The 72,089-nt window shown below is 48.7% G+C and overlaps 1 pseudogene; it reads right to left on the bottom strand.

Annotated features, from left to right (window-relative positions):
• Nucleotides 1-17,794: 17,794 nt before the first annotated feature.
• LOC140458727 (sialic acid-binding Ig-like lectin 13) lies at nt 17,795-69,676 on the bottom strand (annotated as a pseudogene).
• Between the last annotated feature and the right edge of the window lie 2,413 nt (nt 69,677-72,089).

Below are 72,089 nucleotides of genomic sequence, written 5' to 3'. Positions count from 1 at the left end.
TGTGTGATGGAGAGGTGCTGTGTGTGATGGGGAGGTGCTGTGTGTGATGGGAAGGTGCTGTGTGTGATGGGAAGGTGATGGGAAGGTGCTGTGTGTGATGGGAAGGTGCTGTGTGTGATGGAGAGGTGCTGTGTGTGATGGGGAGGTGCTGTGTGTGATGGGAAGGTGCTGTGTGTGATGGGAAGGTGATGGGAAGGTGCTGTGTGTGATGGGAAGGTGCTGTGTGTGATGGGAAGGTGATGGGAAGATGCTGTGTGTGATGGGAAGGTGCTGTGTGTGATGGGAAGGTGCTGTGTGTGATGGGAAGGTGATGGGAAGGTGCTGTGTGTGATGGGAAGGTGCTGTGTGTGATGGGAAGGTGCCGTGTGTGATGGGAAGGTGCTGTGTGTGATGGGAAGGTGCCGTGTGTGATGGGAAGGTGCCGTGTGTGATGGGAAGGTGCCGTGTGTGATGGGAAGGTGCTGTGTGTGATGGGAAGGTGATGGGAAGGTATTGTGTGTGATGGGAAGGTGCCGTGTGTGATGGGAAGGTGCTGTGTGTGATGGGAAGTTGCTGTATGTGTTGGGAAGGTGCCGTGTGTGATGGGAAGGTGCTGTGTGTGATGGGAAGGTGATGGGGAGGGGCTGTGTGTGATGGGAAGGTGCTGTGTGTGATGGGAAGGTGCTGTGTGTGATGGAAAGGTGCTGTGTGTGATGGGAAGGTGCTGTGTGTGATGGAGAGGTGCTGTGTGTGATGGGGAGGTGCTGTGTGTGATGGGAAGGTGCTGTGTGTGATGGGAAGGTGATGGGAAGGTGCTGTGTGTGATGGGAAGGTGCTGTGTGTGATGGGAAGGTGCTGTGTGTGATGGAGAGGTGCTGTGTGTGATGGGGAGGTGCTGTGTGTGATGGGAAGGTGCTGTGTGTGATGGGAAGGTGATGGGAAGGTGCTGTGTGTGATGGGAAGGTGATGGGAAGGTGCTGTGTGTGATGGGAAGGTGCTGTGTGTGATGGGAAGGTGCTGTGTGTGATGGGAAGGTGCTGTGTGTGATGGGAAGGTGCCGTGTGTGATGGGAAGGTGCTGTGTGTGATGGAAAGGTGCTGTGTGTGATGGGAAGGTGCCGTGTGTGATGGGAAGGTGCTGTGTGTGATGGAAAGGTGCTGTGTGTGATGGGAAGGTGCTGTGTGTGATGGGGAGGTGATGGGAAGTTGCTGTGTGTGATGGGAAGGTGCTGTGTGTGATGGGAAGGTGCCGTGTGTGATGGGAAGGTGCTGTGTGTGATGGGAAGGTGCCGTGTGTGATGGGAAGGTGCTGTGTGTGATGGAAAGGTGCTGTGTGTGATGGAAAGGTGCTGTGTGTGATGGGAAGGTGCTGTGTGTGATGGGAAGGTGATGGGAAGTTGCTGTGTGTGATGGGAATGTGCCGTGTGTGATGGGAAGGTGCTGTGTGTGATGGGAAGGTGATGGGGAGTTGCTGTGTGTGATGGGAAGGTGCTGTGTGTGATGGGAAGGTGCTGTGTGTGATGGAAAGGTGCTGTGTGTGATGGGAAGGTGCTGTGTGTGATGGGAAGGTGCTGTGTGTGATGGAGAGGTGCTGTGTGTGATGGGGAGGTGCTGTGTGTGATGGGAAGGTGCTGTGTGTGATGGGAAGGTGATGGGAAGGTGCTGTGTGTGATGGGAAGGTGCTGTGTGTGATGGGAAGGTGCTGTGTGTGATGGGGAGGTGCTGTGTGTGATGGGAAGGTGCTGTGTGTGATGGGAAGGTGATGGGAAGGTGCTGTGTGTGATGGGAAGGTGCTGTGTGTGATGGGGAGGTGATGGGAAGGTGCTGTGTGTGATGGGAAGGTGCTGTGTGTGATGGGAAGGTGCTGTGTGTGATGGGAAGGTGCCGTGTGTGATGGAAAGGTGCTGAGTGTGATGGAAAGGTGCTGTGTGTGATGGGAAGGTGCTGTGTGTGATGGGGAGGTGATGGGAAGTTGCTGTGTGTGATGGGAAGGTGCCGTGTGTGATGGGAAGGTGATGGGAAGGTGCTGTGTGTGATGGGAAGGTGCCGTGTGTGATGGGAAGGTGCCGTGTGTGATGGGAAGGTGCCGTGTGTGATGGGAAGGTGCTGTCTGTGATGGGGAGGTGCTGTGCGTGATGGGAAGGTGCTGTGTGTGATGGGAAGGTGCTGTGTGTGATGGGAAGGTGCTGTGTGTGATGGGAAGGTGCTGTGTGTGATGGGGAGGTGCTGTGTGTGATGGGAAGGTGCTGTGTGTGATGGGGAGGTGCTGTGTGTGATGGGAAGGTGCTGTGTGTGATGGAGAGGTGCTGTGTGTGATGGGGAGGTGCTGTGTGTGATGGAGAGGTGCTGTGTGTGATGGGAAGGTGCTGTGTGTGATGGGGAGGTGCTGTGTGTGATGGGAAGGTGCTGTGTGTGATGGGAAGGTGCTGTGTGTGATGGGAGAGGTGCTGTGTGTGATGGGAATGTGCTGTGTGTGATGGGAAGGTGCTGTGTGTGATGGGAGAGGTGCTGTGTGTGATGGGAATGTGCTGTGTGTGATGGGAAGGTGCTGTGTGTGATGGGCAGGTGCTGTGTGTGATGGGAAGGTGCTGTGTGTGATGGGAAGGTGCCGTGTGTGATGGGAAGGTGCTGTGTGTGATGGGGAGGTGCTGTGTGTGATGGAGAGGTGCTGTGTGTGATGGGAAGGTGCTGTGTGTGATGGGAGAGGTGCTGTGTGTGATGGGAAGGTGCTGTGTGTGATGGGAAGGTGCTGTGTGTGATGGGAGAGGTGCTGTGTGTGATGGGAGAGGTGCTGTGTGTGATGGGAAGGTGCTGTGTGTGATGGGAAGGTGATGGGAAGGTGCTGTGTGTGATGGGAAGGTGCTGTGTGTGATGGGAAGGTGCTGTGTGTGATGGAGAGGTGCTGTGTGTGATGGGAAGGTGCTGTGTGTGATCGGAGAGGTGCTGTGTGTGATGGGAGAGGTGCTGTGTGTGATTGGAAGGTGCTGTGTGTGATGGGAAGGTGCTGTGTGTGATGGGAGAGGTGCTGTGTGTGAATGGGAGGTGCTGTGTGTGATGGGAGAGGTGCTGTGTGTGATGGGAGAGGTGCTGTGTGTGATGGGAAGGTGCTGTGTGTGATGGGAAGGTGCTGTGTGTGATGGGGAGGTGCCGTGTTTGATGGGAAGGTGCTGTGTGTGATGGGAAGGTGCTGTGTGTGATGGGGAGGTGCTGTGTGTGATGGGAAGGTGCTGTGTGTGATGGAGAGGTGCTGTGTGTGATGCAGAGGTGCTGTGTGTGATGGGGAGGTGCTGTGTGTGATGGGAAGGTGCCGGGTGTGATGGGAAGGTGCTGTGTGTGATGGGAAGGTGCTGTGTGTGATGGGAAGTTGCTGTGTGTGATGGGGAGGTGCTGTGTGTGATGGGAAGGTGCTGTGTGTGATGGGAAGGTGATGGGAAGGTGCTGTGTGTGATGGGAAGGTGATGGGAAAGTGCTGTGTGTGATGTGGAGGTGCTGTGTGTGATGGGAAGGTGCTGTGTGTGATGGGAAGGTGCTGTGTGTGATGTGGAGGTGCTGTGTGTGATGGGGAGGTGCTGTGTGTGATGGGGAGGTGCTGTGTGTGATGGAGAGGTGCTGTGTGTGATGGGGAGGTGCTGTGTGTGATGGAGAGGTGCTGTGTGTGATGGGAAGGTGCTGTGTGTGATGGAGAGGTGCTGTGTGTGATGGGAAGGTGCTGTGTGTGATGGGAAGGTGCTGTGTGTGATGGGGAGGTGCTGTGTGTGATGGGAAGGTGCTGTGTGTGATGGGAGAGGTGCTGTGTGTGATGGGAAGGTGCTGTGTGTGATGGGAAGGTGCTGTGTGTGATGGGAAGGTGCTGTGTGTGATGGGGAGCTGCTGTGTGTGATGGGAAGGTGCCGTGTGTGATGGGAAGGTGCTGTATGTGATGGGAAGGTGCTGTGTGTGATGGGAAGGTGCTGTGTGTGATGGGAAGGTGCTGTGTGTGATGGGAAGATGCTGTGCGTGATGGGGAGGTGCTGTATGTGATGGGAAGGTGCTGTATGTGATGGGAAGGTGCTGTGTGTGATGGGAAGGTGCTGTGCGTGATGGGGAGGTGCTGTGTGTGATGGGAGAGGTGCCGTGTGTGATGGGAAGGTGCTGTGTGTGATGGGAATGTGATGGGAGAGGTGCCGTGTGTGATGGGAAGGTGCTGTGTGTGATGGGAATGTGATGGGAAGGTGCTGTGTGTGATGGGAAGGTGCTGTGTGTGATGGGAAGGTGATGGGAAGGTGCTGTGTGTGATGGGAAGGTGCTGTGTGTGATGGGAAGGTGCCATGTGTGATGGGAAGGTGCTGTGTGTGATGGGAAGGTGCTGTGTGTGATGGGAAGGTGCTGTGTGTGATGGGAAGGTGATGGGGAGGTGCTGTGTGTGATGGGAAGTTGCTGTGTGTGATGGGAAGGTGCTGTGTGTGATGGGAAGGTGATGGGGAGGTGCTGTGTGTGATGAGAAGGTGCTGTATGTGATGGGAATGTGCTGTGTGTGATGGGAAGGTGCTGTGTGTGATGGGAATGTGCTGTGTGTGATGGGAAGGTGCTGTGTGTGATGGGAAGGTGCCGTGTGTGATGGAAGGTGCTGTGTGTGTTGGAGAGGTGCTGTGTGTGATGGAGAGGTGCTGCGTGTGATGGGAAGGTGCTGTGTGTGATGGGAAGGTGCTGTGTGTGATGGGAAGTTGATGGGAAGGTGCTGTGTGTGATGGGAAGGTGCCGTGTGTGATGGGAAGGTGATGGGAAGGTGCTGTGTGTGATGGAGAGGTGCTGTGTGTGATGGGAAGGTGCTGTGTGTGATGGGAAGATGCTGTGTGTGATGGGAAGGTGCTGCGTGTGATGGGAAGGTGCTGCGTGTGATGGGAAAGTGCTGTGTGTGATGGGGAGGTGCTGTGTGTGATGGGAAGTTGCTGTGTGTGATGGGAAGGTGCTGAGTGTGATGGGGAGGTGATGGGAATGTGCTGTGTGTGATGGGAAGGTGCTGTGTGTGATGGGAAGGTGCTGTGTGTGATGGGGAGGTGCTGTGTGTGATGGGGAGGTGCTGTGTGTGATGGGGAGGTGCTGTGTGTGATGGGGAGGTGCTGTGTGTGATGGGAAGGTGCTGTGTGTGATGGGAAGGTGCTGTGTGTGATGGGGAGGTGCTGTGTGTGATGGGAAGGTGCTGTATGTGATGGGAAGGTGCTGTGTGTGATGGGAAGGTGATGGGAAGGTGCAGTGTGTGATGGGAAGGTGCTGTGTGTGATGGGAAGGTGATGGGAAGGTGCTGTGTGTGATGGGAAGGTGCTGTGTGTGATGGGAAGGTGATGGGAAGGTGCTGTGTGTGATGGGAATGTGCTGTATGTGATGGGAATGTGCTGTGTGTGATGGGAAGGTGCTGTATGTGATGGGAAGGTGCTGTATGTGATGGGAAGGTGCTGTGTGTGATGGGAAGGTGCTGTGTGTAATGGGAAGGTGCTGTATGTGATGGGAATGTACTGTGTGTGATGGGGAGGTGCTGTGTGTGATGGGGAGGTGCTGTGTGTGATGGGGAGGAGATGGGAAGGTGCTGTGTGTGATGGGAAGGTGCTGTGTGTGATGGGGAGGTGCTGTGTGTGATGGGAAGGTGCTGTGTGTGATGGAGAGATGCTGTGTGTGATGGGAAGGTGCTGTGTGTGATGGGAAGGTGATGGGAAGGTGCTGTGTGTGATGGGGAGGTGCTGTGTGTGATGGGGAGGTGCTGTGTGTGATGGGGAGGTGCTGTGTGTGATGGGAAGGTGCTGTGTGTGATGGGAAGGTGATGGGAAGGTGCTGTGTGTGATGGGGAGGTGCTGTGTGTGATGGGGAGGTGCTGTGTGTGATGGGAAGGTGCTGTGTGTGATGGGGAGGAGATGGGAAGGTGCTGTGTGTGATGGGAAGGTGCTGTGTGTGATGGGGAGGTGCTGTGTGTGATGGGAAGGTGCTATGTGTGATGGAGAGGTGCTGTGTGTGATGGGAAGGTGCTGTGTGTGATGGGAAGGTGATGGGAAGGTGCTGTGTGTGATGGGGAGGTGCCGTGTGTGATGGGGAGGTGCTGTGTGTGATGGGGAGGTGCTGTGTGTGATGGGGAGGTGCTGTGTGTGATGGAGAGGTGCTGTGTGTGATGGGAAGGTGCTGTGTGTGATGGGAAGGTGCTGGGAAGGTGCTGTGTGTGATGGAGAGGTGCTGTGTGTGATGGGAAGGTGCTGTGTGTGATGGGAAGGTGCTGTGTGTGATGGGGAGGTGCTGTGTGTGATGGGAAGGTGCTGTGTGTGATGGGAAGGTGCTGTGTGTGATGGAGAGGTGCTGTGTGTGATGGGAAGGTGTTGTGTGTGATGGGAAGGTGCTGTGTGTGATGGGAAGGTGCCGTGTGTGATGGGAAGGTGCCGTGTGTGATGGGAAGGTGCCGTGTGTGATGGGGAGGTGCTGTGTGTGATGGAGAGGTGCTGTGTGTGATGGGGAGGTGCTGTGTGTGATGGAGAGGTGCTGTGTGTGATGGGAAGGTGCTGTGTGTGATGGGAGAGGTGCTGTGTGTGATGGAGAGGTGCTGTGTGTGATGGGAAGGTGCTGTGTGTGATGGGAAGGTGCTGTGTGTGATGGGAAGGTGATGGGAAGGTGCTGTGTGTGATGGGAAGGTGCTGTGTGTGATGGGGAGGTGCTGTGTGTGATGGGGAGGTGCTGTGTGTGATGGGAAGGTGCTGTGTGTGATGGAGAGGTGCCGTGTGTGATGGAGAGGTGCTGTATGTGATGGGAAGGTGCTGTGTGTGATGGGAAGGTGCTGTGTGTGATGGGAAGGTGCTGTGTGTGATGGAGAGGTGCCGTGTGTGATGGGAGAGGTGCTGTGTGTGATGGGAAGGTGCTGTGTGTGATGGAGAGGTGCTGTGTGTGATAGGAAGGTGCTGTGTGTGATGGGAAGGTGCTGTGTGTGATGGAGAGGTGCTGTGTGTGATGGAGAGGTGCTGTGTGTGATGGGAAGGTGCTGTGTTTGATGGGAAGGTGCTGTGTGTGATGGGAAGGTGCTGTGTGTGATGGGAAGGTGCTGTGTGTGATGGAGAGGTGCTGTGTGTGATGGAGAGGTGCTGTGTGTGATGGAGAGGTGCTGTGTGTGATGGGAAGGTACTGTGTGTGATGGGGAGGTGCTGTGTGTGATGGGGAGGTGCTGTGTGTGATGGGAAGGTGATGGGAAGGTGCTGTGTGTGATGGGAAGGTGATGGGAAGGTGCTGTGTGTGATGGGGAGGTGCTGTGTGTGATGGGAAGGTGCTGTGTGTGATGGGGAGGTGCTGTGTGTGATGGGAAGGTGCTGAGTGTGATGGGGAGGTGCTGTGTGTGATGGGAAGGTGCCGTGTGTGATGGGAAGGTGCTGTGTGTGATGGGAAGGTGCCGTGTGTAATGGGAAGGTGCCGTGTGTGATGGGAAGGTGCCGTGTGTAATGGGAAGGTGCCGTGTGTAATGGGAAGGTGCCGTGTGTGATGGGAAGGTGCCGTGTGTGATGGGAATTTGCTGTGTGTGATGGGAAGGTGCTGTGTGTGATGGGGAGGTGCTGTGTGTGATGGGAAGGTGCTGTGTGTGATGGGGAGGTGCTGTGTGTGATGGGAAGGTGCCCTGTGTGATGGGAAGGTGCCGTGTGTGATGGGAAGGTGCTGTGTGTGATGGGAATGTGCTGTGTGTGATGGGAAGGTGCTGTGTGTGATGGGGAGGTGCTGTGTGTGATGGGAAGGTTCCGTGTGTGATGGGAAGGTGCTGTGTGTGATGGGAAGGTGCTGTGTGTGATGGGAAGGTGATGGGAAGGTGCTGTGTGTGATGGGGAGGTGCTGTGTGTGATGGAGAGGTGCTGTGTGTGATGGGAAGGTGCTGTGTGTGATGGGAAGGTGCTGTGTGTGATGGAGAGGTGCTGTGTGTGATGGGAAGGTGCTGTGTGTGATGGGAAGGTGCTGTGTGTGATGGGAAGGTGCCGTGTGTGATGGAGAGGTGCTGTGTGTGATGGGAAGGTGATGGGAAGGTGCTGTGTGTGATGGGAAGGTGCTGTGTGTGATGGGGAGGTGCTGTGTGTGATGGGAAGGTGCTGTGTGTGATGGGAAGGTGATGGGAAGGTGCTGTGTGTGATGGGGAGGTGCTGTGTGTGATGGAGAGGTACTGTGTGTGATGGAGAGGTGCTGTGTGTGATGGGAAGGTGCTTTGTGTGATGGGAAGGTGCTGTGTGTGATGGGGAGATGCTGTGTGTGATGGGAAGGTGCTGTGTGTGATGGGAAGGTGATGGGAAGGTGCCGTGTGTGATGGGAAGGTGCCGTGTGTGATGGAGAGGTGCTGTGTGTGATGGGAAGGTGCTGTGTGTGATGGGAAGGTGCCGTGTGTGATGGGAAGGTGCTGTGTGTTTTGGGAAGCTGCTGTGTGTGATGGGAAGCTGCTGTGTGTGATGGGAAGGTGCCGTGTGTGATGGGAAGGTGCCGTGTGTGATGGGAAGGTGCTGTGTGTGATGGGAAGGTGCTGTGTGTGATGGGAAGGTGCTGTGTGTGATGGGAAGGTTCCGTGTGTGATGGGAAGGTGCTGTGTGTGATGGGAAGCTGCTGTGTGTGATGGGAAGGTGATGGGAAGGTGCTGTGTGTGATGGGAAGGTGCTGTGTGTGATGGGGAGGTGCTGTGTGTGATGGGAAGGTGCTGTGTGTGATGGGAAGGTGATGGGAAGGTGCTGTGTGTGATGGGAAGGTGATGGGACGGTGCCGTGTGTGATGGGGAGGTGCTGTGTGTGATGGGAAGGTGCTGTGTGTGATGGGAAGGTGATGGGAAGGTGCTGTGTGTGATGGGAAGGTGCTGTGTGTGATGGGAAGGTGCTGTGTGTGATGGAGAGATGCTGTGTGTGATGGGAAGGTGCTGTGTGTGATGGGAAGGTGCTGTGTGTGATGGGAAGGTGCTGTGTGTAATGGGAAGGTGCTGTGTGTGATGGAGAGGTGCTGTGTGTGATGGGGAGGTGCTGTGTGTGATGGGGAGGTGCTGTGTGTGATGGAGAGGTGCTGTGTGTGATGGGAAGGTGCTGTGTGTGATGGGAAGGTGCTGTGTGTGATGGGTAGGTGATGGGAAGGTGCTGTGTGTGATGGGAAGGTGCTGTGTGTGATGGGAAGGTGCTGTGTGTGATGGGGAGGTGCTGTGTGTGATGGGAAGGTGCTGTGTGTGATGGGAAGGTGATGGGAAGGTGCTGTGTGTGATGGGAAGGTGCTGTGTGTGATGGGAAGGTGATGGGAAGGTGCTGTGTGTGATGGGAAGGTGCTGTGTGTGATGGGGAGGTGCTGTGTGTGATGGGAAGGTGATGGGAAGGTGCTGTGTGTGATGGGAAGGTGCTGTGTGTGATGGGAAGGTGCTGTGTGTGATGGGAATGTGATGGGAAGGTGCTGTGTGTGATGGGAAGGTGCTGTGTGTGATGGGAAGGTGCTGTGTGTGATGGAGAGGTGCTGTGTGTGATGGGAAGGTGCTGTGTGTGATGGGAATGTGATGGGAAGGTGCTGTGTGTGATGGGAAGGTGCTGTGTGTGATGGGAAGGTGCCGTGTGTGATGGGGAGGTGCCGTGTGTGATGGGGAGGTGCTGTGTGTGATGGGAAGGTGCTGTGTGTGATGGGGAGGTGCTGTGTGTGATGGGGAGGTGCTGTGTGTGATGGGAAGGTGCTGTGTGTGATGGGAAGGTGATGGGAAGGTGATGGGGAGGTGCTGTGTGTGATGGGAAGGTGCTGTGTGTGATGGGAAGGTGCTGTGTGTGATGGGAAGGTGCTGTGTGTGATGTGGAGGTGCTGTGTGTGATGGGAAGGTGCTGTGTGTGATGGGGAGGTGCTGTGTGTGATGGGAAGGTGCTGTGTGTGATGGGAAGGTGCTGTGTGTGATGGAGAGGTGCTGTGTGTGATGGGAAGGTGCTGTGTGTGATGGAGAGGTGCCGGGTGTGATGGGAAGGTGATGGGAAGGTGCTGTGTGTGATGGGAAGGTTCCCCGTGTGTGATGGGAGAGGTGCCGGGTGTGATGGGAAGGTGATGGGAAGGTGCTGTGTGTGATGGGAAAGTTCCCCGTGTGTGATGGGAGAGGTGTTAGGTGTGATGGAGGAGTGGGCTAGGTTGTCCTGGAGGGAACAATCTCTACGGAATGCAGACAGGGGGAGCGAAGGGAAGATGTGTTTCGTGGTGGCGTCATGTTGGAGTTGGCGAAAATGGCGGAGGATTATTCTTTGCATGTGAAGGCTGGTGGGGTGAAAGGTGAGAACAAGAGGGACCCTATCCTTGTTCTCGGAGGGGAGGGAGGTGGGTGAGGGTCATGGCGCGGGAGATGGACCACACGCTGTCGAGAGCCCGGTCAACAACTGTAGGTGGGAAGCCACGGTTGGAGAAGAAGGAGCAGATATTAAGAGCAGCACTTTGTAAAGTGGCCTCATCGGAACAAATACGGTGGAGGCGAAGGAGCTGAGAGAAAGGGATAGAGTCCTCACAGGACGTAGGGTGAGAAGTGCTGTCGTCCTGATAGCTGTGGGAGTCAGTGGGGCTTGTAATGGACATTAGTGGATAGACTATTGTCGGAAATGGAGACAGAAAGGTCAAGGAAAGGAAGGCAAGTGTCGGAGATGGACCAGGTGAAGGTGATGGAGGGATGGAAACTGGAGGTGAAGTTTATGAATTTTTCCAGGTCAGGATGAGAGCATGAAGCCGCAGGGAAATGGGGTTAGCGTGCATGGACATTTTGGTCAGCGTGGACCCGTTTGAGCCAAAGGGCCTGTCTCTGTGCTGTGGGACTCTCTGAGTCTATGACATTGGGTTTGTTTTCCGTTCAGATGAACCTATGATTAGCTGTTCTTTTCTAGTTGGCTCAAAGAATTTTAAAAAAAATTCAACATACACCAGTATTGAGTTCAGAGGTCCATATAGTTTTTGTCTTTGAAGGATTCAGGGCAGTCAGTGAATAAGTTACCTCCGCGGTAGATTGTGAAAATTAAATGTGGAGAAGTTTGGTTAGAAATCTGCAGATTATTGGAATTGAGAATGCTTTAGCTCTCAAATATATGTAAACGTTCATGTTGGCAGATTTGGGAAAAAGAAACAATTATTGAATTGCCTCTCCAGTCCATGGCAATTTAAAAAAAAACTCTAGAGTCAGTTACATAGAAAAATGTGGTGCTGGAAAAGCGCAGCAAGTCAGGCAGCATCCAAGGAACAGGAGAGTCGACGTTTCGGGCATCAGCCCTTCTTCAGGAATGAGGAGGCTAAGATAAAAGGTAGGGAGGAGGGACTTGGGGGAGGGGCGTTGGGAATGCGATAGGTGGAGGGAGGTCAAGGTGAGGGTGATAGGCCAGAGTGGGGGTGGGGGCTGAGAGGTCAGGAAGACGATTGCAGGTCAAGAAGGCTGTGCTGAGTCTGAGGGTTGGGACTGAGATAAGGTGGGGGGAGGGGAAATGAGGAAGCTGGAGAAATCTGCATTCATCCCTTGTGGTTGGAGGGTTCCTAGGCGGAAGATGAGGCGCTCTTCCTCCAACCGTCGTGTTGCCATGGTCTGGCGATGGAGGAGTCCAAGGACCTGCATGTCCTTGGTGAAGTGGGAGGGGGAGTTGAAGTGTTGAGCTACGGGGTGTTTGGGTTGGTTGGTCCAGGTGTCCCAGAGGTGTTCTCTGAAACGTTCCGCAAGTAGGCGGCCTGTCTCCCCAATATAGAGGAGGCCACATCGGGTGCAGCGGATGCAGTAAATGATGTGTGTGGAGGTGCAGGTGAATTTGTGGCGGATATGGAAGGATCCCTTGGGGCCTTGGAGGGAAGTAAAGGGGGAGAGGTGTGGGCGCAAGTTTTGCATTTCTTGCGGTTGCAGGGGAAGGTGCCGGGAGTGGAGGTTGGGTTGGTGGGGGGTGTGGACCTGACGAGGGAGTCACGGAGGGAGTGGTCTTTCCGGAACACTGATAGGGAAGGGGAGGAAAATATATCCTTGGTGGTGGGGTCTGTTTGGAGGTGGCAGAAATGACGACGGATGATACGATGTATATGGAGGTTGGTGGGGTGGTAGGTGAGGACCAGTGAGGTTCTGTCCTGGTGGCGATTGGAGGGGTGGGGCTCAAGGGCGGAGGAGCGGGAAGTGGAGGAGATGTGGTGGAGGGCATCGTCAACCACGTTTGGGGGGAAATTGCGGTCTTTGAAGAAGGAGGCCATCTGGGTTGGAACTGGTCCTCCTGGGAGCAGATGCAGCGGAGACGAAGGAATTGGGAATATGGGATGGTGTTTTTACAGGGGGCAGGGTGGGAGGAGGTGTAGTCTAGGTCGCTGTGGGAGTCGGTCGGTTTATAGTAAATGTCCGTGTTGATTCGGTCACCCAAGATAGAAATGGAGAGGTCTAGGAAGGGGAGGGAGGAGTCTGAGACGGTCCAGGTAAATTTGAGGTCGGGGTGGAAGGTGTTGGTAAAGTGGATGAACTGTTCAACCTCCTCATGGGAGCACGAGGCAGCGCCGATACAGTCATCGATGTAGCGGAGGAAAAGGTGGGGAGTGGTGCCAGTGTAGCTGCGGAAGATGGACGGTTCCACATATCCTACGAAGAGGCAGGCATAGCTGGGGCCCATGTGGGTGTCCATGGCTACTCCTTTGGTTTGGAGGAAGTGGGAGGATTGGAGAGAGAAGTTGTTCAGAGTGAGGACCAGTTCAGTCAGTCGAAGGAGGGTGTCAGTGGAAGGGTACTGGTTGGTACGGCGGGAAAGGAAGAAGAGGAGAGCTTTGAGTCCTTCGTGATGGGGGATGGAGGTGTACAGGGACTGGATGTCCATGGTGAAGATAAGGCGTTGGGGACCGGGGAAGTGAAAATCATGGAGGAGGTGGAGGGCGTGGGTGGTGTCCTGAACATAGGTGGGGAATTCTTGGACTAAGGGGGACAGGACCGTGTCGAGGTATGCAGAGATGAGTTCGGTGGGGCAGGAGCAGACTGAGACAATGGGTTGGCCGGGGCAGTCAGGTTTGTGGATTTTGGGCAGGGGGTAGAAACGGGTGGTGTGGGGTTGTGGGACGATGAGGTTGGAGGTGGTGGATGGGAGATCCCCTGAGGTGATGAGGTTATGGATGGTCTGGGAGATGATGGTTTGGTGGTGGGAGGTGGGGTCATGGTCAAGGGGGCAGTAGGAGGAGGTGTCTGCGAGCTGGCGTTTAGCCTCAGCGGTGTAAAGGTCGGTGCGCCAAACTACTACCACGCCTCCCTTGTTTGCTGGTTTGATTGTGAGGTTGGGGTTGGAACGGAGGGAGTGGAGGGCTGCACGTTGCGAGGGTGAGAGGGTGGAGTGGGTGAGAGGGGTGGAGAAGTTGAGGCGGTTAATGTCGCGGCGACAGTCGGCTATGAAGAGATCGAGGGCAGGTAAGAGGCCAGCACGGGGTGTCCAGGTGGATGGGGTGTGTTGGAGGTGGGAGAAGGGGTCATCAGAAGGTGGGTGAGAATCCTGGTTGGACAAGTAGGCGCGGAGGCAAAGGCGGCGGAAGAATCCGCTGCACCCGATGTGGCCTCCTCTACATTGGGGAGACAGGCCGCCTACTTGTGGAACGTTTCAGGGAACACCTCTGGGACACCCGGACCAACCAACCCAACCACCCCGTGGCTGAACACTTCAACTCCCCCTCCCACTCCACCAAGGACATGCAGGTCCTTGGACTCCTCCATCGCCAGACCATGACCACACGACGCCTGGAGAAACAGCACCTCATCTTCCGCCTGGGAACCCTCCAACCACAAGGGATGAATGCAGATTTCTCTAGCTTCCTCATTTCCCCTCCCCCCACCTTGTCCCAGTCCCAACCCTCGAACTCAGCACCGCCTTCTTGACCTGCAATCTTCTTCCTGACCTCTCAGCCCCCACCCCCTCTCCGGCCTATCACCCTCACCTTAACCTCCTTCCACCTATCGCATTCCCAATGCCCCTCCCCCAAATTCCCTCCCCCCTATCCTTTATCTTAGTCTGCTGGACACACACTCCTCATTCCTGGAGAAGAGCTTATGCCCGAAACATCGATTCTCCTGCTCCTTGGATGCTGCCTGACCTGCTGTGTTTTTCCAGCACCACATTTTTCATCTCTGGTACTCCAGCATCTGCAGTACTCACTTTCTCTCAGTTACATAGAAGCCTTGTGACGTATAGTGAGTGATTTATTGAAGTTGGATTTTTTCATTTTGAACTTGTGCCATATGGGTTTTCTGTGTGATGGAAGGTGTTTAATGATTAATATTGTGAGTATTTCTATAGCCAATTTGGGAGAGAGAATCTCAAAGACCTAATGGCTTTTTATTCACATTGGAGAAGTTTGAGTGGGCAAAATACACAATGCAATTGATTCGGTTTTCCGGTGGAGTGCTGGACATGTTTGGAAGGAATCGATTTTGGGTTCTGAGGTGTTTTTGGGAATCAACGCTTTAACCATGTTTATGGTGTTTCAAACTCTTCAACTGTGCTACGTGCAAATAACTTGATTCATTCTATTTTTATCTTCAGTTCTTGTGAACACTTGCTAAACTGTTAGACCCCAATCTGCAACAAAATATTACTTCCCCGTATAAAAGCTTGAACATTTTGCGACAACTCCAGGGATAATGAGGCTTGATTTCCAGTGTCCTGACCCAGTGAGACATAACATCTGGTTTCTATTTATTTCTTCTGTTGTATAATCAACTTCTGTTCTGTTGTTAAGGACAATCTATCACCTCAGTGTAATTCAGCACCACATTAGCATACGATCTATCAATCCAGGTTTCATTCTGGGACCTGAGTTGTGCATCAGCTGGGATCATAAGTGAGAGATTTTTACCAAGATCTAAAATTGTTAAATTTATTAGGGATCTGTGTATTGAGTTGCTAGATGAGTTCAAAATTGATCCCCCTGAACACAGTGATTAGATTAGTTTCCCTGGAGTTGTCGCAAAATGTTCAAGCTTTTATACGGGGAAGTAATATTTTCCAATGTACCTGTCTATTGAAATGCCACAACAGGAAAGCACAAACTAGGCGTCTTGACATAAGGATGACTATTTATTATAAATAAGTAGATTCTAGCTTTGGATAAACAATTATGAACTGTCTACATATATCTCAATTCTTAAAGCTCAAAGCCCCTTACAAATCTCCCACTACCCACTGGAAAGACTGGAAAGGCAGCTCAATGGTCACTTGACGACAGCATTCACTGAAATATCTCAAGTCTTTTGGTTGTTGCGATCCCAGCTAATGGGACTGTTGGACAAGTCACCTCCCACGTAGAAACCTTGACCAATCGCATTTCACTTCATTTTGTTTTTAATGAGGTGGTCTCTGACTGAGACACAAGCACACAAATTGTTGCAGATTCCCTACGGTGTGGGAACAGGCCCTTCAGCCCAACAAGTCCATACTGACCCTCCGAAGAGTAACCCACCCAGACCCGTTTCCCTCTCACTAATGCACCTAACACTATGGGTAATTTAACATGGCCAATTCATCTGACCTGTACATCTTTGGAATGTGGGAGGAAACCGGAGCACCCGGAGGAAACCCACACAGACACGGGGAGAATGTGCAAACTCCACACAGTCAGTCACCCAAGGCTGGAATCGAACCCAGGTCCTTGGTGCTGTGAGGCAGCAGTGCTAACCACTGAGCCACTGTGCCACCGTGCCACCCCTATAGGCACACAACTTGATACAGGGTACTCTCAATGTGAAGACAGGTCTTTGTTTCCATTGAGTGTGCGCTGGTCACAGACAAATGCATCAGTTGAATTGGCTGTGCTAAACTGCCTGTACTGTTAGGTGCATTAGTCAGGGTGAATGTAGGGAAATGGGTCTGGGTGGGTTGCTCTTCGGAGGGTCGGTGTGGACTCGTTGGGCCGAAGGGCCTGTTTCCACACTGTAGGGAGTCTAATGTAATCTAATCTGCAGCATGCAGGTTGGTAAGGATGACGTCAAATTTGATTTTCCCTCTTGTTGGTTCCCTCACCAATTGCTGCAGAGCCAGACTCACCCAGTTCAGTCACGGCCACCCTCAGTGCTTCCTGCAAATGCTACTCAGCTTGGAAGAGCACTGGTTCACCAGCTAAGGGAGAGTATTATGTGGTAAGGAACAGGTCTGTCTACCACCTCAGACCTCAGATGGTGTCAGTGATAGTGTGTGTAAGCTACAATGCCCTGGGGTAGCCTGTTGTCTGACAGGTCTGTGAGAGACTCCTGCTGAAAATGTGTTGCTGGAAAAGCGCAGCAGGTCAGGCAGCATCCGAGGAGCAGGAGAATCGACGTTTCGGGCATGAGCCCTTCTTCAGGAAGAGACTCCTTCTTCTGAGAGACCCCTCCCAATTTTGGCAGACCTTGATGTAGGTCAGGAAGAGTTTGCCATTCTTGTTTTCAGAGCCGCGATTGATGTCTATTGGTCAGCCTGGTTTCTGAGATGTTTCGATATTTCTGAGTGCTTTACTCTCTGAAATAGCCCAGTGGTTAAGGGTCAATCAGATTGCTGTGGGTTTGCCCTTGTATAAATTCTAGCACATTTTCTTCCCGAAAGGACATTATCGAACAAGACGAGCTTATAATGCGATGACAAAGACGGGACAGTAAGACCATTAGGTGTAGAAACAGCAGGAGACCATTTCCCGTTGTTACCTGGTCATCAGTAGACATTTAATTCCAAATTTGATTTGGAATTGAAACTTCACCAGCTTTAACAAAGTCAGGTCATTTTAGCCCAGTGTGACTGCTTTGGAGACCACTATCAAAAGTACTTCTGTCATTGACCCCTTCTGTATATATAAACTTGCAAACTGCCTGACTGACGACTGGTTCTGAATTTCCACGTTCCTGGGGGTAACAGTAGTTTTTGTCTTCTGATCTACCCCTTTCCCCTAATCTCTTCAATAGCTCACCTCAAAGTTTTCCAATGTATATTAAAAAAAGCCACTTACAGAGTATGTCCAGTATGAAACTACAATCATGTGATATCCCTTATTAACACACAAATTGGGTGGCACGGGGGCACAGTGGTTAGCACTGCTGCCTCACAGCGCCAGAGACCCGGGTTCAATTCCCACCTCAGGCGACTGACTGTGTGGAGTTTGCACATTCTCCCTGTGTCTGCGTGAGTTTCCTCTGGGTGCTCCGGTTTCCTCCCACAGTCCAAAGATATGTAGGTCAGGTGAATTGGCCATGCTAAATTGCCCATAGTGTTAGGTGTAGGGGAATGGGTCTGGGTGGGTTGCTCTTCGGAGAGTTGGTGTGGACTTGTTGGGCCGAAGGGCCTGTTTCCATACTGTAAGTAATCTAATCTAACTTAGATAGACAAATCAAGCATCATGCCTGAATCCACATTCCCAAACAATAATCAGATATTGTAAAGCTTCATCACAATTGCTTTTTTTTTAAAGATTAGATTCCCTAGAGTGTGGAAACAGGCCCTTTGGTCCAACCAGTCCACAACGACCCTCTGAAGAGTAACCCACCCAGATCCAATTCCCTCCAACTAATGCATCTAACACTACGGGGAATTTAGCCTGGCCAATTCACCCTAACCTGCACATCTTTGGACTGTGGGAGGAAACCCACGCAGACACGGGGAGAATGTACAAACTCCACACAGAGAGTCGCCTGAGGCGGGAATTGAACCTGGGACCCTGGTGCTGTGAGCCACTGTGCCACTTTGCTTATATCTGTAAAATTACACACAATTCATAAACTTCATACAATCTCTGATAGCGTGAAAAAGATGCAGCACTTGGAAAGCATGTTCAGAACTCACAACCAAGCTGGGCGGTGTCACTTTCTCTTCATTATCCAACCACATTGACTACACACAGCCCTCACAGCCCTCTCCCTGCTTTTCTCTCTCAATTTGGCTGGAATCTGATCTCTGCATATTCCGTGTCCTCACCCCTCTGCACAGTCCCGTCACTGCTGGGTAGCTTTGAGTAGTTGATGCTGGCATAGAGAAGGACTTTAGTGCTCCCAGGGTGTGCAGTGTCTCTTCCCACTGGATCCTCGAAGACATTCCTGGGAGCTGGAGTCTCCCCCGCTCTAGCTGGGTCCCTGGCTGTATTTTGCAAGTCAGTTACCACCATGTTGTGTGAAACCTGCAGAGGAATGGGGACATTATTCATCAGCAGGGACAGGTTTAAACTTTTGCGAAAGTCAGTCGTGGTTCAGTGGGTTTAACCTTCCCTTTCTTACCTTGGAGGCTACAGTTCACTGTTCACAGAGACCTGAATGTCCCAAATGCTCCTCAGCTACTGAAGAACTTTACTTACAGAGCTAGATATACAGCAGTCTAGATCAGAGTGGTGCTGGAAAAGCACAGCAGTTCAGGCAGCATCCAAGGAGCAGGAAAATCAACGTTCCGGGCAAAAGCCCTTCATCAGGAATAGAGGCAGGGTGGAGAGACAAATGAGTGGAGGGGGGGTGGGGGGGGGGGAGAAGGCAGAAAAGAGTACAATAGGTGGGTGGGGGTGGGGATGGAGGTGATAGGTCAGAGAGGGAAGGTGGGGGGAGGTAGTAAAGAGTACAATAGGTGGGTGGGGGTGGGGATGGAGGTGATAGGTCAGAGAGGGAAGGTGGGGGGAGGTAGTAAAGAGTACAATAGGTGAGTGGGGGTGGGGATGGAGGTGATAGGTCAGAGAGGGAAGGTGGGGAGAGGTAGTAAAGAGTACAATAGGTGAGTGGGGGTGGGGATGGAGGTGATAGGTCAGAGAGGAGGTTGGGGGAAGGTAGTAAAGAGTACAGTGAGTGAATGGGGGTGGGGATGGCAGTGATAGGTCAGAGAGGGAGGGTGGGAAGGGAGATTAGCAGGTAGGACAGGTCATGAGGACAGTGATGAGCTGGAAGGCTGGAGCTGAGGTAAGGTGGGGAAGGGGAAATGAGGAAACTGTTGAAGTCCACATTGATGCCCTGGGGTTGAAGTGTTCCGAGGTGGAAGATGAGGCGTTCTTCCTCCAGATTGGTACAGCTACCATTACCACAGCCGTTGATATACAGCGGCCAACGTACACATAGCAAATGGCTCAACAGCAGTACTAACTCACCTCATTACATTTATTTAATGCTCTTTTATTTGAGGGAGATAATGATAGGCCCCAGGACCCTGAGGAGAACTGCTCCCTGGTTCACTTCCAAATACATGTGATGGGATCTTTAACACCTCCAGAGGGCATGTGGTGTGGTTAAATGTCTCATCTGAAAAACGGCACCTCAAACAATGCCCAGTTCCATCAGAGAAACAGAATATGCTCACAATTTACCGGCACATTTGGGTTAAATTATTGCACAGCCTCGTAAGTGTTATTCACAGACCAGAGGATGTAACCTTCTTCATTTCTCTCTCTCCCTATCTCTCTGTCATACCCTGTGTCACCTCTCTCTCTCTCTCTCTCTCTCCCCACCTCCTAGCCTCTGTCCTTTCTCATCTCTGAGTTAGAGTGGTGTAGTTTGAGTCTCAAATTTACATTTGAGTTCTCCTATTCCCTCCCATGACTGTTCCAAAACACCTTCACAGCCAGCACCTTTTCGAACAGTATTCCCTGTTGCAATGTAGGGTGGTGCAGCCGCGGTTTATGCACAGTAAGATTCCACAGGCAGCTATGGAATAAACTGTTCACATCAACCAACATTTGAACAACAAAACAGAGAACTGCAGCTGCTAGTAGTCTGAAACAACAACTAAAGATGTTGCTAGAGAAACTTAGTATGTCTGGCAGCATCTGTACCGAGAAAGCAGTTTACGGTTTTAGATTTAGATTAGAGTAGAGTGTGGAAACAGGCCCTTCAGCCCAACAAGTCCACACCGCCCCGCCGAAGCGCAACCCACCCAGACCTCTACATTTACCCCTTACCTAATACTACGGGGAATTGAGCATGGCCAATTCACCTGACCTGCACATCTTTGGATTGTGGGAGGAAACCGGAGCACCCGGAGGAAACCCACGCAGACACGGGGAGAATGTGCAAACTCCACACAGCGAGTCGCCTGAGGTGGGAATAGAACCTGGGTCTCTGGTGCTGTGAGGCAGCAGTGCTAACCACTGTGCCACCATGCCGCCCACACGGAGTCCAGCGACCCTCCAGAACAGGGTCAGCACCCCCCACACTGACCCGCTGACAGTGCAGCACTTCCTCAGTACTGACCCTCTGACAGTGTCGTCGGGTTATGTTTTATTTGTGGAATTGTTACTAACCCCATGAATCTTTGACTCTGAGAAAGAGAAGGTGCGAGTGCTGGTCACTGAGCCATTGCCTACTTTGATCACAATCCAAGAGTAATCTGCCTGGGAACCGGGGATACGTTACCTGTTTCACCCCCAGTTTGACTGAGATTCGATCTTTACTGATCTCTCTCTCTCCTGCACAGAATCCCATTATTGTTGGGCAGCTTCAAAAAGGTAATGCGGGTGGATGGAAAGTCCTTGGGTTTGTCGGTTGCAACATGTATTGTCTATACGCTGAGCTTGAAGGTTTGGAGGGAGCGTAAACAGTTTCTGTACCTGGTGGTGTGTCACAGCATCTGAAGTGTAGGTCACTGTGGTCTCACTGGCCTTTGAAGCTGTCTCCTCAGTCACTGTCTTTCTCCTGCAATAATCCCATATCACAGTGTGGTTATTATACATCAGAGAGTCAGGGCAGCACAGACACAGTTAGACATTTGCAAGTTCCTGTTGAAGGTGCCTTCAGCTCCCTATCAGGCAGGGTGTTCCAGATCACAACAACTCATACCTATTCAGCTGGTCATGTAACAATGTAAGTAGGGACATAGAACATAGACCAATACAGCACAGTACAGACCCTTCGGCCCTTATGTTGTGCTGGCCTTTTATCCTACTCTATCATCAGACTAACCCACATACCTTTCATTGTACTATCCTCCATGTGCCTATCCAAGAGTTGTTTAAATGTCCCTCATGTGTCTGACTCTACTACCACTGGTGGCAGTGCATTCCACACCCTCACCCTCTCTGTATAAAGAACCTACCTCTGACATCTCCCCTAAACATTCCTCCAATCACCTTAAAATTATGCTCCCTTGTGATAGCCATTCCCGCCTTTGGAAAAAGTCTCTGACTATCCACTCTATCTATGCCTCTCAACATCTTGTACACCTCTATCAAGTCACCTCTCATTCTTCTTTGCTCACATGAGGAAAGCCCTAGCTCCCTCAACCTTTCTTTATAAGACATGCTGTCCAATCAAGGCAGCATCCTGGGAAATCTCTTCTGCACCCTCTCTAAAGCTTCCACATCCTTCCTATAATGAAACAGCCAGAACTGAACACAATATTCCAAGTGTGGTCTAACCAGGGCTCCATAGAGCTGCAGCATAACCTCATGGCTCTTAAACTCAATCTCCCTGCTAATGAAAGCCAACACTATATGCCTTCTTAACAACCTGATCAACTTGGGTGGCAATTTCGAGGGATCTATGGACATGGACATCAAGATCCCTCTGTTCCTCCACACTGCCGAGAGTCCTGCTTTTAACTGTATCATCTGCATTCAAATTCGACATTCCAAAATGAATCTCTTCACACTTTTCCAGGTTGAATTCTCAGCCCAGCTCTGCATCCTGTCAATGTCCCGTGGCAACCTCCAACAGCCCTCCACACTATCCACCACTCCACCGACCTTCGTGTCATCGGCAAACTTACTAACCCACCCTTCCACTTGCTCATCCAAGTCATTTATAAAAAGCACAAAGAGCAGAGGTCCCCAACCAGATCCCTATGGAAAACCCTCTGTCTTCTATGGGCCAGCCATTTCTGAATCCAGCCAGCCAAATTTCACAGTATCCCATGCCTCCTTATTTTCTGAATCAGTCTGCCATGGAGAACCTGATAAAACGCCGTGCTAAAATCCATGTACACCACATCCACTGCTCTACCTTCATCAACATGTTTTGAAACACCCTCAAAGAATTCAGTAAGGCTAATGAGACATGACCTGCCCCTCATAAACCCACACTGAGTATTGCTCATCAAACTATGGTTTTCCAAGTATTCATAAATCCTGTCTCTCAGAATCCTCTCCAATATTTTGCCCAGCACTGATGTAAGACTGGCCTGTAATTGCCAGGCTTATTCCTATTCCTTTCTTGAACAAGGGAATAACATTTGCCACCCTTTAAGCATCTGATACTACTCCAGTGGACAGTGATCATCACCAAAGGTGCAGTGATCTCTTCCCTCGCTTCCCGTAGTAACCTGGGGTATATCCAGTCTGAATCAGGGGACTTATCTATCCTTGTGTTTTTCAAACTTTTAAGCACATCCTCTTCCTGAACATCAAACCAGTTCTAGTATATCAGTCTGTTTTATGCTGTCCTCAAAAACCTCAAGGTCCCTCTTCAGTATGGAAAACTGGCGTAAAGTATTCATTAAGGACCTCCCCTCCCTCCTCCGACTCTAGCTGGACATTCCCTCCACTATCTCTGACCGGCCATACCCTCACTCTGGCTATCCCTCCAGTGTGGGAACAGGCCATTCGGCCCAGCAAGTCCACACCGACCCTCCAAAGAGTAACCCACTCAGACCCATTCCCTTATTATTCATCATCTACCCCTGATGAATACACCGAACCTACACATCCCTGAAAACTATGGGACAATTTAGCATGGCCAATTCACCAAATCTGCACATCTTTGGACTGAGGGAGGAAACCCACGCAGACACAGTGAGAATGTGCACACTCGACACACTCGCCTGAGGCTCCTGCCCACTGAAGCTTTTTCACGCCCCCTTCTCGCTCTCCTAAGTCCATTCTTCAGTTCTTCCTACAGAAGAAGTCCTCACCTCAAAGGAACAAAGCTGGAAACAAATATTCCGAGTAAAATCGAATGAAGCATTCAGACTTACTTTTGCCCACACAGGAAGATGAAAATTCCAGCCAGGAAAACACTCAACATGATTCCCGCCATGACCAATCCCGCTGTCCATTTCTTGAAGTCTCTATCTGTGAAAAGCAGCCATTGATTACGGTGCTATAGTTTCGGAATAACGCTCTGATGTAATTTGAGAAGTGAAACACTCCAGGGTTGACATTACTGGCACCTCCCTCGTTGCCCTGTGAGAAGGTGGTGGGGTGGCTTTTTTCTGAGCCACTGGTTTAGGTGACACGGTGACTCAGTGGTCAGCACAGCTGCCTCACAGCGCCAGGGTCCCAGGTTCGATTCCAGCCTCGGCCAACTCCAACTGACTGTGTGGAGTTTGCACGTTCTCCCCGTGTCTGGGTGGGTTTCCTCTGGGTGCTCCGGTTTCCTCCCACAGTCCAAAGATGTGCAGGTTTGGAGAAGTGGTCATGTTAAATTGCCCGTAGTGTTCAGGGATGTGTAAATCAGGTGCATGAGTCAGGGGTTAAATGTAGGGAAATGGGTCTGGGTGGGTTACTCTTCAGAGGGTCGGGGTGGACTTGTTGGGTCAAAGAGCCTGACTCCACACTGGAGGGAATCTAAACAAAAAATGACAAACTGAGAGAGGAGTTCAGAGGGGAGTGAAGAGTTGACCACATTGGTGTTTGAGACTATAATCACGTATACACACACAGGCACACCAGAGTAAGACAACAGGCTTCCTTCGCTAATAGGGCTTTAGTGACCTACCTTGTCATCTCTGTCTTTGTATCAATCAAACTCACTAAAATAACCGAGCATCAGCTTATCCCTGCATTGCTGTTTGTGGGATCTTCCTGTGCACAAATGACCGGCATGACCACACTGATTAATTAGCTGTAAACGTATTCTGTTATGATCTAAGCAACATACCCATCCAAGTCCACACTCTGGATGTAATCGATCATTTCTACACACATTGGCCTGGATATTCTGATAGACAGTTTCTTAATGATCATAATTACCCAGGAAATAGCAGCCAATTAAAACCCGAGTCGAACAACTGGATAACGAGTAAACTGATACCCTGACCCTCACCTGAACATTCAGCTCCCAGTTTCCCCCCCACCTGATCTCTTACATTCCTTGGATATCTGGCAATCACTTCTCCCCTGACCAGACGCCCTCCCACTCCCCAACAACCCCTTCACCACTCCGACCCGATACACTCCCATTCCCCAACAACCCCTTCACCACTCCGATCAGATACACTCCCATTCCCCAACAACCCCTTCCCCACTCCGACCAGATACACTCCCACTCCCCAACAACCCCTTCACCACTCCGATCAGATACACTCCCATTCCCCAACAACCCCTTCCCCACACCAACCAGACGCCCTCCCACTCCCCAATAACCCCTTCACCACTCCGACCAGATACACTCCCACTCCCCAACAACCCCTTCACCACTCCGACCAGATACACTCCCATTCCCCAACAACCCCTTCCCCACACCAACCAGACGCCCTCCCACTCCCCAACAACCCCTTCACCACTCCGACCAGATACACTCCCACTCCCCAACAACCCCTTCACCACTCCGACCAGATACACTCCCATTCCCCAACAACCCCTTCCCCACTCCGACCAGATACACTCCCACTCCCCAACAACCCCTTCACCACTCCGACCAGATACACTCCCATTCCCCAACAACCCCTTCACCACTCCGACCAGATACACTCCCATTCCCCAACAACCCCTTCACCACTCCGACCAGATACACTCCCATTCCCCAACAACCCCTTCACCACTCCGACCAGATACACTCCCATTCCCCAACAACCCCTTCACCACTCCGACCAGATACACTCCCATTCCCCAACAACCCCTTCACCACACCAACCAGATACACTCCCATTCCCCAACAACCCCTTCACCACTCCGACCAGATACACTCCCATTCCCCAACAACCCCTTCACCACTCCGACCAGATACACTCCCATTCCCCAACAACCCCTTCACCACTCCGACCAGATACACTCCCATTCCCCAACAACCCCTTCTCCACACCAACCAGATGCCCTCCCACTCCCCAACAACCCCTTCTCCACACCAACCAGACACCATCCCACTCACCAACAACCCCTTCACCACACCAACCAGATGCCCTCCCACTCCCCAACAACCCCTTCACCACACCAACCAGATGCCCTCCCACTCCCCAACAACCCCTTCACCACACCAACCAGATGCCCTCCCACTCCCCAACAACCCCTTCTCCACATCAACCAGACACCATCCCACTCCCCAACAACCCCTTCACCACACCAACCAGATACACTCCCATTCCCCAACAACCCCTTCACCATACCAACCAGATACACTCCCATTCCCCAACAACCCCTTCTCCACACCAACCAGATGCCCTCCCACTCCCCAACAACCCCTTCTCCACATCAACCAGACACCATCCCACTCACCAACAACCCCTTCACCACACCAACCAGATGCCCTCCCACTCCCCAACAACCCCTTCACCACACCAACCAGATGCCCTCCCACTCCCCAACAACCCCTTCACTACACCAACCAGATGCCCTCCCACTCCCCAACAACCCCTTCTCCACATCAACCAGACACCATCCCACTCCCCAACAACCCCTTCACCACACCAACCAGATACACTCCCATTCCCCAACAACCCCTTCACCATACCAACCAGATACACTCCCACTCCCCAACAACCCCTTCTCCACATCAACCAGACACCATCCCACTCCCCAACAACCCCTTCACCATACCAACCAGATACACTCCCACTCCCCAACAACCCCTTCTCCACATCAACCAGACACCATCCCACTCCCCAACAACCCCTTCACCACACCAACCAGATGCCCTCCCACTCCCCAACAACCCCTTCACCACACCAACCAGATGCCCTCCCACTCCCCAACAACCCCTTCACCACAACCAACCAGATGCCCTCCCACTCCCCAACAACCCCTTCTCCACATCAACCAGACACCATCCCACTCCCCAACAACCCCTTCACCACACCAACCAGATGCCCTCACACTGCCCAACAACCCCTTCACCACACCACCCAGATACACTCCCATTCCCTAACAACCCCTTCACCACTCCGACCAGATACACTCCCACTCCCCAACAACCCATTCACCACTCCGACCAGATACACTCCCACTCCCCAACAACCCCTTCACCACTCCGACCAGATACACTCCCATTCCCCAACAACCCCTTCACCATACCAACCAGATACACTCCCATTCCCCAACAACCCCTTCACCACTCCGACCAGATACATTCCCATTCCCCAACAACCCCTTCACCACTCCGTCCAGATGCCCTCCCATTCCCCAACAACCCCTTCACCACTCCAACCAGATACACTCCCATTCCCCAACAACCCCTTCACCACTCCGATCAGATACACTCCCATTCCCCAACAACCCCTTCACCACTCCAACCAGATACACTCCCATTCCCCAACAAACCCTTCACCATACCAACCAGATACTCTCCCACTCCCCAACAACCCCTTCACCATACCAACCAGATACACTCCCATTCACCAACAACCCCTTCACCACTCCAACCAGATGCCCTCCCAATCCCCAACAACCCCTTCTCCACATCAACCAGACACCATCCCACTCCCCAACAACCCCTTCACCACACCAACCAGATGCCCTCCCACTCCCCAACAAACCCTTCACCACACCAACCAGATGCCCTCCCACTCCCCAACAACCCCTTCACCACACCAACCAGATGCCCTCCCACTCCCCAACAACCCCTTCACCATACCAACTCCCCAACAACCCCTTCTCCACATCAACCAGACACCATCCCACTCCCCAACAACCCCTTCACCACTCCGACCAGATACACTCCCATTCCCCAACAACCCCTTCACCACTCCAACCAGATACACTCCCATTCCCCAACAACCCCTTCACCATACCAACCAGATACACTCCCACTCCCCAACAACCCCTTCACCACACCAACCAGATGCCCTCCCACTCCCCAACAACCCCTTCACCAGACCAACCAGATGCCCTCCCACTCCCCAACAACCCCTTCACCACACCAACCAGATGCCCTCCCACTCCCCAACAACCCCTTCTCCACATCAACCAGACACCATCCCACTCCCCAACAACCCCTTCACCACACCAACCAGATGCCCTCCCACTCCCCAACAACCCCTTCACCACACCAACCAGATACACTCCCATTCCCCAACAACCCCTTCACCACTCCGACCAGATACACTCCCATTCCCCAACAACCCCTTCACCACTCCGACCAGATGCCCTCACACTCCCCAACAACCCCTTCTCCACATCAACCAGACACCATCCCACTCCCCAACAACCCCTTCACCATACCAACCAGATACACTCCCATTCCCCAACAACCCCTTCACCTCTCCAACCAGATACACTCCCACTCCCCAACAACCCTTTCACCATACCAACCAGATACACTCCCATTCCCCAACAACCCCTTCACCACACCAACCAGATGCCCTCACACTCCCCAACAACCCACTCACCACTCCGACCAGATACACTCCCATTCCCCAACAACCCCTTCACCACACCAACCAGATACACTCCCATTCCCCAACAACCCCTTCACCACTCCGACCAGATACACTCCCATTCCCCAACAACCCCTTCACCACTCCGACCAGATACACTCCCATTCCCCAACAACCCCTTCACCATACCAACCAGATACACTCCCACTCCCCAACAACCCCTTCTCCACATCAACCAGACACCATCCCACTCCCCAACAACCCCTTCACCACACCAACCAGATGCCCTCCCACTCCCCAACAACCCCTTCACTACACCAACCAGATGCCCTCCCACTCCCCAACAACCCCTTCACCACACCAACCAGATGCCCTCCCACTCCCCAACAACCCCTTCTCCACATCAACCAGACACCATCCCACTCCCCAACAACCCCTTCACCACACCAACCAGATGCCCTCCCACTCCCCAACAACCCCTTCACCACTCCGACCAGATACACTCCCATTCCCCAACAACCCCTTCACCACTCCAACCAGATACACTCCCATTCCCCAACAACCCCTTCACCACTCCGACCAGATACACTCCCATTCCCCAACAACCCCTTCACCATACCAACCAGATACTCTCCCACTCCCCAACAACACCTTCTCCACATCAACCAGACACCATCCCACTCCCCAACAACCCCTTCACCACACCAACCACATGCCCTCCCACTCCCCAACAACCCCTTCACCACACCAACCAGACACCATCCCACTCCCCAACAACCCTTTCACCACACCAACCAGATACACTCCCATTCCCCAATTACCCCTTCACCACACCAACCAGATGCCCTCCCACTCCCCAACAACCCCTTCTCCACATCAACCAGACACCATCCCACTCCCTAACAACCCCTTCACCACACCAACCAGATGCCCTCCCACTCCTCAACAACCCCTTCACCACACCAACAAGATGCCCTCCCACTCCCCAACAACCCCTTCTCCACATCAACCAGACACCATCCCACTCCCCAACAACCCCTTCACCACACCAACCAGATGCCCTCCCACTCCCCAACAACCCCTTCACCACACCAACCAGATGCCCTCCCACTCGCAAAAACCCCTTCACCACACCAACCAGATGCCCACCCACTCCCAAAGACCCCTTCTCCACATCAACCAGACACCATCCCACTCCCCAACAACCCCTTCACCACTCCGACCAGATACACTCCCATTCCCCAACAACCCCTTCACCACACCAACCAGATACACTCCCATTCCCCAACAACCCCTTCACCACTCCGACCAGATACACTCCCATTCCCCAACAACCCCTTCACCACACCAACCAGATACACTCCCATTCCCCAACAACCCCTTCACCACTCTGACCAGATACACTCCCATTCCCCAACAACCCCTTCACCATACCAACCAGATGCCCTCCCACTCCCAAACAACCCCTTCACCACACCAACCAGACACCATCCCACTCCCCAACAACCCTTTCACCATACCAACTAGATGCCCTCCCACTCCCCAACAACCCCTTCACCACACCAACCAGATGCCCTCCCACTCCCCAACAACCCCTTCTCCACATCAACCAGACACCATCCCACACCCCAACAACCCCTTCACCACACCAACCAGATGCCCGCCCACTCCTCAACAACCCCTTCACCACACCAACAAGATGCCCTCCCACTCCCCAACAACCCCTTGTCCACATCAACCAGACACCATCCCACTCCCCAACAACCCCTTCATCACACCAACCAGATGCCCTCCCACTCCGCAACAACCCCTTCACCACACCAACCAGATGCCCTCCCACTCCCCAACATCACCTTCACCACACCAACCAGATGCCCACCCACTCCCCAACTACCCCTTCTCCACGTCAACCAGACACCATCCCACTCCCCAACAACCCCTTCACCACACCAACCAGATGCCCACCCACTCCCCAACTACCCCTTCTCCACGTCAACCAGACACCATCCCACTCCCCAACAACCTCTTCACCACACCAACCAGATACACTCCCACTCCCCAACAACCCCTTCACCACACCAACCAGATACACTCCCATTCCCTAACAACCCCTTCACCACTCCGACCAGATACACTCCCATTCCCCAACAACCCCTTCACCATACCAACCAGATACACTCCCATTCCCCAACAACCCCTTCACCACACCAACCAGATGCCCTCCCAGATGCCCTCCCACTCCCCAACAACCCCTTCACCAGTCCGACCAGATACACTCCCATTCCCTAACAACCCCTTCACCACTCCGACCAGATACACTCCCATTCCCCAACAACCCCTTCACCATACCAACCAGATACACTCCCATTCCCCAACAACCCCTTCACCACACCAACCAGATGCCCTCCCAGATGCCCTCCCACTCCCCAACAACCCCTTCACCACACCAACAAGATGCCCTCCCATTCCCCAACAACCCCTTCACCACACCAACCAGATGCCCTCGCCCTCCCCAACAACCCCTACACCACACCAACCAGATGCCCTCCCACTCCCCAACAACCCCTTCTCCACACCAACCAGATGCCATCCCATTCCCCAACAACCCCTTCACCACACCAACCAGATGCCCTCCCACTCCCCTACAACCCCTTCTCCACACCAACCAGATGCCCTCCCACTCCCCAACAACCCCTTCTCCACACCGACCAGATGCCCTCCCACTCCCCAACAACCCCTTCACCACACCAACCAGATGCCCTCCCATCCCCCAACAACCCCTTCACCACACCAACCAGATGCCCTCCCACTCCCCAACAACCTCTTCACCACATCAACCAGATACCCACCCACTCCCCAACTTTACCTTCACCACACCAAACAGATACCCTCCCATTCCCTAACAACCACTTCAACACACCAACCAGATGCCATCCCACTCCCCAACAACCCCTTTACCACACCAACCAGACACTCTCCCACTCCCCAACAACCTCTTAACCACACCAAGCATACTGCTCCTACTCCCCATCAACCCCTTCACCACTCCAACCTGATACACCCCATTCCCCAAAAACCCTTCACCACACCCACCAGATACCCTCCCACTCCCCAACAAACCCTTCACCACACCAACCAGACACCCTCCCACTCCCAAACACACCATTCACCACACCCACCAGATACCCTCCCAGTCCCCAATCACCCCTTCACCACACCAACCAGACACCCTCCCATTTCCATACAAACCCTTCACCACACCAACCAGACACCCTCCGATTCACCAACAACCCCTTCACCACACCAACCAGACACCCTCCCACTCCCCAACAACCCCTTCTCCACATCAACCAGACACCATCCCACTCCCCAACAACCCCTTCATCACACCAACCAGATGCCCTCCCACTCCCCAACAACCCCTTCACCACACCAACCAGATGCCCTCCCACTCCCCAACAACCCCTTCACCACACCAACCAGATGCCTACCCACTCCCCAACTACCCCTTCTCCACATCAACCAGACACCATCCCACTCCCCAACAACCCCTTCACCACACCAACAAGATGCCCTCCCAGATGCCCTCCCACTCCCCAACAACCCCTTCACCACACCAACAAGATGCCCTCCCATTCCCCAACAACCCCTTCACCACACCAACCAGATGCCCTCCCACTCCCCAACAACCCCTACACCATACCAACCAGATGCCCTCGCCCTCCCCAACAACCCCTTCACCACACCAACCAGATGCCCTCCCACTCCCCAACAACCCCTTCTCCACACCAACCAGATGCCCTCCCAATCCCCAACAACCCCTTCTCCACACCAACCAGATGCCCTCCCATTCCCCAACAACCCCTTCACCACACCAACCAGATGCCCTCCCACTCCCCAACAACCCCTTCTCCACACCAACCAGATGCCCTCCCACTCCCCAACAACCCCTTCTCCACACCGACCAGATGCCCTCCCACTCCCCAACAACCCCTTCACCACACCAACCAGATGCCCTCCCACTCCCCAACAACCCCTTCACCACACCAACCAGATGCCCTCCCACTCCCCAACAACCTCTTCACCACATCAACCAGATACCCACCCACTCCCCAACTTTACCTTCACCACACCAAACAGATACCCTCCCATTCCCTAACAACCACTTCAACACACCAACCAGATGCCATCCCACTCCCCAACAACCCCTTTACCACACCAGCCAGACACTCTCCCACTCCCAACAACCTCTTAACCACACCAAGCATACTGCTCCTACTCCCCATCAACCCCTTCACCACTCCAACCTGATACACCCCATTCCCCAAAAACCCTTCACCACACCCACCAGATACCCTCCCACTCCCCAACACACCATTCACCACATCCACCAGATACCGTCCCACTCCCCAACAAACCCTTCACCACACCAACCAGACACCCTCCCACTCCCAAACACACCATTCACCACATCCACCAGATACCCTCCCAGTCCCCAATCACCCCTTCACCACACCAACCAGACACCATCCCATTTCCCTACAAATCCTTCACCACACCCACCAGATACCCTCCCATGCCCCAACAACCCCTTCAATTCACCAACCAGACACCCTCCGATTCACCAACAACCCCTTCACCACACCAACCAGACACCCTCCCACTCCACAACACACCATTCACCCCACCAGTCAGACACCCTCCCACTCCCCAACAACCCCTTCACCTCACCAACCAGTCACCCTCACACTCCTGAACAACACCTTCACCACACCAACCAGACAGCTCCCACTCCCCCACTTTCCCTTCACCACATCAACCAGATACCCTCCCACTCCCCAACAAACCCTTCACCACGCCAACCAGTCAGCTCCCACTCCCCAACAGCCCCTTCACCACACCAACCAGACACCCTCCCACTCCGCAACAACCCCTTCACCATATCAACCAGACACACTCCCACTCCCCAACAACCCCTTCACCACATCAACCAGACAGGTCCCACTCCGCAACAACCCCTTCACCACATCAACTAGTCAGGTCCCACTCCCCAACAACCCATGCACCAAACAAACCAAATACCCTCCTACTCCCCAACATCCCCTTCACCACACCAACCAGACACCTTCCCACTCTCAACAACCCCTTCACCACACCAACTAGTCAGGTCCCACTCCCCAAGATCCCATGGACCAAACAAACCAAATACCCTCCCACTCCCCAACAACCCCTTCACCACTCCAACCAGACAGCTCCCATTCCCCAACAGCCCCTTCACCACACCAATCAGATACCATCCCACTCCCGAACAGCCCCTTCACCAACCAACCAGTCACCCTCCCACTCCCCAACAACCCCTTCACCACACCAACCAGTCACCCTCCCACTCCCCAACAACCCCTTCACCACACCAACCAGATACCCTCCCACTCCTCCCCAACCATATGTGATGTATGGTGGCTGAGTGGTTAGCACTGTTGCCTCACAGCACCAGAGAGCTGTGTTCGATTCCACCCTTGGGTGACAGACTGTGTGGAGTTTGCACATTCTCCCCGTGTCTGCGTGGGTTTCCTCCGGGTGCTCCGGTTTCCTCCCACAGTCCAGAGATGTGCAGGTTAGGGTGAATTGGCTAAATTGCTCATAGTGATCAGCGATGTGTGAGTTAGGTGCATTAGTTGTGGGTTAATGTAGAGTAATAGGAAATGGGTCTTGGCGGATTACTCTTTGGAGGGTCGGTGTGGACTTGTTGGGCCGAAGGGCCTGTTTCCACACTGTAGGGAATCTATGATATGCCTCCAATTCAAAAATAAGAGATTCAACTCCTCTGCTTCGCTGCCCTGCATTCCCCAACAGTGTCCCCACCCCATGTACTGTCAACTTTCACACCCTCCCCCCTGCCCCATCACAACGCTGGCTTTGACATCCCTGTACCCAGTTCTGAGCCGTCTTCCCACAAGTGTATTTGACACACCCACCACTAGCCTCAACAGTCCTGCCACAGCCCCCCACTCTGCCTGCTGCCCGTGCTGAGACACCAGTCCCAGTAAGTGTGAAGAAAGTGCTTCCTGATACCCTTCTCTGAATGGTCTGAGTTGAATTGTATCCAGTCTTGTGGTGGTCACAGGTTGGTCAAGGAGGCTGGTGGGAAAGAGCATCTTAAAGGAGGTGGAGAGAGAGCGCGGAGGCAGATTCTAGGGTTCAATCCTGAGCGATACTCTCACCTTTGACCCAAAAATATGCCTTGAGCGTGGCTGCCCCGTGCGGGTTTCGAACCGAGCAGGAGGCTATCGTTTCCTCTTCCTCCGGGTGCCCTGTCAGGGTCAGCGAGCCCATCACCAGATGCCCCACTCTGAGCTGCTGCGATACAAAGTCTCCATGGGTTTGGTTCCCACTGAGGTTGGCATGGGGCAGGTACCAGGTGAGGTCTCCAGGAGGGTTGGAGTTGGCCGCACACATGCAGGTAATCCCCTCTGCCCTCCGAGCGCATTCCAACTCTCGGGAAAACACTGGACCATCTGAGGAGGGAAAGACAGCAATCAGTCAAGAACAGAAGAGTTAATGCCAAAGGTTTCATCAGTGTTTTGGTTCAATCCAAGCTCAATGCTTTCCCATCTCCCACCCTCGAAACCTCGGCACAACGAAAACTTCACAACTGGATTCAACAATTACACTCTGTCATTAGTTGAACAGGGAACTTATAATTCCCATCCTTGTTTTCAAATCGCACCCCATCTCAATAACCTCCTCCAGACCCTACACCCCCTCCCTATCTCTGTAACCCCCTCCAGCCCCATACCACCTCCCTATCTCTGTAACCCCCTCCAGCCCCTACACCCCCTCCCTATCTCTGTAACCCCCTCCAGCCCCTACACCCCCTCCCGATCTCTGTAACCCCCTCCAGCCCCTACACCCCCTCCCGATCTCTGTAACCCCCTCCAGCCCCTACACCCCTCCCTATCTCTGTAACCCCCTCCAGCCCCATACCCCCTCCCTATCTCTGCAACCCCCTCCAGACCCTACACCCCCTCCTTATCTCTGTAACCCCCTCCAGCCTCTACACCCCCTCCCTATCTCTGTCACCCCCTCCAGCCCTACACCCCCTCCCTATCTCTGTCACCCCCTCCAGCCCCTACACCCCCTCCCTATCTCTGTAACCCCCTCCAGCCCCTACACCCCCTCCCTATCTCTGTAACCCCCTCTGGCCCCAAACCCCCTCCCTATCTCTGTCACCCCCTCCAGCCCCTACACCCCCTCCCTATCTCTGTAACCCCCTCCAGCCCCAAACCCCCTCCCTATCTCTGTCACCCCCTCCAGCAGCTGGTACCCTCAGAGATCTATGTCCTACTCCAAATCTGGCCTGTTGTACCTTCCCACATTGCACCGAGGTCAGGAGGGTGGAGAATTTCCAATCATGATAAATATCAAAAGGCGACTCTGCCCTCTCGGTCAGACGTCAAAAAACTATGATGTGAAAGTGGGCACTGCAGATGCTGGAAATCAGAGTCTGGATTAGAGTGGTGCTGGAAAAACACAGCAGGTCAGGCAGCATCCGAGGAGCAGGAAAATCGATGTTTCGGACAAAAGCCCTTCACTGAATATTGCTCAATTAAAACCTGGTGTGCAGCACCTCTACATCAGATGTTAGTTATGCCACAACTAGAGTATTGTGTTTAGTTCTGGAATCTACATCACAGGAGGACCAGGATTTCATTGGAGAGGGGGCAGAGGAGATTTATTCGGATGTTCTCTGAACTGGAGGGTTTTCGTTACGAGGAAGTGATTGGACAGACTGGGATGGCTTGTTTTAGAGGCAGAGCAAACTGAAGGGGGCCATGATTTTTGACACGGATATATGACGTACATATATTGGGGAGCATGGAAGAGACTCTTCCTGTGGGGGTAGGGATCAATGACCAGGAGTTTAAGGGAGAAGCGTGGAAATATTTCTTCACCCAGACAGTGGTGAGACTCTGGATTTGGCTTTCTGAAAGGGCGGAGGAGACAGAAACTGTCTTTCTAAATATTCATTCATTTATTCATTCATTTGGCTCGAGTCAACACTGACTCCCTGAAGAGCCTCCCACCAAGACCCACACTAACAGTACGTTTCCCATGGCTTCCCCACTTAGACAGTGTGGGGCAATTTAGCACAGGCAATCCACTGAACCTGCACATCTTTGGACTGCGGGAGGAAACCGGAGCACTTGGGGGAAACCCACGCAGACACGGGGAGAATGTGCAAACTCCACACAGAGAGTCGCCTGAGGCAGGAATTGAACCCGGGTCCCTGGTGCTGTGAGGCAGCAGTGCTAACCACTGAGCCATCGTGCTGCCCCATGTGTTAGGGATAAGGGCATCGCTGGCTGGGCCAGCATCGACATTAATTGCCCAGAACACAGTTCAGAGCCAACCACATTGCTGAGGGTCTGGAGTCACATGTAGGCCAGACCAGGTAAGGGTGACAGCTTCCTTCCCTCAAGGACATCAGTGACCCAGATGGGGTTTTCATCATGAGTCACTTAACGTCAGATTCGTTACTGAACTCCAATTCCCCATCTGCCCTGGGAAACCGGGTTCCCAGAACATTATCTGGGCTCGAGATAGTATCACGAGATTGTTGCCTGCTGATAACATTGAAGAAATATTTCAATGTGTGTTGGTGATGCTAAAGCGTACTAGGCCTTGGGCCAAGTGCTGGGAAAAGGAACGAGAACCATTAGGAGTTGTTTGGGTTAGTACAGCAATGGGCTGAAGGGTCTTTTCTGTTCTTTAGACCTCTGTGACTGTGGGACATTGGGTTGCTGTAAGCAATTCCAGCGGATGTTGAATGAAACGTGTCCATACTTACATTGCACTGTCAGTACGAGGGTCTGCTCTGATAACTCACTCTGCAGGTGAGGGTCTGTCCCTGGTGTCTGAGTGACGGTGTCAGACTCCGAACAGAAGTATAGCTCAGAGTGACCCCATGCTGAGTGACAGTGTTTGAGAGTGATCCATGGACAGCACTGGGAGTGTCCCAGGTTAAGGCAGGTGCTGTTCCATTGCACGTTGGGTTGAAGATACAGCTTAGACTCACACACTTTCCTGCGATAATTTCCACAGGGAATATCGTGGGTTTATCTGTGAAATCTTACACACAGAGAATGGATTATTTTACATCAATATACCTTCCCTTACTCTATTGCTAATAAATCCATATTTTTCCAAATGTGAGCAAATCCTGTTCCTAAGAACCTTCCTCAATAATTTCCCTGCCACTGACCTTGTAATTTCCCAGATTATTCCTGTTGTCTTTCTGAATCAAAGGAACAAAATTGGCTATTCCACAGTCTTCTGGGATCTGTGATTCAACAGGATACATTCCCTGCAGTGGGAGAACTAGAGGGCATAGGTTTAGGGTGAGAGGGGAACGATTTAGATTATTTTAGGTTCCCAACAGTATGAAAACAGGCCCTTCAGCCCAACCAGTCCACACCGACCCTCTGAAGAGTAACCCACCCAGGCCATTTCCCTCTGACTAATGCACCGAACACTACGGGCAATTTAGCCTGACCTACACATCTTTGGACTGTGGGAGGAAACCGGAGCACCTGGAGGAAACCCACGCAGACACGGGGAGAATGTGCAAACTCCACACAGTCAGTCACCCGAGGGTGGAATTGAACCCCGGTCCCTCTTGCTGTGAGGTAGCAGTGCTAACCACTGAGCCACTGTGCCACCATAAAGGGACATAAAGGACAATGTTTTCACACAGAGGGTGGTGCGTGTATGGAATGAGCTGTCAGAGGAAGTGGTGAAGGCTGGGGGTACATGAATTGGAAGGGTTTAGAGTGATATGTGCCAAGTGCTAGCAAATGCAACAACATTAATTTTGGATATCTCGTTGGGAATGATGTGTTGGTCCGAAAGGTCTGTTTCTGTGTTGTACAGCTCTATGACTCTAAAACATTTGTCCAACGCCCCAGCAATTGGCCCCAGGAGTTTCCTCACCTTAGAATGCTGAGATAGATTCTATCAAGTCCTGGGGTATGTCTACCTTAACATCCAACAACACCTTTTGTTTTAATATCACTATCCCTTAGAATATCAGCATGCCCTCTCTGAACTCATCTACCATGCTCTTCTCCTTCATGAACATCAATCTACAGACCTCACCCAGGTCTTCTGGCTCCACCCAATCTGGGTTGGCACGGACGGGTTGGACCGAAGGGTCTGTTTCCATGCTATACATCTCTATGACTCTATGACTATGACCCTCCTCTGTCCTTGAATAGGTCTCCATTTTCGCCTCACCATCCTCTTAGTCCTTGTATCTGCATGAAATGCCTTTAGAATTTTTCTGAATCCTGTGTGCCAAAGACATTTCTTGGTCCCTTTTAGCCTTCCAAATTACTTGCTTGGTTCTTTGCCACTTCAAATTCAGGAACATGTTGGTCCTGAATGCTAGTTACCTGGCCTTTAAATGCTTGTTGTTTTCATAAAGTTTGTCATTTTTATAAACGACTTGGACGCAGGCATAGTGGATGGGTTGGTAAGTTTGCAGATGACACTAAAGTCGGTGGAGTAGTGGACAGTGTGGAAGAACATTACAAGTTGCAGGGGGATTTGGGTAAACTGCAGAATTGGGCTGAGAGGTGGCAAATGGAGTTCAATGCAGCTAAATGTGAGGTGATGCACTTTGGGAAGAATAACAGGATGGCAGGTACTTGGTCAATGGAAAGATTCTTGGTAGTGTGGATGTGCAGAGGGATCTTGGAGTCCATGTACATAGATCCCTGAAAGTTGCCACCCAGGCGGATAGTGCTGTTAAGAAGGCGTATGGTGTGTTAGGTTTCATTGGGAGAGGGATTGAGTTCTGGAGCCGCAATATCATGCTGCAACTTTACAAAACACTGGTGTGGCCACACTTGGAACATTGTGTACAGTTCTGTTCGCCCCATTACAAAAAGGATGTGGAAGCATTGGAAAAGGTGCAGCGGAGATTTACCAGGATGTTGCCTGGTCTGGAGGGAGGGTCTTATGAGGAAAAGCTGAGAGACTTGGGTCTGTTCTCATTGGAGAGAAGAGGCTAAGAGGGGATTTGATAGAGACATACAAGATGATCAGGGGATGAGACAAAGTAGACAGTGAAAGTCTTTTTCCTTGGATGATGACGTCAGATTGTACGAGGGCATAGCTACAAATTAATCAGTGTTAGATTTAAGACAGATGTCAGATGCAGATTCTTCACTCAGAGAGTGATAATGCCTGCCAATGTAGTTAACTCAGCCACATTAGGGAGATTTAAACAATCCTTAGATAAGCACATGGATGACTTTGGGATAGTGTTGGGGGATGGGCTTAGATTAGTCCACAGGTCGGTGCAGTATCGAGGGCCTGCTCTGCACTGTATTGTTCTGAGCTCTCTGCCCGATGTGAATTTACCCTCAAAAAGCCGCTCCCAGTATACATTCCCCAGTTCCTGCCAAATATTGGGATAGTTCGCCTTTCCCCAGTTTCACCTGAGGACTACTCCAATCCTTATCCATAAGTAACAAAAAACTTACAGAATTATAGCTGCTGTTCCTGAAGTGCTCCTGCGCTGAAACTTCAATCAGCTGACGGGGCTAACTACCCAATAGTTTAGTATGGCCCCTTCCCTATGTGCATATTATATGAAAAACTGCTCTGGAAAACCTTTACAAATTGCCCGCAATCCATGCCCCTGGCACCGAGTGAGTTCCAGCCAAAATAAAGAAAAATCAAATCACACTCCGCAGCAATTCTGTGGGTTTCACATCTTTGCATAACCCTGTCCACCTCTCTGTCCCTCTGTCACCTGGCTATTGGTGACCTGTGGTACAATCCCATCAAAGTAACTACACCATACCTTTTCCTGAGCTCCACCCATGTCTCACTGGATGAGCCCTCCATGTTGTCCTCCCTCAGTACCATGGTAATATTCTCCCTATCATTAACACAAGTTCCCTACCCCTTTTACGACACTCTCTATCACACCTTAACCATCTAAATCCTGGAACATTAAGCTTGTCCCTCTCTCAACCAAGTCTCTGTAATAGCTGCAACATCAGAGTTATTTGGACCCAATCTATCCAACTCTGCCCTTATTCCATAGAATCCTGGTCTCTGCCTGTTGATTGATAGAACATCGAACATTACAGCGCAGTACAGGCCCTTCAGCCCTCAATGTTGCACCGACCTGTGGAACCAATCTGAAGCTATCGTTCCTACACTACCTCATTTTCACCCATGTGTTTATCCGTATGTATACCATTTTTCCAGTTCCATCTTAATCCGTATGATACAATGGTCACCGTCCCCTAACCAAAGGGACCTTGGAGTGCAGGTTCATAGCTCCTTGAAAGTGGAGTCGCAGATAGATAGGATAGTGAAGAAGGTGTTTGGTATGCTTTCCTTTATTGGTCAGAGTATTGAGTACAGGAGTTGGGAGGTCATGTTGCAGCTCTACAGATCATTGGTTAGGCCACTTTTGGAATATTGCATGCAATTCTGGTCTCCTTCCTATTGCAAAGATGTTGTGAAACTTGAATAGGGTTCAGAAAAGATTTACAAGGATGTTGCCAGGGTTGGAGGATTTGAGCTACAGGCTGGGGCTGTTTTCCCTGGAGCGTCGGAGGCTGAGGGATGACCTTATAGAGGTTTACAAAATTATGAGGGGCATGGATAGGGTAAATAAATAAGGTCTTTTCCCTGGGGTCGGGTAGTCCAGAACTAGAGGGGCATAGGTTTAGAGTGAGAGGGGAAAGATATGAAAGAGACCTAAGGGGCAACTTTTTCACCCAGAGGGTGGTACGTGTATGGAATGAGCTGCCAGAGGATGTGGTGGAGGCTGGTACAATTGCAGCATTTGGATGAGTCATCTAAATAATGTATGGGATATTGTATGGTCACCTCGGTCGAGTAGACTCCCTGTCCTATGGTGTACAGGGAATCATGGAGCCTTCTTATGGTCTGGACCAGCCCAACTGCAGGAAGTTACAGTGGCTGCACAAGCTTGAACTCTGGGTTTCAGTGCTCGAGCAGCAGCTCCAGTTACTGAGCTGTGTCTGTGAGGCAGACAACAAAATGGGTAGTACATTCAGGGAGGTGGTCATTGCAAACGTCAGGGGTCAACAGGCGGATAGAGGATGTGGGAACACCCGGCAATCTCAGAGAAACAGGCAGGTAATGCAGGAATTCTCAGAGGGCCCACGCACCGTGACAGTAACAGATCCCCAGAGGAGCATGTCAACTCACAAGGCCGTGGTACCATGGGTGTATGGAAGGGCTGAGGGAGGAGTGGAAGGGCAATACCGAGGGGGGGAGGGGGATTTAGTTTGGGGACATTTCTGTAGCCGTCAACATGTCTCTAAGGTAGCGAGTTGCCTCCCTGCTCCCACATTCAATGATATCACCGGACAATCCTTCTGGGTGAGTGAGAACTATGGTCTAAGTTGGTACGATCAAAATGGGTAGGAAGGGCAGGTGCTCCTTGGAAACCTGGTGACCAACAGACCAAATGACACAGAAGGAACGTTTAGAGACAACAGAGTCATAGAAACAGACCCTTCAGTCCAACCCGTCCATGCTGACCCAGATATCCCAACCCAATCTAGTCCCACCTGCTAGCACCCGGCCCATATCCCTCCAAACCCTTCCCATTCCTGCATTACCTGCCTGTTTCTCTGAGATTGCCGGGTGTTCCCACATCCTCTATCCGCCTGTTGACCCCTGACGTTTGCAATGACCACCTCCCTGAATGTACTACCCATTTTGTTGTCTGCCTCACAGACACAGCTCAGTAACTGGAGCTGCTGCTCGAGCACTGAAACCCAGAGTTCAAGCTTGTGCAGCCACTGTAACTTCCTGCAGTTGGGCTGGTCCAGACCATAAGAAGGCTCCATGATTCCCTGTACACCATAGGACAGGGAGTCTACTCGACCGAGGTGACCATACAATATCCCATACATTATTTAGATGACTTTGCCTTTGGTAACTTTATTTACTTTAGCATTATTCTTGTAAAATTAACTAATAATTGACAATGAGAGGAAAAGGAGAAACCTTTGGCCCATGTTTACATATTCACTTTCACGCCTGCCTAGAAATTTTGCTTTCCCAGTTCCAGGTTACAAATGTACATTTTTCAATATGACCAGTGTTGCAAAATAGACCTGAACAGCAGCATTTGGATGAGTCATCTAAATAGCAGCTTAGCAACAAACAATTAATCCATGTCTCTGCTGTCATGTCACTGTTCGACACATTGCCCAGAAGCAGCCCAGTTCCCAGGATTGGTTCTTCCTTGTAGGCCTGACCTCCAGCCCCTTTAAGGTGATCACCATTTACAATGTGACTTAGGGCGGGTTACAGTCTCAATGCAAATCGGACATAAGGGAGCAAACATGGCACTTTTCACAGGAACTGGATCAGCGTCAAAAAGGTCTGAACATTGGAAAAAAGAAATTTGCTCTTGCTACTAGCTCTGAAACATTTCAAAGTTTATGTCCTTCATGACCACGAAATAATCTATTGGCCTTTGTAGAGAAATTTACAAGTTACTATGCCAATTATTTTCTCTGGAGTTTGCTCATTCAATCATACAAAGAATTGCTTCTATACCTGAACTGGATAATATGCATCGATGCAGATGAATTGTCAGGAATGTTACTGTGCAGGATTAGTTTGGTGATTAATAAAGTCATCAGAAGCTGTATCTGTGTTATTGTGAATGAAGATGAATGTATGTAAATCTGATTTTCTTTTGTGATTTTCGTAGACATTCTCATGGAGTATTTTCTAAACTGTGAGAAAATTCATAAAGCCAAAGTACAAAGGGATCTGAGAGTGTGAGTCCAGGATTCTCTAAAGGTTAACTTGCAGATTGAGTCCGTGATTAAGAAAGCAAATGTAACGTTGTCATTTATCTCAAGAGGGTTGGAATATAAAAGCACCATTGTGCTACTGAGACTTTATAAAGCTCTGGTTAGGCCCCATTTAGAATATTGTGTTCAGTTTTGGGCCCCACACCTCAGGAAGGACATACTGGCACTGGAACGTGTCCAGTGGAGATTCACACAGATGAAGCCTGGAATGGTAGGCCGATGAACAGCTCGGGATCCTGGGATTGTATTCATTAGAGTTTACAAGGTTGAGGGGAGATCTAATAGAAATTTACAAGATAATGCATGATTTAGAAAGGGTGAATGCTGGGAAATTGTTTCCGTTAGGTGGGGAGACCAGGACCCGTGGGCACTGCCTTAGAATTAGAGGGGGCCAATTTAGAACAGAAATGCGGAGACATTTCTTCAGCCAGAGAGTGGTGGGCCTGTGGAATTCATTGCCGCGGAGCGCAGTGGAGGCCAGAACGTTAAATGTCTTCAAGGCAGAGATTGAAAAATTCTTAATATCACAAGGAATTAAGGGCTACGGGGAGAGTACGGGTAAGTGGAGTTGAAATGCCCATCAGCCATGATTGAGTGGAAAGTGGACTCGATGGGCCGAATGGCCTTACTTCCATTCCTATTTCTTCTTCTGTTTACAACACAATGACATGTATTTGGAAATGGTGTTAGAATTAGAATCCCTACAATGTGGAAACAGGCCCTTCGGCCCAACAAGTCCACACCGACCCTCTGAAAATAACCCACCCAGGCCCATTCCCCTACCCTACCCTGACTAATGCACCCAGCCTACATATCCCTGAACACAATGGGCAATTTACATGGCCAGTTCACATCTTTGGATTGTGGGAGGAAACCAGAGCACCCGGAGGAAACCCACGCAGACACGGGGAGAATGTGCAAACTCCACACAGTCAGTCACCCAAGGTTGGAATCGAACCCTGGTCCCTGGTGCTGTGAGGCAGCAGTACTAACCACTGTGCCACCATGCTGCCCTTTTTCCCAAGGCAGGAGTCATGTTGGTGATACATAATTTATAATTCAAGGCCAACACCAGATGAAATATATGACCATATAGATGTTTTGGATTGAAAAAGGGTTTACTAAGCTTTAATAAGACATGACTTCTGGGAATTGTTCAACAGGAACGCGAGCTGTGACTCACCTGTTTATTACTGAAGCTTTTAAGAGGGATTAGTGTGAAGGTTGATGGTTGGACAAACTTGTCTGGAACATATGGGCTGAAAGTTTTTAGCAACACTTTTCTGGAGTTGTTTTCTGTTTCTCTCAGGTATTGGAAGTTGAGAAAGTTCCAAATATCTGGATTTTTGACAATCTCAACAGCCCTGAAACCTGGACTCTTACATCTGCTCAGAAACCTCAATCTCACTGATTTCCCATCCCTCTGAAGATATTCCAAACATTCTGTGGTGGACATCATATGTTACAAGATAAGTATTTCAAAAACTCTTATCAGCTGGAAACTTATTTTATTCTTTGAGAAGAGATCCTTGGCCTATGAGTGTATTTGATTCCCCGCTTGGATTTTAAAAATAACATCACCTCTGCAGAGCTGTATGGTGTTTGACATGTGATAGAAGCAGGAGGAAGCCATTTGGCCCATCTAGCCTGCTCTGCTATTCAGTAAGATCATGGCTAATCCATCCATCATCTCAGCTCCACCTTCCTGCATGACCCCCATAACCCTTCATTCCACTACCATGCAAAAACCCATCCAAGTGTGTCTTGACAATATTTAACGAAGCTGCCTCTACTGCTTCCTTGGGGAGAGAATTCCATGGATTCACTACTCTCCGGGAAAAACAAATCCTCCTCATCCCTGTCCTAAATCTACTCCTTCTGATCTTGGGACCATGTCCCCGAGTCCTAGTCTCGCCCACCAATGGAAACAACTAGTCTGCCTCTATCCTATCTATCCCTTTCATAATTTTATATGTTTCTTTAAGATTCCATCTCATTCTTCTAAATCCTAGTGAATACGGTCCCAAGCAGCTCAGTATCTCCTCATAGTCTCCTCATCTCTTGAATCAACTTGGTGAACCTCCTCTGCATCACCCTCCAAAGCCAGTATATGCTTCCTCAGGTAAGGAGACAGGACTATACACAATACTCCAGGTGTGGCCTCACCAATACCTTGTACAATCGCAGCAGAACCTCCCTGCTCTTCAATTCAATCCCTCCAGCAATGGCAGCCAATATTCCATTCACCTTCCTGATGACCTGTTGCACCTGCAAATCAACTTTTAGCAATTCATGTACGAGCACTCCTAAGTCCCTCTACACCACAGCATGCTGCAATCTTTCACCATTTAAATAATACTCTGACCTACTATGTTTACTTTCAAAGTGGATAACTTCACATTTACCAACATTTACCATCTGCCAGACTCTTGCTCACTCACTTAACCTATCTGAATTTCTCTGCAGAGCCTCCCCATCCTCTGCACAGTTTGCCTTTCCTTTCAATTTAATGTCCTCAGCAAACTTGGATACATTACACTCTGTATCCTCTTCCAAATCATGTATATATATATATCATGAACAGTTGCAGGGACAGCACTGAACCCTACCACCTCCTGCTCACCACTGATCTCTGACCAGAGAAACACCCACTTATTCTGACTCTCTGTTTTCTATTGGTTAACCAGTCCTCTAATCATGTTAGTACATTCCCGCGATTCCATTCAGCTTATAGATGAGTCTTTTTTGCAGCACCTTATCGAATGCCTTCTGCAAATCCAAGTATAGAGTATCTACCTGGTCCCCTCCATCCACCGTGCTTCTCACATCCTCAAAGAACTCCAGTAGGTTTGTCAAACACGATCTTCCCTTCCTGAATCCATGCTGCGTTTGCCTGATGGAATCTTTTCCAACCAGATATCTCACTATTTCTTTCATTTCCATTCAAATTAATGGGAGATTGTTTAACTCTGGAACGTACCTCATGTGGGAACAATTTTTCCCACTTTTTTTTCACAATACAGCCTGATTATAATAAACAGGCTATTTTTCTGTCTATTGTAGAAACCTGGTGAAATTTACAAAAGTTCTGGCTAATGGTGTGATAGGGTAGCAATACGATGATTGGATCAAACTGTACAGTTTGTGGAGTAGAGTGGTAATCGAAATATCCCAACACAGGGTATCCAAATCATGAAATTAGCAAACCACACACAGGATTGTGTCGTTTTCAACTGAGTGTTGGATGTGAACTAGTGAGTAATTATAATATATCACTGACCTGAAACATAGAGCTGGGTTACAGGATAGTAGCTGTATTTATGCATTCCCTCAAATTCTACTCTGAACAAATAAGCTCCTGCATCTTCCTGTCTGATGTTGTTTATAATCAGGGAGCAGTCTCCATCGTTCAGGTCTCCAGACAGCCAGGTCCGATGTCGGAAATGTGGCAACTCTTTGCTGTGATCCCAGGAGTGAAAGGCTATCGGTGCTGTGACCGGTTTCTCGTTATTAAACCAGATTCCAACCCGCGTTTGGTTTACCAGCTTTGAAGGATAAATGTAATGACATGGAATCCGTGCACAGGAACCTTCCTGTGCTGTCACGTTATGTGGAGTGTCGATTTGCCACTCCAGCATCAGTCCAGCTGAGGAGAGAAATATCAATATTGAGGACCAGGTAGGCTGTCCGTCTACTGGACTGAATGGACAAACATGCTCAGATCAGGTTTCAATATCAAGCAGAGTCAAGCTGCAGAAAATCACAGGAGCTGAGAGACCCCACCATTTCGAAAGGGGACGAACGTTGGGGAGCTCTGAGAGAGGACGTCACCTCAGTTATCCATGTGGGATTAACACTAACTCACAATCATTTATACAAAATGAATAGAATATAGAACAGGCCCTTCGGCCCTTGAAGTTGTGCCAATCCTTTATCCTACTCTATCATCAGACTAACCCACATACCTTTCATTGTACTATCCTCCATGTGCCTGCCCAAGAGTTGTTTAAATGTCCCTCATGTGTCTGACTCTACTACCACTGGTGGCAGTGCATTCCACACCCTCACCCTCTCTGTATAAAGAACCTACCTCTGACATCTCCCCTAAACATTCCTCCAATCACCTTAAAATTATGCTCCCTTGTGATAGCCATTCCCGCCTTTGGAAAAAGTCTCTGACTATCCACTCTATCTATGTCTCTCAACATCTTGTACACCTCTATCAAGTCACCTCTCATTCTTCTTTGCTCCAATGAGGAAAGCCCTAGCTCCCTCAACCTTTCTTTATAAGAAATGCTGTCCAATCAAGGCAGCATCCTGGGAAATCTCTTCTGCACCCTCTCTAAAGCTTCCACATCCTTCCTATAATGAAACAGCCAGAACTGAACACAATATTCCAAGTGTGGTCTAACCACGGCTCTATGGAGCTGCAGCATAACCTCATGGCTCTTAAACTCAATCTCCCTGCTAATGAAAGCCAATACACCATATGCCTTTTCAATAGCCCTGCGTAGCAACTTCGAGGAACATGTACCCCAAGATCCCGTTGTTCCTCCACACTGCCATGAATCCTGCCTTTAATCCTGTATTCTGTATTCAAATTCAACCTTCCAAAATGAATCACTTCACTCTTTTCCAGGTTGAACTCTGCCATTTATCAGCTCAGTTCTGTCACTGTCCCGTTGTAACCTCCAACAGCCCTCCACACTCTCCACCACTCCACCGACCTTCGTGTCATCGGCAAACTTACTAACTCACCCTTCCACTTCCTCATCCAAGTCATTTATAAAAGTCACAAAGAGCAGGGGCCCCAGAACAGCACATATCCCTGTGGAACACCCACTGGTCACTGAGCTCCAGGCGGAATACTTTCCATCTACCGCCACCCTCTGTCTTCTATGGGCTATCCAATTCTGTATTACATCGAACATTACAGCTCAATACAGGAAAACATGAAGGCTGAAACTGACATAGTAAGGAAGATGTTTATATATGAGTGAGAGAGAGAAAACACTCTTTTGTAAATTACATTCACTGACTGAAGGGTTCAAGAGACAGAGAGGGAGAGAGACAGTGAGACAGAGAGAGAGACAGAGGGAGAGAGAGAGCAAGGGATAGACAGAGAGGGAGAGAGAGAGAGAGAGAGAGAGAGACAGAGGGAGAGAGAGAGAAAGGGAGAGACAGAGGGAGAGAGAGAGACAGAGGGAGAGAGAGAGAGGGAGAGACAGTGAGAGAGAGAGAGAGAGAGAGAGAAAGGGAGAAACAGAGAGAGAGATACAGAGAGAGAGAGACAGAGAGAGAAAGACAGACATACAGAGAGAGAGAAAGGGAGAGACAGAGAGGGAGAGACAGAGAGAGAGAGAGAGGGACAGTGAGAGAGAGAGACAGACAGAGAGAGAGAGAAAGGGAGAAACAGAGAGAGAGAGACAGAGAGAGAGAGACAGAGGGAGAGAGACAGAGGGAGAGAGAGATACAGAGAGAGAAAGGGAGAGAGAGAGAGGGAGAGACAGAGAGAGATACAGAGAGAGAGAGAGACAGAGAGACAGACTGACAGAGAGAGAGAAAGGGAGATACAGAGAGAGAGAGAGAGAGAGAGAGAGAGGCAAAGAGAGATCAGAGAGACAGAGAGACACAGAGAGAGAAAAAGGAGGGAAGCTGGTGGAAAGATTAACCTTTTATGGTCTGGGTTGAATGAACACTGGCTTTTCATGGATTGAATGTTTGTGCGTGGTTCTCTGGAGCTCGAGATCTGGGAATGTTATGAACTTAATTTGCATCCTGGGGATCTAAGATGATTTTTGTAGAAAAAGCCATTTGAACTGGCTTGCTCAGGGTTTCTCACTTTGATGTGTGTGTAACTCGATTAGTCAGACCTGTCATTGAGTTTCTCTTCCTCGGCAAACTTTTGCCATTTTATTGTTGCTTATCTGACTAAGGACGTGTGACGTTTTTGTAATTTTAATACCAAATTCTGAATAAGACAGCTTGTTTGCAGCAATAAGGAGTGTAGCCTAAGAGAGCTTGTAGGGGTAAGAGCTGGCACCACTACTCTACTCATAGTTTTAGACCCTTCACACAAGCCTGCCTTGTAGGTATCTATATTATGGTGTAACATTGATGCCATTAGTAAATAAAGGTAATAATTTAAACTCAACTGTCTGTAAGAGTTTTATATTCCAGACTGCCACAGAGTATGATCTCCGGGACGAACCAAGACAGGCTTATGGGTCGATCCATTAGGGATTCCCTGAGCCATCTCGAATAGGTACTTTAACAACTGTGGTGTACCCCCCATTTGCCATGCATGACACGTACGGCAAAGGTTAACCACATCCTTGTGCCGTCCAGACCAGTCAGAGCCAGCCTGAGTCTTCCACACACCTGGGTGACCTCCCACTCATAGTTCATGTGCTACCCATAACCCCTTCTGTCTGGATGCTACCACTAACACAATTTGATGCACTTCCGCCCATTTCTCCTCTGCACTAAACCTGCCATGGTCCCCATTTTTGTCTTAGAATTCTGTCTTTAAGATAATAACCCTCAGGAATATTCTCTGCCTCCTTTTCCGAGTATGCTTCAATATATATATATTGTCTCATCTTTCTGTTCGCCTTTCAGGCCTAAACACCTCTGCCTGACCCTCCACCTGTTCAGGTTGTTCCTGTACCATTACATCAAACAGAGTGTCAGTGAACTAAACCTCAACTCCTTTGTCTTTCTCTTTAGTTTCTTCCTTCTGGCTGTAACTTATGACACTTACATCTGTTACTTACACAGTCTGGGAAAATTCCAGGGTATTTTTCGTTTAACTCCTCAGTTCCCTGGTCTTTCTTGGGCTTCTCCACAACAAGGGGTGTCACTCCCACTTGTATCCTGCTAAATCGTTCCCAAGAACAAACTGCATTCCTGGAACTAACACTCTGTCGATCACTCCCACTGTTACTGCCCCACTCCTGATCTGCCTCTCCAACCTGATCTTTTGTAGGGGACACTTCATTTCTGTCCATCTATCCCACAGATTACTACTTACTCTCTTGGGTAACAGGTCAGAGAGAGTGCACATATGTTCACCTCTTGCTATACGTTCATCTCTTAATATTATAGATTAATTAGACCCCGTTTCTCTCAAAATTATAACTTCTTGTCCTTCTCCCCCTGTTCTTTCAGAGTAAACTTTACGCATAGAGGTGGATTCTTTATAGAGATCGGCACTATCTCCATCCCCAGCCCCTGCCTGGGCTGTGCACTCTCCTGCAGCTCCTCGGCTCTTCTTGGGGTTTCCTGTACTACCTTTACTAATGTCACTGGCTTAACATCTTTTACCACCTCTTTTCCCACAATGCCTTTCTTTAATGACCAGCACTGTGACTTAATGTGTCTCACCTTCTGGCAGTGAAAACCCCTTTTCCCAGTGTCCTTCCTGACCCATCAACACTGTAATGTTCTATGTCCCACCCCATTACAGTGAAAACCCCTTTTCCCAGTGTCCTTCCTGACCCATCAACACTGTAATGTTCTATGTCCCACCCCATTACAGTGAAAACCCCTTTTCCCAGCATCCTTCCTGACCCACCAGCACTGTAATGCCCTGTGTCCCACCCCATTACAGTGAAAACCCCTTTTCCCAGCATCCTTCCTGACCCACCAGCACTGTAATGCCCTGTGTCCCACCCCATTATAGTGAAAACCCCTTTTCCCAGTGTCCTTCCTGACCCATCAACACTGTAATGTTCTATGTCCCACCCCATTACAGTGAAAACCCCTTTTCCCAGCGTCCTTCCTGACCCACCAGCACTGTAATGTTCTGTGTCCCACCCCATTACAGTGAAAACCCCTTTTCCCAGCGTCCTTCCTGACCCACCAACACTGTAATGTTCTGTGTCCCACCCCATTACAGTGAAAACCCCTTTTCCCAGCGTCCTTCCTGACCCACCAGCACTGTAATGTTCTGTGTCCCACCCCATTACAGTGAAAACCCCTTTTACCAGCGTCCTTCCTGACCCACCAGCACTGTAATGTTCTATGTCCCACCCCATTACAGTGAAAACAGCTGAGGTCTTTCACCTCTGTTTCACCCTCTTGGGTTTCTTTTTTTAACCTGTGGTAAGCTTTTCCCTGTGTACTCTACTCTTTGTTTTGTAGTATAGGATCTCCCCTTCTCCCAATTTCTATCCCTCACAGGATGTAATTCCTGACGGAAGCTAAATTTTGCCTTACACACTAATGTATATTCATCTGCCATTTGTGCTGCTCTGATCACTTCCTGAACTTTCTGTTCATCCACACAAATTCTTACCATCGCACCCATCTATCAAAATGACTATGTGTACTTCTTTCGATCTCAACATGAGTCTGACCTGGTTCCTTCTTTATGTTTCTTAATCACAATCTATACGTTTCTGGTACCAATTCATAAGCACTCAAAATAATCTGTCTGACCTCGTCATAATCTCTTGATCCCTCATCTGACAGCGCGGCAAATACCTCACGAGCTCTGCCTACCAGCTTAGTCTGAACTAGCATTACCTACAAGTTGTCTGACTACTCCAGCTGCCCAGCTGATTTTTCAAATGAAATAAAGAAGGATTCAACATCTTTCTCATCAAGATGTTTGACATATTTGTATACATCACTACCTTCTCTCGTCATCTCTATCCTGTTTACTTTCCTGACTAATTCGCAACTTCAGAGGTTCAAATTCTCTCTCCCTTTCTCCTCTCTCTTTTGCTTTCTTCTTTCTTTGCTCAGCTGAGAACTTTCTCTCTTTTTTTCTCATCTTTCTTTCTCTCTTTGTCTCTGTTTTTGTCTCTCTCTCTCTCTTTCATCTAACATCACTCTTCTCTCCATTTATTTATCTTCTAACTCCATTTGCCTCACTTGTAATTTAAGTTTGTCTAACTCTCCTGCACTTGCCTGTTTCTCTGACACACCTAAGTACTTGACCAACTCCATTACACTTTCAGCTTTCCTCTTGTCCCTTGTTAGACCCAATTCTCATTCCAAAAGTATGGCCTTCCACTTGTATTTCTAAACATTCTTGGCAACCTTGGGAAACATCTTCAAACCCCAGAATCTCTTTTGCAATGTTAAGAGCTATTTTCCTCATTTTTAATTTAACCAAACACAAGTAACCAAAATTATATAAATTGTCTCGCCTCCGTTTTATTTAAAGATTTAGGCCACTAATCGACAAGTGTTTAAATCTGCTGGGATCTTTCATACCTCAGACTGTTCAAATCTTTCTAAATCTCAGACTGGATCTGTCCAAATCCCAGACCCAAGCCCCCAAATTGTTATGACACGGAGATGAACACCTCTGTTAGTTAAACCAAACACCCAGAAAAGATCACCTCCCCTCGTAATCTGTTAAAATGTGAGTGACAGAGAACTCCCAAATTCCACTATTTGAAGAAAATAATATCAATTTATTCTTCAAATTGAACATTAAATAACTATTTACAACTCTTAGCCCCCTGTTCTCTTAACTGCTTACAATCTGCCTCCAGCTCTAGAACAATATGCTGTTCCAATAAAACACTTATGAAAATCACATCAACTTAATTTCAAAACCACACAGCCGCTGTCTTTCTTCTTCTAGCTGAAGATTTCCCTGAGTCATCATCTTTCTTTTTACTGTGAATATGTTTCATATGAAAAGGTACCTTTTGATAGAGAGTGTTTCCTAGTTTGGATGTGTTGATGGCAGTTGCTCAGTCCGACTTTTAAAACGTCTGCATTTTTGCATTCCCAACATTGGACTGTCCCATTGATTTGATGTTGGCAAAACAATAAATTTAAACTCGATTAGGTTTTAGTATCCTGAGGCATAATTTAAACTGATTGGTTACATTTGAATTGTTGTCAAAACAGCAACCAATTCAGGTATCCATTTCACAGCCAAATGTTACATAGTTTCAATTTCCCAGTACACTCTGAGACTGCCATCTAGTCATATGACAGGTGCTTGTCAGCTCTCAGTTCAGAACAGTATTCACTCTCTCTTAAAGGTCCAGTACATGCTTTCAACTTCATAACAGTATCCAGATAGACTTATTTCCCTGTATCCCAAACCTCCTTACTTTCTGAACAAAGCTGCTATGGGGAACCATATCAAAATCTATGTATACAAAATCCATCCACTGCTCTATCTTCATCAATGTGTTTTCTCACATTCTCAAAGAATTAAGTAAATCTTGTGAACATGTCCTGCCCCTCATAAAGCCATGCTGACTATCTCTAATCAAAATATGGTTTTCCAAGAAATTGTAAATCCTGTCTCTCAGAATCCTCTCCAATAATTTGCCCAACACAGATGTAAGACTGACTGGTTTTTAATTCCCAGAATTATCCCTACTCCCTTTCTTGAACCATGAATAACTTTTGCCATCCTCCAATCATCTGGCACTACTCCAGTGGACAGTGAGGACGCAAAGATCATTGCAAAAGGCACAGCAATCTCTTCCCTCACTTTCTGTAGCATCCTTGGCTATATCCTGTCTGGCCCAGGGGACTTATCTATTCTTACATTTTTCAAAATTTTCAGCACGTCTCCCTTCTTAACATTAACCTGTTCGAGAGTATCAGTCTGTTTCACACTGTCCTCACAAATGTCAAGGTCCCTCTCACTAGTGAATACTGAAACAAAGTGTTCATTAAGGACCTGCCCTTCCTCCTCCCACTCCAGGCACAAGTTCCCAACACTATCCCTGATCAGCCCTACCCTCACTCTGGCCATCCTCTTGTTCTCCCCTTAAGTGTAGAACACCTTGGGGTTTTCCTTAATCCTACCCTTCCAGCTTTCCTAAATCCATTCTTCAGTTTCTCTTGGCCACCTTGTAACCCTCTAGAGCCCCATCTGATCCTTCCCTCAATCTAATGTAAGTTCCCTTCTTCCTCTTGACTAGATGTTCCACATCCCTTGTCATCCAAGGTCCCTTCACCCGACCATCCCTTCCTTGCCTCAGTGGGACAAACCTGTCCAGCACTCTCAGCAAGTGTTCCCTAAACAGCCTTCACATTTCTGTTGCGCATTTCTTTGAGAACATCTGTTCCCAATTTAGGTGCCCCAGCTTCTGCCTAATGGCATCATAAAACATCCTCCTCCAATTAAATACTTTCCCATACTGTCTGCTCCTATCCTTCTCCATGACTCTAGTGAGGATTAGGGTATTGTGATCACTATCACCAAAATGCTCTCCCACCAAGAAATCTGACATGTGGCCTGGTTTATTGCCAAGCACCAAATCCAAAATGGCCTCCCCTTCTAGTCAGCTGATCGATGTATCGAGTCAGGAATCCTTTCTGGACACACCTGCTCCATCCAAACTATTTGAGCTAAGGAGGTTCCAATCAATATTTGTGAAGTTGAAGTTACCCACGACAACAACCTACACCTTTCCAAAATTCCCCTTCCAATCTGCTCCTCCGTGTCTCTGTTGCTATTGGGGGGGGCCTGTAGAAAACTCCCAATAAAGTGACTGCTCCTTTCCTGTTTCTGACTTCCAACCAGACTGACTCTGTAGACAAACTCTCCTCGCCGACCTCCCTTCCTGCAGCTGTGATACTATCCCTGATGAGTAAGGCCACTCCCCCGCCTCTTTTTTCCTCTCTCCCTTATACCTTTTGAATCATCTAAACCCTGTAATATCCAATAACCATTCCTGCCCCTGTGATAGCCAAGCCTCTGTAATGGCCACAACGTCAAGTACTGATCCATTTCATCATCCAAGTTCATCATCCTTTTTCCTGACACTTCTTGCATTAAAACAGACACACTTCAGCCCATCTCACTGACTGCAACTTTGCCCTGTCAATTGTCTATCCTTCCTCACAGACTCTCTGCACACTCTGTTCACTAGCTACACCATCCTCCTAACCATCCTCTGGTTCGTACCCCCTTACCAAACTAGTTTAAACCCTCCCAGGAGTCTCATTCGCGACTCTCCTGTCTGTCCCTCTCACCAGTGAATCTCCTATCATGATCGCTCCCCTATTCTGCCCTCTTTCCTTCTGAGCCATAGAGCCAGGGTCAGTGTCAGAGAGCTGGCAGCCAAGGCCTACCCCTGGTAGACCTTCCCCCTCATCAGTATCCAAAACAGTCCACTTCCTGTTGGGGGGACGGCTACAGGGGATCCCTGCGCAGTCTGCCTATTCCATTTCCCTCTCCCGATGGTCACCCAGCTACCTTTATCCTGTAAATTAAGTACGATGGCCTCCCCTCAGCCTCCCGAATGATCCGAAGTTCATCCAGCTCCAGTTCCCTAATCCGGTCTGTGAGGAGCTGGGGTTCGGTGCACTTCCCGCAGGTGAAGTCGGCAGGGAGACCAGTGAATGCTCCTTAATCCCTCCACCAAGGGCAATGGCCTCTTCCTGTCTGTGCCCCTTATAATCACATGCCCCTCAACCTGTTCTCAAAGAAAAACAGCTCCATCCTGTCTAATCACTATTCATAACAAACATTTCCAGCCAGGCACCATCCTGGTAGATTTCCCCCATTGCAATCGAACCTCTCCTATGTTGTGAATACTAGGACTGCTCTGGCTTAGCCATTTTTGTTTTTACAATTCCAGCATCACTTGGCTCATAAAGCTAAGTAATCCATATCCCTTTGTCCCAACAGCCAAACCATAGCAAGCTTCCTACTTCTGTATTCACAACCCAGGAGAATTAAAACTGCTGAACACCCCTAACCTGACTTCTGAACAATCAATTCCAGACTTTGCAAATGATTAATTCCAGACACTGGTTTTGTATTTTAAACAAAAGACTTCACAATTGATCAAATATGCAATAATTTTAGCAGAGAAAAATTAAGCAATATAGTCATCTAATTAATATCTATCCTGAAAACCTGAACTGTTTTCAGCCCCCTTTTTGCAAAAAAAGACAACAGACAGACATAGTAACATGGTTCATGGATAAATATAAGAAAATAGCATAATTTTTTGAAGTTTGCATCACATTTAGTTGGGGGGGGGGTCGGGGAGGGTTAAAAAGGCATTTGGCGTACTTGCCTTCATTGCTCAGTCCTTTGAGTACAGGAGTTGGGACGTCATTTTGAGGTTGTACAGGACATTGGGTAAGGCCTCTTCTGGAATGCTGTGTCCAGTACTGGTCACCCAGTTATAGGAAGGATATTGCTGAGCCAGAGAGGGTTCAGTAGAGATTAACCAGGACGTTAGTGGGTGTGGAAGGTTTGAGTTATAAAGAAAGGCTGGATCGGCCAGGACTTCTTTCACTGGAGCGTATGAGGTTGAGAAGCGACTTTACAAAGGTTTACACAATTATTAAGTGTACAGGTGAGGTTAATGGTAGGTACTTTTCCCGTGGATGTGGGATTTCAAGATCAAGGGTCACATCTTTAAGATGAGATGAGAGAGATTTTATAAAGAGATTGGGGGGGATCCAAGATGGCGGCGACCCAGCAAGTCTGAGTCTATAGTGCTCTTCCCAAGACTTGGGTAAAGTGGGTCACCCACCCCCACCACACTCACCAAATCATTCATAATAGCTGTTAAATTTAATTAGTTGCTTAGTATGACATTTAAACAGTCTAATATTTAGTAAAAATGACCAAAGGGAAGGGAGCCCACAGCTCTCAGCAAGCAGGACCCCCTCCCCTCTCCAGCTGCAGCAGAGGCGTCCACAGCCGGCCCGGTAACAAGCCTTGTAGAAATGATCTCCAAACTGGATGCGAAGATCGACACTTTTATTGAAGAATCCCGAAATCAATGGGACTCACTCTCAGCCGCGCTGCAGAAGCACGACTGAGACATTAAAGAAATCGAGCGCCGAGTCGGAGGGGCGGAGTTAAAGGCCGCGACCTCCGAAACTACAGCGCAATCGGCCGTGGATCGGGTCCGGACTCTCGATCAGCGCATCCGGACCTTAGAGAATCATATTGAAGACCTCGATAATCGAGGTCGTAGAAAAAATATTCGTTTGCTGGGCCTTCCCGAACGGGAAGAGGAAGGCCAGCTTACAGCGTTTCTCGAGCGGTGGCTGCCACAGCTTTTAAATCTGGAAGCTGGATCAGGCCAGGTAAGGGTAGAATGGGCCGACCGGGTCACAATACACGGGCCCGGCTCGAACCAGTGCCCACACCCAGTCCTGTTCCGGCTGCAGAGCTATAGGGAGAGGCAGATACTCCTAGAAGCTTCTAGAAATCTTGGAAAAGACCCCCAAGCCATGATCTATAAAGGATCCAAGATCATGTTATTCCAGGACTTTTCTCCAGTTCTGGTCCAAAAGAGGAAGGCATTCGACGAGGCGAAGAAGTGTTTAAGGGACTTAAATATTCAGTACTCCTTACACCACTCAGCGATGCTACGCTTTAACCATGAAGGATCCGTGTATAGCTTCGGATTGCCAGAAAAGGCTAAGGAATTCTTGGACTCTCTTAGATAAATTGTAAGAGATAATGGATGTTGGTTTGCCTTTCCCCTCGCTTTGGTTTATATCCCCCCCTTTCTTTTCTTACCTTACTGTTTAATATAATCATGGGGGTGTGGAGAGAGGGATTTGATTTCCCCCCTCCCCCCCCTTGGGGTTGTTTCTTTTATTATTTTATGCATATATGTGGGTATGTATATATGTGTGTGTATATGTATGTATGTATATGTATATATATATGTGTATATGTATATGTATATATACGCTGGGGGTTTTGGTTAGTGTTGGTGGGGGGTGGTGGTTACCTTATTCTATTTTACCTCTGTCTTTAGGAGCGGGGTTGTTTCTCCCTTGTTATTTTGTATTATTATGTTTAATTATTATTTGTTGAGGTTGTAATTTTATAGTTATATGTTTATATATGGTATTAACATTACCAAATATATCCAGGTGTTGGTATGGGCGGGGGTAGGGTGCTCACTGTTAACTCTAACTTTGTATTATATCTGAATTCTCCTCATTTTATTGAGGAGCGCATCGGTTGGGAGAGGATATGATGGACTTTTGGAGAGGAAGTGATACCCCTGGGAACAAGGGGGAAAATCTCCACTTAGATACGTTTTATATTGTTTTTATTTAGAAATAGTTTTTTTTATTATACTGTTGTGAGTGTATTAGAGAGCCTTTATTTTTGTAAATTTTATATGCTCTATGCTCGGGATGTTCTGGATAGGGTTTCCCCTCGCGAGGGGTCTCGGATTTGCCCGGACGATTATGGTTGGTCAGTCGGTTAAGTGGTGCACCTGGAATGTCAAATTCTCCAGTCAAAAGGAAGAAAATATCATCAAATCTTAAGAAAGAAAGAGTTGATATAGCTCTCCTACAGGAGACACACCTATTGGATAAAGAACACTTGAAATTACGACAGGGTGGATTTGATCAGGCCTTTTTTTCTTCTTTTAGCTCAAAAAGCAGGCGAGTTGTTATTCTTGTTCGGAAGAATTTCCCTTTCAAAATCCTAAATCAGATAAAAGATGAATCTGGACGATATATTTTGATTAAAGCCCTCATAAATGGAGAGGAATATGGGATTTTAAATTTGTACTGCCCCCCTGCACACCCCTTTAAATTTATAATGGAAGCCTTTTCAAAATTGATGGCTTTTGGTGCCCATCATACAATTATAGGGGGAGACTTTAATTGTATTATAGATCTGGAAATAGATAGGATTCCCAAGAGTACTGCAGGAGTATCTCCAAGATCTAGACAATTGGTGGATCTGAACAAAGAATTAGGATTAGTTGATGTATGGAGATGTCTTCATCCACAGGGCAGAGATTTTTCTTTCTACTCTAATCCACATAAATGCCATACCAGAATTGATATGTTTTTTGCTCCCTCGATTTTCTTAAATTCCATATCATCCTGTAAAATGGGTAGTATAGCAATTTCCGACCATGCTGCTGTATATATGGAAACCAAGGCGAGGAACAATGGGACATCCCCTCAGCATTGGCGTATGGACCCCTTCCTAATGAAAGGTAGTAAATTTGTAAAGTACTTCTCTCAAGAATTTAAAACTTTTTTAGAAATTAATTCAGGTACGGCTCGCAACCCATCAATGATGTGGGGGACTGTCAAAGCTTACACGCGAGGTTTGATCATCTCCTACTCAGCGACCCAGAAAAAATTGAAGGGAGAACAACAGCGTCTACTCGAAGCTCGCTTAAAAGCAGCTGAAACTGCATACGCTGATAGACCTTCTATTATTAAATTGCAAAGGATTACGGCCCTTAGGACAGCTCGAAACACTACGCTTACTCAAACGGCTAAGAGGGCAATATTATTTGCAAAACAAAGGTTATATGAATTTGGCGACAAACCGGGCAGATACTTAGCATTTCTTGCAAAAAAAAAGGCCCCTCAAACTATCACATCTATCAAGGAAAGTACGGGTATTTTGACTCATGATCATAAAAAGATTAATGCGATCTTTAGAGAATTTTATTCTGAGTTATATAAATTGTAGGATTGTGAAGATAGGTCTAGGGGGATGCAATCATTTTTTAAAAATTTGACCTTTCCGGGCCTAACTCCGGAACAGGTATCGGTCTTAAATGGTCCCCTGACAGTCCAAGAAATACTTGACGCAATCAGGCAACTTCAGAGCGGTAAGGCACCTGGCCCAGATGGTTTTCAAGCTGAATTCTATAAAGAATTTACAGAAATATTCGCTGGTCCACTTATGGACATGTATAACTATGCATATAGTCAGGGCTGTCTCCCGCCTTCGCTGAAAGAGGCAAATATCTCTCTTATCCTTAAAAAAGGAAAGGATCCAGAAGATTGTACATCATACAGACCAATATCCTTGCTAAATGTAGATTTTAAAATCCTCTCTAAAACGTTCGCACTGATACTAGAAAGGGTACTGCCACATATCATAAAGGAGGATCAGACGGGGTTTATTAAGGGCCGTAGATCATCCAATAATATTAGAAGGGTTTTGAATATGATTCAAGCCTGTCATCAGGGAAAGATACCAGGAGTAGTAGTCTCATTAGACGTGGAAAAGGCATTTGATAGGGTTGAATGGTCATATTTGTTTTACACATTGGAAAGGTTTGGCGTTGGACAGGTGTTTACCAAATGGGTCTGAACATTGTATAGTGATCCCAAAGCAGTTGTGGTTACCAATGGATTAGGTTCGGGTAGCTTCAGTGTGGGTAGGGGCTGCCGTCAGGGATGTCCTCTCTCGCCATTGTTATTTACGCTAATAATTGAACCACTAGCAGAAGCTATACGGGCTGATCCTAATATAACGGCCCCGAGGATTGGTACAGGTAAACATAAAATTACCCTTTATGCAGATGATGTTCTTCTATTCCTCAGTAATCCTCTGATGTCTGTACCTCGCTTAATCCAAGTTATTAATACATTTAGCACATTCTCAGGCTATAAAATTAATTTCTCAAAATCGGAGGCTATGTCAATGGGTGGCCTTGCTATGACACCCCACTTAGTGGACGGATCCCATTTTCCCTTTCGTTGGTCCCTGGAGGGCTTCTTATATTTAGGCATTTTTATTACCCCAGTATTTGGTCAGTTATACAAGGCTAACTTTGTGCATTTACTGGAGAGGATAAGGCAGGACCTCCAGCGATGGGGAGACCTTCCAATTTCCTGGCTGGGTAGAATAGCATTAATTAAAATGAATGTCCTGTCCCGTCTCCTATACCCTATAAGAATGCTTCCGGTGATGCTACCGTGGCTGGCACTACGTAAATTATATAGCTGGCTGGGTTCCTTTATCTGGAATCATAGACGGCCCCTCATTAAGCTGAAGAAGCTACAGCTTCCACAGACAAGGGGAGGATTGGACTTCCCAGATTTTAGGAAATATCAGTTAAGTTCCCTATTAAGTTACATAGCTGATTGGGTCTTGTCTGATCCACAATCAATCTGGCTGGACATCGAGGCTTCTCAAGTAAAATACCCACTTATTAACCTTTTATTTTCAGACAAGAGGAAAATCATTACATTCTGTAAAAACCCTATAATACTAAACACAATTAAAGCTTGGAATATAATGCAGCAAAATGAGGGCAACTCACATAAAACATCCCCATGTGCCGATAGTGGGAGCATGGGGATTCCAACTGGGGTTTACAGATGTCACTTTTAAACTCTGGAGATCCAGGGGTATCTCATATCTAGGGGACCTATTTAAAGAAGGGGTCCTGATGTCTTTTGAACAGCTGCGTAAGAAATTCGGATTAACTAATAGAGACCTCTTTCGATACTTCCAAATTCGAGACTATATACAGAAGTAGACTACGTTATTAGATAGTCTTTATAAATCAGATAGAGAATGTAGTGTCCTAAGACCAGTGGGGGTATCTTCCGTCAGTACTATTTATCATTTACTACATGATGAAGTATCGGGAGATATGGATAATCTGCTTAAAACATGGGATCAGGATTTGGGACTAGAAATCTCTATAGAAACATGGAATGATATTTGGGAAAACGCTGGAAGAATTACTATCTGTAACAGAACCCAGGCTATCCAGCTGAAGATACTTCATAGGGCCCATATAGCACTGGTTCGATTGGCAAAATTTAAGGCAGGAGCATCTCCAATGTGTCCCAAATGTAAAATAGAGGTGGGCACTCTTGTACATTGCCTATGGACCTGTCATAAGATCCGTAGATATTGGACTAAAGTAGCAAGTACCCTGACAGAAATTTTAGGAACAGAAATTAAAGTGAACCCTGTATCTCTCCTTTTGGGCTTTTCGAACTTTCCCTCCCTGGACATGCACAGGAAGAGACTATTTTCTATTCTCTCTTTCTGTGCAAGGAAAAATATTTTGGTAAACTGGGTGGCTGAGGGCCCCCCTGGACTTTCAAACTGGCACAGATTAATTATGGAATGTATTCCCCTTGACTTCCTTACAAATATGGTGCACCGAAAGACTGAATTATTTTATAAAATATGGCAGCCCTTCTTGAATTATATAAATACAGATATTTCGGCTATCCTAACAAGGGCTTTTATTTAATTGAGATTACGAACCTGGCTGGTCCGGGGCCCCTTAGGAGAGGAACCCTGCACGAATATGGGTTTTATTACATTTGATGTTAACACATTCCGAGCATGTAAGAGACTTAAATATACATTCTGGTTAGTTGTAGGTTAGATTAGTAGACAGTTGAGTTTTTTTTTCTTTTTCGGTTTTTTTTGTTAAATTTTGGCTATTGTATATTTGATTTAATTGTATATCAATGTTTGTATTTGAGAGTTTTGTTTATTTTTGTAAACTTGCAAAAATGTTAAATTTCTAATAGAAATATCTTAAAAAAAAGAGATTGGAGTGTTTTTTTTTACAAAGAGGTGATTTACTTGTGGAATGAACTTCCTGAGGAAGTGGTGGATGTGGCTGCAGTTACAATGTTTAAAAGACACTTAGGTAAGTTTATGAATAGGGAAAGTTTAGTGGGATATGGGTCAGGAGCAGGCAGGTCGGACTATGTTTGGCATGGACTGATTGAACCGAAGGCTGGATTAGTGGTGCTGGAAGAGCACAGCAGTTCAGGCAGCATCCAACAAGCAGCGAAATCGATGTTTCGGGCAAAAGCCCTTCATCAGGAATAAAGGCAGTGAGCCTGAAGGGTGGAGAGATAAGCTAGAGGAGGGTGGGAGTGGGGAGAAAGTAGCATAGAGTACAATGGGTGAGTGGGGGAGGGGATGAAGGTGATAGGTCAGGGAGGAGAGGGTGGAGTGGATAGGTGGAAAAGGAGATAGGCAGGTCAGACAAGTCCGGACCAGTCAAGGAGACAGTGCTGAACTGGAAGTTTGAAACTAGGATGAGGTGGGGAAAGGGGAACTGAGGAAGCTGTTGAAGTCCACATTGATGCCCTGGGGTTGAAGTGTTCCGAGGTGGAAGATGAGGCGTTCTTCCTCCAGGCGTCTGGTGGTGAGGGAGCGGCGGTGAAGGAGGCCCAGTACCTCCATGTCCTCGGCAGAGTGGGAGGGGGAGTTGAAATGTTGGGCCATGGCGCGGTTTGGTTGATTGGTGCGGATGTCTTGGGAGATGTTTCCTAAAGCGCTCTGCTAGGAGGCGCCCAGTCTCCCCAATGTAGAGGAGACCGCATCGGGAGCAACGGATATAATAAATGATATTAGTGGATGTGCAGGTGAAACTTTGATGGATGTGAAAGGCTCCTTTAGGGCCTTGGATAGAGGTGAGGAAGGAGGTGTGGGCACAGGTTTTACAGTTCCTGCGGTGGCAGGGGAAAGTGCCAGAATGGGAGGGTGGGTCGTAGGGGGGTGTGGACCTGACCAGGTAGTCACGGAGGGAACGGTCTTTGCGGAAGGCGGAAAGGGGTGGGGAGGGAAATATATCCCTGATGGTGGGGTCTTTTTGGAGGTGGCGGAAATGTCGGCGGATGATTTGGTTTATGCGAAGGTTTGTAGGGTGGAAGGTGAGCACCAGGGGCGTTCTGTCCTTGTTACGGTTGGAGGGGTGGGGTCTGAGGGCGGAGGTGCAGGATGTGGATGAGATGCGTTGGAGGGCATCTTTAACCATGTGGGAAGGGAAATTATGGTCTCTAAAGAAGGAGGCCATCTGGTGTGTTCTATAGTGGAACTGGTCCTCCTGGGAGCAGATACGGTGGAGGCGGAGGAATTGGGAATACGGGATGGCATTTTTGCAAGAGATAGGGTGGGAAGAGGTGTAATTCAGGTAGCTGTGGGAGTCGGTGGGTTTGTAAAAAATGTCAGTGTCAAGTCGGTTGTCACTAATGGAGATGGAGAGGTCCAGGAAGGGGAGCGAGGTGTCAGAGATGGTCCAGGTAAATTTAAGGTGAGGGTGGAATGTGTTGGTGAAGTTGATGAATTGCTCAACCTCCTCGCGGGAGCACGAGGTGGCGCCAATGCAGTCATCAATGTAGCGGAGGAAGAGGTGGGGAGTGGTGCCGGTGTAATTACGGAAGATCAACTGTTCTACTTAGCCAACAAAGAGACAGGCATAGCTGGGGCCCATACGTGTGCCCATGGCTACGCCTTTGGTCTGGAGGAAGTGGGAGGATTCAAAGGAGAAATTGTTAAGGGTGAGGACCAGTTCGGCCAAACAAATGAGAGTGTCGGTGGAAGGGTACTGTTGGGGACGTCTGGAGAGGAAAAAACGGAGGGCTTGGAGGCCCTGGTCATGGCGGATGGACATGGAGGTCCTGGGCCTCCTTCACCGCCACTCCCTCACCACCAGACGCCTGGAGGAAGAACGCCTCATCTTCCGCCTCGGAACACTTCAACCCCAGGGCATCAATGTGGACTTCAACAGCTTCCTCAGTTCCCCTTCCCCCACCTCATCCTAGTTTCAAACTTCCAGGTCAGCACTGTCTCCTTGACTTGTCCGGACTTGTCCGACCTCCTATCTCCTTTTCCACCTATCCTCTCCACCCTTCCCTCCCTGACCTATCACCTTCATCTCCTCCCCCACTCACCCATTGTACTCTATGCTACTCTCTCCCCACCCCCACCCTCCTCTAGCTTATCTCTCCACCCTTCAGGCTCAATGCCCTTATTCCTGATGAAGGGCTTTTGCCTGAAACGTTGATTTCGCTGCTCGTTGGATGCTGCCTGAACTGCTGTGCTCTTCCAGCACCACTAATCCAGAATTTGGTTGCCAGCATCTGCAGTTATTGTTTTTACCTGATTGAACCGAAGGGTCTGTTTCCAAGCTGTATTGTCTCTATGACTCTATAACTGACTGGATTACTTAAATAATTTTCATAATTCATTGTTTCACAGCTATAAACGTGGACTCCTTTGTCACTTTTCTGAAAATGTTTAACAGGAACACCTTTTGATTCACTTAGGTAAAAGTGACAATACTCAGCTTCCTACACTTTGTGCTTTTGGAAGCGGGTGCAGACGATGAGGCAGAGAGCTTTCAGATCTTCTTATTGTGTCATCAGCGGCAACCTTATCTCACCACAAAACACACAGCTCAAGGATCGGTGCTGGCTCCTCTACTTTTTATCATTTACATAAATGATTTGGATGTGCGCATAAGAAATACAGTTAGTCAGTTTTCAGATGACACCAAAATTGGAGGTGTAGTGGACAGAGAAGAGGGTTACCTCAGATTACAACAGGATCTTGACCAGATGGGCCAATGGACAGAGAAGTGGCAGATGGAGTTTAATCCAGATAAATGAGAGGTGATGCATTTTGGGAAAGCAAATCTTAGCAGGACTTATACACTTCATGGTAAGGTCCTAGAGAGTGTTGCTGAACAAAGAGACAGGTTTATAGCTCCTTGAAAGTGGAGTCGCAGGTAGATAGGATAGTGAAGGTGGTGTTTGGTATGCTTTCCTTTATTGGTCAGAGTATTGAGTACAGGAGTTGGGAGGTCAGGTTGCAGCTGTACAGGACATTGGTTAGGCCACTGTTGGAATGTTGTGTGCAATTCTGGTCTCCTTCCTATCGGAAAGATGTTGCAAAACTTGAAAGGGATCAGAAAAGGTTTACAAGGATGTTGCCAGGGTTGGAGGATCTGAGCTACAGGGAGAGGCTGAACAGGCTGGGGCTGTTTTCCCTGGAGCGTCAGAGGCTGAAGGGTGACAAAATCATGAGGGACATGGATAGGGTAAATAGACAAGGTCTTTTCCCTGGGATGGGGGAGTCCAGAACTAGAGGGCATAGATTTAGGGTGAGAGGGGAAAGATATAAAAGAGACCTAAGAGGCAACTCTTTCACACAGAGGATGTTGTGTGTATGCAATGAGCTGCCAGAGGATGTGGTGGAGGCTGGTACAATTGCCACATTTAAGAGGCATTTGGATGGGTATATGAATAGGAAGGGTTTGGAGGGATATGGGCCGGGCGCTGGCAGGTGGGACTAGATTGGGTTGGGATATCTGGTCGGCATGGACGGGTTGGACCGAAGGGTCTGTTTCCATGCTGTACATTTCTATGTCTCTATGACTCTATCTGGTCAGTATGAACAGGTTGGGTCGAATGGTCTGTTTCTGTGCTGTACATCTCTATGTCTCTATGACTTACCCCCAGCTCTTTCAAAGTCATTCTCATCTCAGAACACCCAGTTTACAGCTCCAAACCAAAACTGACAACAGAATAAAAGCAGAAGTAACGAAAAAAAACAGCATTGGTCCAAAAACGTCTTGACTGCTTTACCCACCGACTCTGTTACCTTAAGGGATCAGTGTACATGCACTCGAAGATCCCTTAGACTTTCCCAGTGTGCTATTATTCATCATGTATTTCTTTGCTTTGTTTGTTCCATGCAAATGCATCCCCTCACATTTGTCTGGAGTGAACTCCATTGGACACTGATCAGCCCATCTGACGCATATGTCAAAACCCTCCTGTTGTCCTCACAAGTTTCAATCCTACCAATACAAGCGTTGCAAAATTACTGACCAACCCTCCAACATTCATCCTTTATAGTTACCGTGAACAGCGAGACCCCTGTAGAGTCTCACAGATCTCCAGCTGAGAAAACACCCCCTCAACCATCATCCTCCGCTTCCTGACACTCAGCTGACTGAGAATCCAGTTTGCTGAGATTCATGACATCACATGGATTCGGAGCTTTGCTGCCAGTCCCCCATACTTGACCTTATCAAAAGGTTGACTGAAGTCTAAGAAGATAACCTCAAAACCCTCGCCCCGACCCTCACATCTGGTGACCTCTTCGAAAAAATGCAACCAAATTTGTCATCATGGCCCCCGCCCCGCTTAACAATCTCTTTTGGATCCTCATTGTCTACAGGATTAGTTCAGATCCAAACCCAATATTGTTGATTCCACTGGAGACCGACTTGTCCCTAGGCTCAGCACTGACCCTGCCGCAGCAGTCACTCTGAAACTCTCAAGCAAAGAGCCTCTAGGCTGAGCTCTGCATGCACTGACAGGAAAGATAAATATGGAACTGAATGTTTGACACCTTTCCCACTAACTGCCTTGCAGTCCGTCTCTCTGTTAGGTATCTTTGTACCCTTATTGAGGTTTCGAGCACACTGAGAATGGACAGGAAGTGTCTATTCTAGGAACTGCTGTGTGGAGTTCATCGCAGTTCTGACAAAAACCACAAAAGACAGAAACTACAGAAAATTGTAATCGGACGCGTAGCTTCGGAGTAAACGTTGTTCCCCAGTTTTTATCATGGCTTAATCCCACAACTAGATCATTGTTCACTTATCGCCATTGGTTACCAAAGCTTCAACTTTATGATAATCAACTTTATGATCATTTATTTCCCATCCCTTCATCTCCCTTCTCCACTCCCTACCTCTGTAACCTCCTCTAGCTTGGCACTGTACACTGTAAGATCTCTGTGCTCCTCTGCTGTCAGACTGGGAGTTGGTGTATACCAGTGAGCACAGGGTGATGGGTGAAGTGGACTTGGTGTCAGTTTGAACTTTGGCTCACAATTCCCAATCAGAGCTTGATAATCTTTGACAAAGGCTATCAAATGTAAATCTGTCTGAGCGAATGATCTCATTACCTTGCAGAAGGAACAGCAGGAGGCAAGACTTCCCGATCATTGTCTGTCCCCAGATACTGCATCAGCTGCTCCCTCTTGAACTCTGAAAGGGAAAAAATTAACGAGACCTCATATCTTGTCGCACAGATCCCGAGAGGTCAGAACAACGTCTGTACAATGTCCTCACAGACTAATTTGATTCTCTGAGGAATGATAGGTGCTCTGCAGAAGGTTCGGAGGCTTCAATAAATTAAATCAATGAAGAATTTGGACAAGTTCAGAATTTTCACCTCCTCAATAAATTAAATCAATGAAGAATTTGGACTAGTTTGGAACTTTCACCTCGTCGGGATGTTCCAAAGCTCCTGGCCCCACATACCCCTCCTGTCTTGATCTAGAAAGAATATCTATATCACTGAATCTAACCTTACAGCCAGACCTCAACAACAAGTAGCAGCCTTCCAAAAGCATCAATTATTGGAATCTATGTTTACAACATCAGAAAAGGATTATGTTGATCTTGTCATTATGGTACTTACCCTAGAGCTGTCCAACTGTTCGCCTGAGAAGTAATTGCCAATATACTCTGCCTGCACTGAATGGCCTCCTCCTCTGCGACCGCCCCTCTGTATTTTTACAAAAATTGTCAATTAAGGTGAGATCAGAAAGTCAATTAAGTGAGGAAGTGGCAGTTTGCCCAGAATTTCTAACAAGCTGTTAACCCTTTGTGTGGCCCTGATATTGTCTCTGTGCAGAGCTGGACAGCATTTAACCTGCTTTGAGAGGGGCTGAGTGAAGCTTCTCCTGTTCCTCACTCAGTGATTCTTATCCCCTTGTCTCCATCATCGATATCACCTGTACATAAGCTGAGGGCCCAGTAACGGTCATAGAACATAGAACATTACAGCGCAGTACAGGCCCTTCGGCCCTCGATGTTGCGCTGCCCTGTCATACTAATCTGAAGCCCATCTAACCTACACTATTCCATGTACGTCCATATGCCTGTCCAATGACAATTTAAATGCACTTAAACTTGCGAATCTACTACCGTTGCAGGCAAAGCATTCCATACCCTTACTACTCTCTGAGTAAAGAAACTACCTCTGACATCTGTCTTATACCTATCTCCCCTCACTTTAAAGTTGGTCCATGTAGTCTCTCACTTATCTTTTGTGTAGAACACCTATTATCTATCAACTTCACAAATGCTTTCTGGAAACTAAAGTACAGCACATCCATTATCCACAGCACTCATTAATGCTTCAGAAAGCTGCAATAATTTGGTTAAATGTGATCTGCCTTTCACAAAACTACACACGCTCTTCTGGATTATTTTCTTTTTGTCTAAACACCCTTTTCATTGATTTGTTCGAACAGCTTCACCATGACAGAAAGCTTGAGTTTCCTAATAACAAGTGTTTTCTGTTTTTGCTCTCCTTCCCTTGAATAGATGGGTTATATTTGCTACTTTCTAACCTGGTGGAATCTTCCCAGGACCTAATAGATTTGGTAAAACTAACAACAATCCATCAACTAGGTCTTTCACCATCTCCATGAACACCCTGGGATGGAGTCCACCAGACACTAGGGACCTATCATCCCACAGCTCCACCAGCTTAATCAGTAACACTTACCTCCTCATTGAATGTACTTTCATAAAGTTCCTCTATCTCTTCCATCTCCTGACGTACATTTGTTGGGGCAGAATGACCAAATAAGTCACTCTATCTCCAAACTCAAAGAGTTTACTGAATTTGCAGGAGTGGGAACAAACCTCTGGGAGTCAGAATCTTCTTCAATCAACAAAGAAAAATCATAATCTTTTATACATTTTATTTCAGCCAAACACTGGCAACTACAGACCAATTGTTTTATTAATTAATTAAATACACAGCCAGTCCAATTCATCATGTGACTGGATGGTCAATGACGGGCAGCGTTATGGCCAACCCTAGGCCTTCCATGATCTCATGGTGTTTCCCAGAAGCCTCATCTCTATCCTTGGGCCTTTCACAATGCACCGTACGCAATCACACTCCAATCTCGCTGAGTCCTGGACCTGTAACTCAAACCTCCATAGAAGCAATGTGAGAGGGCCTTTGTTTACTGTCTAAGGGTGAATGTCCTAACATATTCAGTGGAATCTCTTTAATATTGATGGTATTTTAAAAGTTTACATGTAGTTGTGTATGTTCAAAATCTGTAACTATGATGATCTGGGAAGCTGAACAAAAGTAAGTCTATTTGTGAAGATCTATTTGAAATCAGCTAGGTAACAGAATTCTTCAATTAGCGTATTCAATGGTACCTTTATCCACATGTCTCTGTAGAGTGCGCACCCAGCAATGTGATTACTTCTTTTTCTTTTTTAAGTTGTTAAGATATGGTTTTGTTTGTGGAGCCTTTTAAAATGCTTCCCACTGTAATTGATGCCTTAACCAATATGGTGATAATTCTCCTTTGTTTACTGCCTTCCATTTCACTTGAAGACCCTACATCCTGGAATTAGATTAGATTAGATTCCCTACAGTGTGGAAACAGGCCCTTCGGCCCAACAAATCCACACCAACCTTCCGAACAGCAACTCACCCAGACCCATTCCACTACATTCACCCCTGACTAATGCACCGAACACTACGGGCAATTTAGCATGGCCAATTCACCTGACCTGCACATCTTTGGACTGTGGGAGGAAACCGGAGCACCCGGAGGAAACCCACGCAGACACGGGGAGAATGTGCAAACTCCACACAGTCAGTCGCCTGAGGTGGGAATTGAACCGGGTTCCCAGGCGCTGTGAGGCAGCAGTGCTAACCATTGAGCCATTGTTGGAATATTGAGCTGTCAATCTCTCAACCATGCCCCATATTTTCATTGTACCCCCACAGCTCATCTTCCTTTGGGTTCTTTGCGTCAATCTCCCTTGTGCCTTAACTGGTCATTACTTCCTATACCTTCCTGACCCACTTGCTGTCTTTTCTTGTTCTGGTTGTGTTTCTCCCCCTGCTGAACCATCCCTCAGGATCACAACCACAGAGTTTGTTCAAATCTTCCCTGACGGCACGAACAAACTTCCCTACAAGGATGCGTGCGCTGGTTCAATTCCAACTCAGATGCAACTTGTACAGTCCCTACCACCCCCAATGTCTCAGAGATTTACAAGGATCTTGCCAGGATTGGTGGGTTTGAGCGACAGGGAGAGGTGAGATAGGCTGGGGCTATTTTCCCTGGAGAGTCAGAGGCTAAGAGGCGACTGTTTCAGAAGTTTATAAAATCAAGAGGGGCATGGATAGGATGAATAGCTGTCATCTTTTCCACATGGTAGGTGAGTCCAAAACTAGAGGGCAAAGGTTTCAGTGACAGAGGAAAGACTTAAAAGGGACCTAAGGGGCAACTTTTTCATGCAGAGGGCGGTACGTGTATGGAATGAGCTGCCAGAGGAAGTGGTGGAGGTACTTAAAAGGCATCTGGATGGGTAAGTGAATTGGTTTTAGAAGGATATGGACCAAATGCTCATATTAATTCGTAGATTAATTTACGATATCATGAATGAGTTAGATCGGAGATTCTGTTTCCATGCTGTACAACGGTAGGGCTCTAAACCTAAAGACCTCCCTCCTCCACCATCTCTTCCATCCATCTGGATGAACCTCCTATTGCTGTACTCATCGGCAGGTCGCACTGGCAGTAATCTCGAGATTACTTCCCGTGAAGTCGTTTTTATACGCTCGATTTTAGCTCTTCAAGTTTAGCTTGCAAAATCTCACTCCATTTACGGTCAATCTTGTTGGTGCCAATATGTAACCCAATGTCTGAATGTTGCCCTTACAAAGTAGATAGTGAATGATGGGGTGCACCGAATTTCCATAGAGTCCTCCACTGCTCCATGTTCCTTCTCAGCCACACACTGATCGTCTCCAGTCTCCCATAAGTAATGTGAGGGATATCCAACACACAGCTCATTGTTGGAATAAGGCCTGTTTTCCTCCCCCTTTCTCCAATTCTCTCTTTTTCATTCTCATGAACTGTCCACTGACTCAAATTCAAGCTGCCTCTGAATCCCCTGATGAAACTCAGTGATATATTGAAAACTTGGCAGCAGGCTGCACAGTTGTCTGGAAATCATTTTGATTAATCATCGTTTTGTATTAATGGGTGGCAGGGTGGCTCAGTGGTTAGCACTGCTGCCTCACAACGCCAGGGTTCAAATCCCCCCTCGGGTGACTGTCTGTGTGGAGTGTGCACATTCTCCCCGTGTCTGTGTGGATTTCCTACGGCTGCTCCGGTTTCCTCCAACAATCTAAAAGATGTGCAGGTCAGGGTGGATTGGCCATGCTCAATTACCCAGAGTATTCAGGAACGTGTAGGTTAAGGTGAATTGGCCATGTTAAATTGCCCGTAGTGTTAGGTAAGGGGTAGATGTAGAGGTATGGGTGGGTTACGCTTCGGCAGGGCGGTGTGGACTTGTTGGGCCGAAGGGCCTGTTTCCACACTGTAAGTAATCTAATCTAATCTAATCTAATCTAAATTACCCAGAGTGTTCAGGGTTGTGTGTAGGTTAAGGTGAATTGGCCATGCTAAATTGCCCATAGTGTTCAGGGATGTGTGTAGGTTAAGGTGAATTGGCCATGCTAAATTACCCAGAGTGTTCAGGGTTGTGTGTAGGTTAAGGTGAATTGGCCATGCTAAATTACCCAGAGTGTTCAGGGTTGTGTGTAGGTTAAGGTGAATTAGCCATGCTAAATTACCCAGAGTGTTCAGGGATGTGTGTAGGTTAAGGTGAATTAGCCATGCTAAATTGCCCATTGTGTTCAGGGTTGTGTGTAGATTAAGGTGAATTAGCCATGCTAAATTACCCATCGTGCGAGATAAGTGGCTATCCAGCCCCATCTACGGCACTTTTTATTTCCCTTCCCAGAAACAAAGACACGGAGGAGTCTGTCCAAAACTTTTTCATTCAACTTTGCAAAGTCGGGTGCTGTTCCCAAAGGTACACACACACAAGCATAGTAATCTCCACGCATTATATACATGTATATGTGGGCTGGGTCTACTACTGCTGCCTTGACCAACGAGTGCTCGGATTCCCCACTGTTTTCCTTATTTGGGTTCTGGTGCCTGCGATTATTTTGTTATTCACTTGGCCAATCAGTGTTTGAGCTTCCCATTCTTTCCTTATATGGATGATGTTGTACAACTGTGGTTAAGGGCGGCCTCTCAACTATCGAGGAAAGCTGTTACAACTGTTTCATTCATATAAACGTGGGGGAGGTCCGGCAACAGTTTCGAGTGTCTGCTTGTGTTTACTATGAGGTAGAAAAGACTAAAAGGCAGCTAACCGTCTACCCCCTACATGCTTGTGTTCACTATGAGGTAGAAAAGACTAAAAGGCAGCTAACCGTTTAAAAATTACACTACCCCCTACGTA

The sequence above is a fragment of the Chiloscyllium punctatum genome, chromosome 34 (assembly GCF_047496795.1).
Source record: "Chiloscyllium punctatum isolate Juve2018m chromosome 34, sChiPun1.3, whole genome shotgun sequence".
Lineage (NCBI taxonomy): Eukaryota > Metazoa > Chordata > Chondrichthyes > Orectolobiformes > Hemiscylliidae > Chiloscyllium > Chiloscyllium punctatum.
This window is presented reverse-complemented; position numbering and strand designations above follow the sequence as displayed.